This window comes from Dipteris shenzhenensis, chromosome 3 (assembly GCF_047967505.1).
Source record: "Dipteris shenzhenensis isolate YYH24624 ecotype China chromosome 3, Dip_SZ_1.0, whole genome shotgun sequence".
In the NCBI taxonomy this organism is placed as follows: Eukaryota; Viridiplantae; Streptophyta; class Polypodiopsida; order Gleicheniales; family Dipteridaceae; genus Dipteris; species Dipteris shenzhenensis.
Window position 1 is genome coordinate 12,433,217 of NC_141598.1, and position 72,089 is coordinate 12,505,305.

General features: G+C 42.1%; 2 protein-coding genes across 3 annotated transcripts; both read left to right on the forward strand.

Moving 5' to 3' along the window:
- Positions 1–5,126: 5,126 nt before the first annotated feature.
- On the forward strand, positions 5,127–21,692 carry LOC147903375 (pentatricopeptide repeat-containing protein At2g33680-like). 2 transcript variants are annotated; one of them, XM_087372855.1, is made up of 3 exons: positions 5,127–5,206; positions 19,177–19,610; positions 19,800–21,692. In XM_087372855.1, the coding sequence occupies exons 2-3, from the start codon at positions 19,244–19,246 to the stop codon at positions 21,662–21,664; spliced, it is 2,232 nt and encodes a 743-aa protein (XP_087228981.1). In that variant the 5' UTR covers positions 5,127–5,206; positions 19,177–19,243; the 3' UTR covers positions 21,665–21,692. The 2 variants fall into 2 exon arrangements, with proteins under 2 accessions (XP_087228981.1, XP_087228980.1); XM_087372854.1 differs by having other exon boundaries at positions 19,177–21,692.
- On the forward strand, positions 5,398–7,392 carry LOC147903376 (pentatricopeptide repeat-containing protein At4g39530-like). Its single transcript, XM_087371537.1, has one exon. It carries the CDS (start codon positions 5,398–5,400, stop codon positions 7,390–7,392), a length of 1,995 nt encoding a protein of 664 aa, XP_087227663.1.
- Positions 21,693–72,089: the final 50,397 nt, after the last annotated feature.

Below are 72,089 nucleotides of genomic sequence, written 5' to 3' on the forward strand. Positions count from 1 at the left end.
TAGAGATTTTGTCACCCTCCTTCACCCATTTACAATTGCTGCCTGTAGATTCTTTTTCCCATCAATCACATAAGCCCATATGTCACCATCCATGTCCTTTTTGGCTACTCTTGCCATGTGTCCCATCAAAAGATGCTGAAGACTCTTAAAATATTGAGAAAGTCAAGAGTTTCCCCACATTGAGCCCATAAGGACCATCTCTTTTCCATATGTCCACATCCTCCGTATTCCACATAGGAATTCTAGAAGGATTCCTCTTGACTCCACATGCCTTCCACACGCTTGGCATGTGATCTCTCTTATATTATTGGAACACATGGACATGAGCCCACCTCTTTATATGACTCACTCTTCCTATTTTCTAACAACCCCATAAAATCCCATACACAAATACCAAAATCTCTTTGAAAAACTAGCCCTCATTGCTCAGCTGCATTTCAGTGATGGTCCATAGAATGGTAACGGAACACTTGGCACTTTGCTTGAACTTGTGCATTTGTTGATTGGAACCTTTTATTTGGCTTCATCTCCTATGGAAATACTTTGTGCAGGTGTTCTACGTTACTCCCAACTATCACTCTACCCGTGTCCTAATGGATTGGATTTACCATTGTTGCCTTATGTATCTTCTCTTCATATTCTTGTTTTATATAGAACACGTGGATCATGTCTCAAAGCAATCCAGACAAGTGAGTGTAATCAAACAAAATAATTAAAGGCCTGGCTTGTTGGTTGTGCATTGTTGATCTGGGTTTGTGTTCCTAATCCTTGAGAGTCTCGAATTGTTGATTTCACTCTGCATTGTGATCTCCACCCATCGATGTTTTCAACGTTTTGCATTCCAATGGAGCTGCTGCCCAAAGCTTAAATGCATCATTATTGTCAGTGCTCTTGCTAATGGTGGTGAGTAGTTCATCATCTCCCATCGCATCTAACATGGAGCCCTTATCATGAGGTGCTCAACTTGCTCACCTCGTCATTATTGCCATTGATGGCACACGCTTCATTCTTCACCATTGAACCCAACAAAACATGGCTTATTATCTTGATCTCTCAGATAACAACAACGTGCGATGAACAGGTTGTCGTTTCATTCCAGTCCTTGCAAAAACCTTACCCCTCATTCGAGGCAACCTAGCATGTCTTAGTTCTGGAGAATCTTGTGTGACGACTTCTCACAAAGCTTTAGCGCTCGAGCAAAAAGATAGTCAAGGCAAATATTCTAGAAAGATGCTCTCTTGCCATACGTGTGAGACCAACACCTCGAGCATGTGCATTCAATGTGGGCTTTGAACATTAAACATTGGGAGTCATGGGCTATGAACATCATGGCAAGGATAAATAATTTCATCAATGCTTGCTTAGGATGATATGTGTTAGTCATGCCATGGATGTTGGAGCACAGTTTCCCATGTCCCCTCCTATTCAAGGTGTTTACAAACTTAGTCCAATGTGGGCATGCCCAAGGATGTGGACGAGCAAGCTTGTCTGCCCAAGTGTACTCCATAGCTCATATGCATTTAATGCACCATGGGCAGGCATAGTGTGTAAGGCTGTTTACACACCAAATGGCACCCATGGTTGGGCAATTGTTTGGACCAATAGAAAGCCATGATTTAAGGTTTAGGCGGGCACCTCTTTACACATACACTACCCAAGCTTAGACCTTTTAATCCAACTTGAAGTCAATTGGAGCATAATTGAGAGCATAGTAGAGGCAAAGAGTACACGAGATAGAAGCAAAGGCAAGAGCATTGTATTCATGAATAGAGGGCCATTATATAGGCACCATGTTATATCCAATGTACATCATATGTGATGTCACAACAAAAGCCACCAAGATCCTATAATCAAGCCACCAATGAATCTCTCAATCACACACCACACACCTAGATTCACTCAATCACACCTACTAACACCTAACTAGGCACACGTACACACACACATATGTTCACACACTCACTCATGTGATCACACTCACAACCATAGACCTTATGACCCTAGGTATGATCCCATTACATCAATTTGTCCTTCATTCCCCCCCACAAATTAATGACCTCATCCCTTAGTAGTAGTACATGGGATGCTCCATGGCTTGCCCACCATCATGTGGCAACACACACAGCCCCAACCTGTGACTCACTCCTAGGACTCTTGGTTTACAACTGGGAGATAGACAATCACTATGCATGGGAATACCCTTAGATCCAGCTGTTAAATTACATGGCGCAGCAAAACAGAAACTGAACAAAGAATAGAGAGTACACAACAAACTGGAGACAAACAAAAATTTCCTTCGATACTGATGTAGTACAGATGATGGCTCCATCCACCCGTGCACTCCCACAGTGGAGCTTAGATGGTGATCTAGACAGATACTAGGTGAAGAGCTACTAGCTGGAAGATCTGATCTGGTACAATGGACTAGGAAGGTCACCTCTTTATAGCTATGAGGACGGTCAGATCAACGTAGTCGGTGAAACTGACTAGTCAACCTAGTCGGTGGAGCCAACCAGTCAACCTAGTTGGTGGAATCGACTAATCATCCATGGAATATTTAGAGAATATTCCCTATACCGTCACCTTAAGGGCTCTCACCCCTGAACCCCCCTGGCCGCTGGCCCCCAGGGCCCAGCAAGAATAAGGGGCTCCCACACAATTAAGACAATAAGCCTCGTTGTGCTACCAGCTTACCTACCCTGCCTAGCCCATAGGCTAGACTCACATAGATCACATCTACTATCAACAGTCTCATTGATAGACCTCATCTGACATGCAAGTTAAGATCCATCTAGTGTCCCAAGCTCACACATGGCTTCTCCTCATATGGGGGCCTTACAACTTGAGCACCTTGGACCACTGGTGGTTACCAAGAGGGTGGGGCATTGAGCATATCTAACACCAGCAAGGTAAAACATAAGACTAACAATCATTTAAGGGGGACATCCCAAGGTAGAGAACCCTTATTGGACCACACACACATAAATATTCCTAATTTGAATGTATGGGGAAAATTCCCCCCTTGATGGAAGTCCTTTTGCATCTTCGTTTCCATGCCACCATTGTATCGGACCCATTATGCTTGTCCCTTGTCTTGTTGTCCTCCTCCTTATCCATATTCTTGGAGCTGTAGTCTTTCTTCCTTGTCTCGGACCCTTTGCAATTGTCCTTGATTGAGGTCTTCATGATCTTCTTGAATTGACCATGCCTTTTCTTAGGCACCCAATCTTATGACTTCTCATGGTCACTCATCAAAACTATAATTACATCATCTCCATATAGATGTAAAGAAGTTGCATACATCATTCAGTCACCTTCAATCATCAAATAGGCTACATAATTATAGTCAATGAAGCTCATCATCCAAGCATATACATAGTCAAACATAGTCAAAATTGGACACCAACCCAAAGATTCAACTTGAATCGATGCTAGAAGACATGATATGAGCATATGATCAAAATACAAGGTAAAGAATGAATAATAAGGAAACTTTAGACCACTTCGCCCCTTCAGAATTTTGACTATTGATCTCGATTTTGATTGTTTCCCCCAAATTGAGCTATCAGAAACTGTGGGCCAAAATTGGAGAGCTATGGAGTAGCAATCAAGGGGCTTTTGTAGTGTAATGAAGGCTCTTTGTGAGGAAAGTATCCAGCGTAGAGGAGAGGTGAAATGTCACGCGGCTATACCTGGGAGAATTTCTTCAATGCTCAATGATGATGATGAGACTCCAAAGAAGTAGATGCTATTTGAAGTTACTGATCGTCAAATTTCTCCCTCTCCCCCTACTCCAACTAATTGTTAGTGTGGGGTTGTGAAGTCTCACGAGGATAATGAGAACATGTGTGTTGATGCTAATAAGAAGCAGCTATCCACCGAGCAGCTGGGCATCTCAACCTCGAGCTACAATATGCAGATGACTGTGAAGAAGCAGTTGGAGAAGAAGAGGAGGAGGCAGCGCAAGCAGCTGCAGCATGAATTGACCACAGCCATGCAGCCAACTCCACCTTTCTTTAGATTCTCCTCATCTAGCTATAGTAGTTCAAAGTGGTCTCCGATAGGCAACATAAGAAAGCTTCGCTATTGCCGCTCCTGGCTCTTGTGCCCCATCATCCGAGCTCCACTATATGATGTGGAGGGAGGGTAGTATGGCTCTGATACCAATTGTTGGAGCATAATTGCGATCATGGTAGAGGCAAATAGTACACGAGATAGAAGCAAAGGCAAGAGCATTGTATTCATGAATAGAGGGCCATTATATAGGCACCATGTTATATCTAGTGTACATCATATGTGATGTCACAACAGAAGCCACCAAGATCCTATAATCAAGCCACGACCTCCATGAATCTCTCAATCACACACCACACACCTAGATTCACTCAATCACACCTACTAACACCTAACTAGGCACACATACACACATATATGTTCACACACTCACTCATGTGATCACACTCACAACCATAGACCTTATGCGTCTTTCTTGCTTTGAACGCCGTTCCCACGGTGGTCTTTCAAGGTGAGAATATGATCCCATTACATCAATTTGTCCTTCATCCACATCATGCGGGATCATCCGGTGCCACTACACGTACTTTCCAGGTAAGAACATGCTTCCTCTCTTTCCTATTTTTCTTTTAGTGAACACATTGGCCTGTAGCTAGGTAACATTGGTGCTAGCTGCAGTGATGGGCATAGGAACTCTCCTCTCTTTTCCCTCTTTTTCCCATTTGTTGTTCTCTTGTTCTCTCCTCTTTTCTCTTGCTCCCTTCTCTTTCCCTCCTCTCTTTTCCTCTTCTCTTTTCCCTCTTTTTCCCCTCTCTTTCTCTCTCTCTCTCTCCTGTTTTAGAAAGGTCATCCTTGGGTAGCCCATCGATGGAGAGGGCTAGATTTAGCCATTCACCATCAAGATATGGGTCCTCCAGCTCATTTGGACCCTCAGTTTTACGTACTTGGGCAGAGTGTAAAATGGCTGCCAATCCGTTGGGCACCCAATTTTTAATGATCTCACAAGGGGGGGCCGGTTTGTAACTATTCCAGCCCATCCATGACTCTTTTTTTGGGTGACCAAACTTTGGGCACCCTTTGGCGGTGTGTAGAGGAGTTTCAATTAAAAGTGTCAAACAGCTTCTTCTTGATTAGGCAATGGAGCAACTAAATGTTCTTCTACCATGCAACCCAACGCAACACAGGCAACAAAGTAAGTTGTTGAGCAACAATCTCAGCTCTTCAGAGTTTAGGCAGAAGATTACTACGGAGTCTCTTTGAGTAGACGAGGCCAAAAGTCCAGATTTGTTTAAAGATGCGATAGGAACGCGACACCCATCTACATTGGAAGTGGAAGCCATTCCTTTGGTGCAGCCAGCGCTCGCAAGGGTTTGCCTCAGAACAATGAGCTTTAGAGATTTTCGTGTGGAAGTTTTGAATGAGCTTCCGTTGTTTGAGACAAACAAATTGCTACATACGTATATGAAGCGTGGGAGCTTGGTCGATGCTCGCCATGTGTTTGACAAGATGCCAAGGCACGATGTGGTGTCATGGAACATTGTCATCCTTGGGTATGCCAAACAGGAACAAGGTGCGCTGGCTTTGGACTTGTATGCACGGATGCGCCAGGAAGGTCTCCAACCGAATGCTAGAACCTTTGTTTGTGCGTTGAAGGCTTGCAGTAGCCTGGCAGCTCTGGAAGATGGAGACCAATTCGAGGATGGAGGATGCACAGAGAAAGGTAGGGCCATACACTCCCAAGTCGTAAAGGGTGGTTTGGAGTCGGATGTATTTGTGGGAACCACCTTAGTAGATATGTATGGGAAATTTGGGAGCATGGAGGATGCACGACGTGTCTTCGATGAATTGCCTCATCGTAATGCGGTATCGTGGAATTCTATGATCCTGGGGTATGCCAAGCAGGAAGACGGTGCAATGGCTTTGGAGTTGTATGCACAGATGCACCAAGAAGGTATCCAGTCAACTGCTCGAACCTTTGTTGGTGGATTGAAGGCTTGCAGCACCCTGGCAGCAATGAAAGAGGACTCCAAATTTATAGAAATGGGAAACCTGAAGAAATGTAGAGCCATCCACTCCCAAGTAGTACAGGGTGGCTTCGATTCTGAAGGATTCGTGGGAAATGCTTTGGTTGATATGTATGCAAAATGTGGGAACATGGAGGATGCACATGTTGTCTTTGAGGAATTGCCTCATCGTGATGTGGTTTCCTGGAATGCCATGATCCTGGGATTTAGCAAGGAAGAGGGTGCACTGTCTTTGAATCTGTATGGGCAGATGCAACGGCAAGGTTTCCACCCCAGTGCTCGAACTTTTGTGGGTGCATTGAAGGCTTGCAGTAGTCTGGCAGCACTAGAAGAGGGCAAGCACATTGATGGGAAATTTGCCAAAATAGGATGCCTGGAGAAAGGTAGAGCTATCCACGTCCAAGTAGTGAAGAATGGTTTTGAATGTGATATATTTGCGGGAACTGCCTTGGTCAATATGTACGCTAAGTGTGAGAGCATGGAGGATGCACGTCATGTCTTTGATGAATCGCCTCGCCGTGATATGGTGTCCTGGAATGCCATGATTTTAGCATATGCTGAGCAAGAGGAAAATGAGGAGGCTTTTAGGCTTTACACACAAATGCAATGGCAAGGTGTGTCACCAGATAGCTTGGCCTTTGTTGCCATCCTGAAAGCATGTGGCAACACAGCAGCCTTGGAAATTGGAATGGAACTCCATTCTCAAATTATTATGTTTGGACTTGAGTCTGTTTTGAATGTAGCCAATGGTCTTATTGACATGTATGCTAAATGTGGGAGCATGGTTGATGCTCAACAATTGTTTAATGTTTTACCCACAAGGGATGTCGTTATATGGAATACATTAATTGCAGGATATGCCCGCCAGGGCTTTAGTGAGCTTGTGTTTCATTTGTTTGAGAGAATGAGGCGAGAAAGCATACAGCCAGACGTGGTGACTTTTGTCAGTATTCTCACAGTATGCAGTCATGTGGGTCTAGTGGACAAGGGCCAGGAGTACTTTCAAGCTATGAGCGAACAATATGGCATTATTGCGACCATGGAGCTTTACACTTGCATGGTTGATCTTCTTGGCCGTGCAGGCCAATTGTACAAGGCAGTGGCAATAGTAGAGAAGATTCCTTTCCAACCTAGTGCTATTGTATGGTTGACTGTGTTGGGGGCTTGCCGAAGGTGGAATAATGTAGAGGTTGGAAGGTATGCTTTTGAAAATGTGGTGAGATTAGACGGAAAACTTACTGCACCATATGTGCTGATGGAAAACATATATGCAGATGCTCACATTCATGATGAACGCATAAGATGGAGCTTATGTGAGAATGCAATTGTAGAGCTCCCAAAAGGGGGCCAATGATACATGTGCCACAGAGCAGTGTTGCGTCACGTGCAGGTCCAAATCGTGCTCTCATAGTGGTACTCATTGGATCAGTGCCCGGTGGAGTCCATAGAGGACTATGGCTATATGCCACCCCAATGAACTAGCACACTATGTGAATGATTACCTGAAGAACTTCCATAACTAGTATGGAATATGGGGTCATCACGGTATTGAAATTTGTAGGAAGAGGCCATTTAAGTACACTACGATAGAGCCGCATGGCCAAAAAACATCAAGAAGTAGTAGCACCTCCCTTATAGCTCATCCCTTGCAACTTGCTTCAATGCCTAGCCATCCACAAGGACATCTCTTCCCCCCCTAAAAAGAGGCCACGGGGATTGAGGAGAGATCCCTCTATTAGGCCTCGTATTTGAGGGATATGCATGGGGGGTTAAGTAGTCCTTGACTTGACCTGTGTACACCAGTACATACCAAAGGACACCCTCATGCCCTTAGTATATGTGGAGGTGAGGCATAGACCCCAACAATCCCTGAGCAAGCCAAAGCCACACATTTAATTGACTAGCTTCCCCCTCCGGAGTATTGTTCTCCTGGAATTGCTGCGTGCCTTCTCTGAGCATATGCCACTGTCAGGTTCCTAGAGCTGCCTACCAATAAGTGCTCCCATTGACATTGAATTCAAATTGATACACCAGACAGTGATATAGCTTAGTTGCCACACAGTCATGCAGGCGCCATTACTGCAAGGAGCTTCTGTGGACTGTCATATCCCGCTGGAGCTGGCAAAGTACGTGCAACTGTTGTGACACATCATCATCATCATCACCATGTACATCATCTATAGCATCCACCATGGTCTGCATCCGCCAGAAAGGAGCCTTGCATGGCTCTGACAACACTTGTAGAGCCCCTAAAACAGGGTCGATGATCATGTGGCACTATGCAGTCGCATGCGGGTTCCTCAGACGGGCTGCCTGGCTGCTCCTGAGAACTTCTCTTACGCCTTAAAAAGATAGAGGAGAGTACCCTCTATCAGGCTCTATATTCAAGTGATAATCAAGTACTATTTGCATGTGCAGCTAATGAGTCCCTGAATTTACATGTGTGCACCAGACCCTTAGCCCTCATCTGGTTTGGTTTTTTCCACCATAAGGTAAGGTATTCTTCCCAACAGCTCAATCATGGGAGAGAACCCAGAACAGAGTTCACTGCATTTGTGGCAGAATGGTGCATTCTATTATGGTGCTTGATTGGAGCCATCTCCAAAGCAAAGATTTTATGCAAGGCTGGCAAATCTTTCTTTTCAAATTGAAGAGTAAGGATACTGTGCCTGATTTGGACAGTATCTTTCAGGAAATGGCCTACTGAAAGGAAGATGCACTTCTGGACACAGTGAGCAGGTGACGGCCCTTTGCCCTATTAATATTCCTGAGCAGATAACATAAGTGCAGGTCTGTGATGATTGTCACAAGACCGACCACTGGTGAATCAAATTACATCAGAACGATCTTGCAGAGACGCAAATCACATTCATAACGACAAAGGTAGAAAAGTGCTCTTGTGGGGACTGTTGGTGACTAATGCTTTCATAACAGTATCCCTCTGCTGTGGAGACTGTGTGCCAAAATGGAGTCTGCTGTGCTGACAGGAGTGGAGATACCTTACAGTGCATGTCTTAGATCTGGTGGCTACTGGCCTGCCTGTACTGGGAAGGATATCAGCTGATCTTGGCCCGCATCATTCCTTTGTTCCTGCATTCCGAGGGTATCCCCCATAACTTTATCTGCAGTTCTTCTGTACAGTCCCCCGCTGATGGCGATTGGCGTCTGGTAGATCCGACTGCGTCACCTGCATGTCCCATCTGTGACGCGTCTCTGGATAAGCTCACACAAAGCGGCAGCACAAATTGGATTTGTGAATTAATGGATGTCCCGCACAGTATACTTTGTTCAAACATTGAGAGAAATGCGCTGCCCTCGGAAAAAATTAAGGGTTCTCAAGAACCACAAGCAGAACTGTGTGCAATGGGTAGAAGCTGTGTGACAGCAGAAGACTTGTGCTCAATGACAGCCCTCGCTGGCTAAGACTATGACTTGCAATCATACGAGTAACAATTCTAAACTGTTTTTATAACAATTATCCTGCTGTAATGAGTGACCCCTTAGCAGTGAAGCACAAGACATGACACAGTACAGACTAAACTTCACAAAAAACTAGTTGGGAGTCAGAGAGACAGACAGACACAATACAAACATATGCACACGGAACCACGAATGAACATCTGCAGACACACAGATCAAAGGAAAAAAATAGATCAAAGAGAGAACTAATTAAGAAACAAGGTTCTGCTCAAGTTCTCATGAGCACCACCAATCCCTCTCAGTTCCTAGCATCAGTTGTCTTAATCCTGATTCATTCCCATGTTGTCTAAGACAATCATCACCAAACCTAGTGGAGCAACAAGAAGAATTTCCTTTCAGTATCTGGATGCTTTATGAGATGCAGGTGTGTGGAGTCTAAAAGGCAATTTGGTCAGAACTCCCTCGTACTATGGAAGTTGTTGGCAGTTCTAATGCTTATTTAGGTGTGGTGTAGATAAATGGTCAGATATAGCACCTTATGGCCTCAGTGGAGCAGCATCCCGTTGTCCTTGTGGTATAGGTTGGGAGTCACCTTTCGTCCAAGTTGCGGCCTGCTGGTATTGTGATAATTCTTTCTATCTTAAATGGTGCATTGCCCTATCAGCTAGATTTAGATTTAGATGCTCGTTGGGGAGATACTAAAATGAAAACGTTTATAGACTTCACAAGCAGTTGTAGCTTGAATGAAGAGATTTTGGACTACCTTTTGATTAGCCTTCTCCTTTAGTGCTAGCCTTCGTCATGGCTGAGTCTGCCCTTCACCTCCGGAATGCCGACAGAAACTCAGTACGAAGACTTTGTATAAATGGATGCTCAAGTATGTGTGGGTGTGTGGATTTGTATGTGTGAGAGCATATTTTTATACTATGGTCTACACCCACTGTTGGGCGCTGATGTCAGTGGGGATGTCATAGTAGCTAGTCCCTGCTATGCATGATGGAGTTTATGGTTTTCAACCTTGTGAGTGACTATGATGAGATTGAACTGCACTATGTTGTGTTTTTAGAGGATGAGTTTGGGAATTCTGAATTCATCTAGGTATATGCTTCTGCTGTATTAGCGGGCATGCAAATTTCACCTTGTGAAGTTTTTATCCAAGTTGCGGCCTGCTGGTATTGTGATAATTCTTTCTATCTTAAATGGTGCATTGCCCTATCAGCTAGATTTAGATTTAGATGCTCGTTGGGGAGAGACTAAAATGAAAACGTTTATAGACTTCACAAGCAGTTGTAGCTTGAATGAAGAGATTTTGGACTACCTTTTGATTAGCCTTCTCCTTTAGTGCTAGCCTTCGTCATGGCTGAGTTTGTCCTTCACCTCCGGAGTGCCGACAGAAACTCAATACGAAGACTTTGTATAAATGGATGCTCAAGTATGTGTGGGTGTGTGGATTTGTATGTGTGAGAGCATATTTTTATACTATGGTCTACACCCACTGTTGGACGCTGATGACGTCAGTGGGGATGTCATAGTAGCTAGTCCTTGCCATGCATGATGGAGTTTATGGTTTTCAACCTTGTGAGTGACTATCATGAGATTGAAACTGCACTATGTTGTGTTTTTAGAGGATGAGTTTGGGAATGTTCCTGGATTCATCTAGGTATATATTGACTTTACGTCTCCATGTAAGGTGAGGTATTCAACCTGATCCCATGAGAACACCGGTATACATACTGAGGATCTCAAGTGAAGGATTGTCATGTGCACGGATTGGTATCTGACGTGTACTGGGTACACAAGACTAGCTTAGGTAACCTGGGGAGGCTTAGAGCTAGGCAGGCTTGATCCTCGGGTTGAGTGGCAAGGGTACGGACTATTTATAGGTCTTCGCTATTTTTGGCGCTCAAGGCCCGAGTCTATAAAAGGGGCCCAGGGGGTTCAGTTCTCAGTGTGCAGTTGGGAGCAAGTTTCGTTCCCAGGTGCTAGGTCTGTTCCTGGATTGAGTCGCGGACGTGCGCCTGCATCTTAGCGTAGCCCAAGGCCCAGTGGCAGATCCCAGGCTTCACAGCGCCACCTGGTGGTATGGGACACCAGGCTGGTTTGGATCTGATTGGGAGTTTGTGCTAGTAGCTCAGCTCGTGGCTCGGAGGGGACATCTCCTGATTTGGGATCACATCCCGTAGATGTCATGGTTGGGTGGTGAGCAGCCTGCTCTGTTCTCATGTGGTGTGTGTTTGTTTTGCAGATCAGAGGTTTCAGGAGTGCTGGGATGTGTCAGTTGGTATCAGAGCCAGCTCCTGAGGTAGGAATTTCTGATGCGAGTACTTTGGACGATTTCTTTCTCCAGGTATGCCCTAAATTTCGAAATTTGTTGCTGCAAATCCTGGTTGGCTCCTGGGTTATCAGGGGTGGTCAGGATGTATGGAAAAGGTAGGAGAAAGAGAGAGTCTAGATTTCGAAATTCCTGAAGGGTTGAGGTGAGAGAGGGATGAGCATAGCTGGGAGAGAGCAGAGGTGTAGGAAGGAGAGGCGATAGGGTAGCTAAGTGGCAGGCGAGCGGTTCGAGGCTGACGGGGCTACGTGGGGGTCGAGAACGCAGAGTTGGAGGCTGTGTTGGTGCGCCATGTCTGGAAGGATCTTCGGCCAGGGCAGGGAGAGGCGCAAGGAACTGGAACAGGGTGCGGCCACCGTGTGGGAGATGCTGTTTTTTTCGAAAAAGCACCACCCTCCAAAGTTGGGAGGGTGAGCCTTTTTTGGAAGCAGGGCTTCCTAATCTGGCTGCCCTGTTCCCTATATAGTTGGACAAGGTTCCAAGCTCAACCACAACCTTGCGAGGAGGCCTCTTTGCCCAACGACTTGATTGCGCCATCGGGATTCGGGACAGCCTGCGTCATCGGCCGTACACATGCGTCAGCCACCGTACGCCCACGTCAGCAACTGTACGGATTGCATCAGCGTCTGTACAGATTACATCAGCAATTGTACGGATTGCGTCAGCAACCGTACGTACAGCCACGTCAGCAATCCGTACAATCTGCACCTGTACGGTCAACGGGAGGGTACCGTACAGTACGGATTGCTGCAGGAATCCGTACACTGCAGCCTGCAGCGAATTCAGCAAGATTCCGGGCTTATTGCGCCCGTGGTTCGCCAGTTTTCAGCATCTTCTTCCGTCAGCATCTTTTGGGACGGTTTTTCTCTGCTCCACTCTCCTTTCAGCTTCGATTCACTCAGTTATTTCTCTCAGTTTATATTCGTTCAAATCAGATTTCAGATATGTCTGATCCTGCAAATCCCGAGTTCACACCATGGGAGATCAGGATTTGGATTACACTCCTGTGGGAGAGGAAGACCAGGGTCTTTATGACGATCTGATTACGAAGAAGGCCTTCAGTGAATTCACTACTGCTCTGGATGGCAAATTCGAGCAGGTTAATGCGAATCAAACGGGGTTGACACAGCAACTCCAAGGGATTGAAGCGACTCTCACTCTTCTGGCTAGCACCGTGCAGGCACTCACGCATGTGGATGCCATGGCTTCAGTGCTAGGTCCGAACATAACTCCAGATCCTTTTCCGGGAGATCAAAAGTCTCGAACTAAGGAGGTGGTTGACACTTGGTTACACAAGTGGCAGGTACACTTCCAGTTCCACCCGTACCCAGATGAGAAGAAAATCCAGCTTGCAGCCGGTTTCATGTCAGGTAAAGCGTTGCTATGGTGGAAGAAACTCCAACCTAAGCCGGATACATGGATAGATTTCGAAGGGGTCTTAAGGAAGGAGTTCGTGAAGAAGGAGGACGATTATGATATCGTTGGCAAGCTTAAAGCCCTCGATATGTCAAAGCTGAACTTGTCATTTGAAGTTTATCTTCAAAGGTTTCGGGATCTGCAGACCAGGGCCACAAAGATGGATCGAGTGACCTTGTTAGGTTTCTTTGTAGATGGTTTGCCAGATTCGTACAAGTTGCAAATAAAGAACAACAAATGCACAACGTTGCAAGAGGGCATGAACTACACGCGTATTTATGATGATACCATGGCTGGTGCAAAAGCAACTACAGTTTCCGACACGAGTGGAAAGAACAAACGCAAGTTCTTTCAGCCTACGACTGGTACCGGGGAGACGAAGTCTACGGAGAACGCCTCCAAGAAAAACTTGACTCAGGCAAAGAATGGTCGAGCCCGTTTCCTTCGCACATTGAAGCTTAAGAAAGAAGGACGTTGCTTCTATTGCGAGGAGTGGGGCCACACCAAGAATGAGTGTCCAAAGTGGAAGAATCAAAAGTTAGTGCTTGGACCGAAGCTCCAGGCGGGTCCAGGTACCAAAGCCAAGGGAGCGAACCAAGTTTCGATGACAGGTATTTCTGTAAATGTCATTACCTGCCCACTTTCTTGTAATTGCACTTTCAATACTTCGTTGTTTGGTTCCCATGATCTTTTCCGAGTTTATGGATAAGTTATGGACCAACAGGTTCACATTCTCTTTGATCCGGGCAGCTCTCACAACTTTGTTAATTACAAATTTGTGCAGAAGATGGGGCTGTCCACAGTACCTAGCGATCACACCTATGAGGTGCAGCTTCCAGCTGGGAAGCAGTTTTGGGATCGCAAGGTTGGGCGCTTCCTATCCGGATTCAAGCTTACACAGGGACTCTTACGTGTTATGTTATGCACCTGGAGCATGTAGACTTGTTGATCGGAATAGAGTGGTTTAAAACCCACAATATTCAGATTGGATGGACGGAGCATATCCTTTCTTTTGTAGATAAGGACACCCAATTTTGTATTCAGTGTGATAAAATTCCCTCTTCTCAGGGACCTATTGTATCTGCGATGCAGCTTCGGAATATATTAAACACTTCTCATTATGATGTCTATCAGTGTGTTTTGATTCCGCTTTCTTCATTTGTTGTCTCTGTAATAAACAAAAATGATTTAAGTGTGTTTGAACACCGTGAATTGAGAATGTTGTTAGATAGTTTTCAGGATGTATTCCTTGCTCAACTGTCGGAAGGTTTACCTCTAGAACGGGCAGTAGTTCATCGCATAGACTTAGTCCTAGGGGCTCAATCTATTAGTGTACCACCTTATAGGATGAGCCAGGTAGAGGAGGATGAGTTAGCTACCCAGCTACAGGATTACCTGAATATGGGCTATATACGCCCAAGTAAATCACCTTGGGGTGCACCTGTCCTCTTAAGAAAGAAAAAAGATTCTACTTGGAGAATGTGTATAGATTATAAACGATTAAATAAAGTGACAAAATTAAGAATCGATACCCTCTACCTCGTTCCGATGATCTGATAGACCGTTTGGCCGGAGCGAAGTATTTCACTAAGATTGATTTGCGTATGGGTTATCACGAAATCCGTATCTATGCTAAACACATAGATAGAACCGCATTCCGAACTAGGTATGGTCATTACGAGTTCCTCGTATTACCTTTTGGTTTGACCAATGCTCCTGCCACCTTTCAGCAGATGATGAACGATTTGTTCAGGGATTTTCTGGGCAAATTCGTTGTAGTGTTCTTAGATGACATCTTGGTATATAGTCTAACGCTTGAGGATCACATAGGACACCTTCGGATTGTCTTAGTTATTCTAAGATAGCATAAGCTCTGTGCCAAGATGAGTAAATGTGACTTCTTTATGAAGGAGATCATTTACTTAGGGCACAAGATTTCTTCTGAAGGTATTAGCATTGATCTGGATCGCATCCAGAAGGTTTTAGAATGGCCTATTCCTCAGATTGTGAAACAACTTCGTTCTTTCCTGGGATTTACGGTATTTCTACGGAAATCTGTGCGTGATTATTCACATATCACGGCACCCTTGACAAACATATTGAAAGGTCGTGGACGTAGGTCTACCCAGCCAACCTTTTGATATGATGCAATGAACAAGGCTTTTGAAACCTTGAAGTTTTCTATCAAGGAAGCACCCGTTCTTGCATTACCCGATCCTACCCGGCCTTATGTTTTAGAGGCCGATGCGAGTGATTATGCGATTGGGGCAGCTCTATTCCAAGAGGGCAGACCTGTAGCTTTCGAGAGTAAGAAGCTAGACGACACCCAATATCGTTGACCCACACTAGAAAAGGAACTTTATGCTGTAGTGTATGCCCTTAAAGTTTGAGGAGACACTACTTGTATGGTTCAAAGTTCCTTGTATTGACTGATCATCAGTCAATTAAGTATGTGTGTGATGGATCTGAATTGAGGGGACGGAAAGCTAGATGGGCAGAATTAATGCAAGATTTTGATTTTGAAATACGTTGTCGTAAGGGTTCGTTGAATAGTGTGGCGGATGCCTTAAGTCGAGTTAAGTTTGTAAATGCTCTGTCATTTACGGAAATATCCTCAGACCTATTTCAATCCTTGAGAGGGCTATACGCAACTGATAGTCATTTCAGTTCTTATTGGCAGAGAGTCCAGGATGGGAGCTCCATGGTTGACCAGGACTCAGGGATTGTGCCACCTACGGTGCAGGTGGCGGGAGGTCAGTGGATGATTAGGAACAGCTTGCTGTTCCGGAATGAAAAGATTTGTGTGCCAGATGTTCTGGACCTTAAATCTAAGATTCTCTGGGAGTGTCATGATGCTCCTAGTGCTGGACATCCGGGTATACATCGAACTCTGTCTCTTGTGAAGCATACCTTTTATTGGCCTAAGATGCGTGCATTTATTGAGAGCTATGTAGTAGGTTGCCGGGTTTGTAAGGTTACTAAGGCAGAACGCTTTAGGAGCGCGGGCTTATTACAACCATTACAGATTCCAGGTAATAAATGGGAAAGTATTTCCATGGATTTTATTACTGGTTTTCCTCGAACGCGCAAGGGTCATGACTCCATTTGGGTCATAGTCGACCGTTTGACAAAAATGGCTAGGTTCTTACCTACTAGAACAACTATTTCAGAGTTCAGTTGGCTCATGAGTTTGTGGACCACTTGTTTAAGCTGTATGGTTTGCCATTTGACATAGTCAGTGACAGGGACTCAAAGTTTACAAGTAACTTTTGGACACTTGTTTTTGAGAAGTTAGAAACTACTCCAAGTATGAGTTCCTCGGATCATGCACAATCCGATGGCAGTACAGAGAAGGTTAACCAGTTGGTTGAAGACATGCTTCGGGCTTATGTATCTAAGAGACAGTCTTCATGGGAAGATTATCTACCTATGATAGAATTTGCTTACAACAGTGCAAAGCATTTGAGTACTGGTTACAGTCCTTTTATGCTTATGTACGGGTTTCAACCTAAGTCACCAGTTATGGTTGGATTAAAAGGAATTCAAAATGATGCTGCAACTTGCTAGACATGCAGGAAATGTTGCAGTTTGCCAAGGAGTCTATTAGAAGTGCCCAAGATCGGGACAGGTTTTATGCTAATAGACATCGTTCTTCACCTAGAGAGTTCTCTGAAGGAACGATGGTATATTTGCGAATTCCTAAGGAATCCAAGAGCCTAAGTACTGGTTTGGTTCCGAAATTATCCCCCAGATACTGTGGTCCGTTCAAGGTCATTAAAAGAATTGGACCAGTTGCATATCGACTAGAATTGCCTCCTGATGTTAAAGTCCATCTAGTCTTTCATGTTAGTAGACTGAAAGAAGTCTTGGGTGCGGATGATCAACTAGTTTCTCCTCACGAGATAATAGAAGTTATAGATTTGACTTTTATTCCACACGAACCTGAGTGTATTCTTGAATTTCATGACAGACAGATTCGCAATCGATCCATCACGGAATACAAGATCAAGTGGAAGGATCGTGTTGAGGAGGATGCAACATGGGAGACATTACAAAACCTCCAAAGAACGTTTCCGGGTTTTTTAGCGAACTCAGGAGTGAGTTCTTAGAGGAGGGGGAGTATGTCATGTGCACGGATTGGTATCTGACATGTACTGGGTACACAAGACTAGCTCAGGTAACTTGGGGAGGCTTAGAGCTAGGCAGGCTTGATCCTCGGGTTGAGTGGCAAGGGTACGGACTATTTATAGGTCTTCGCTATTTTTGGCGCTCGAGGCCCGAGTCTATAAAAGGGGCCCAGGGGGTTCAGTTCTCAGTGTGCAGTTGGGAGCAAGTTTCGTTCCCAGGTGCTAGGTCTGTTCCTAAATTGAGTCGCGGACGCGCGCCTGCATCTTAGCGTAGCCCAAGGCCCAGTGGCAGATCCCAGGCTTCACAGCGCCACCTGGTGGTATGGGACACCAGGCTGGTTTGGATGTGATTGGGAGTTTGTGCCAGTAGCTCAGCTCGTGGCTCGGAGGGGACATCTCTTGATTCGGGATCACATCCCGTAGATGTCATGGTTGGGTGGTGAGCAGCCTGCTCTGTTCTCACGTGGTGTGTGTTTGTTTTGCAGATCAGAGGTTTCAGGAGTGCTGGGATGTGTCAAGGATGGATCTCCTTCAACATTGCAACTGCATTAAGAACTGCACCCAAAGTTTTATCAAGGGGATGTAGATCACAATGGGATTGGAGCATGTGAATGACAGCGTAATGAATGTTCTGAGATGCTCTATTCTCGTGGAAGCGTCTCTTTTCCAAGAGCCTCAGAGCTGCACTAAATGTCAGTTCAAGGCTTCATGTAGAGTGACTTTGGTGCCATAAGTTGTGAATTTTCATCCCCAACCTGCCTTATCTATGTGATACTCCCCTTGTTTCCCATGTTCCCATTGTTAAGGGAATGCTTGGTGTGCACACCATTCAACAGGAACACATTCCCATTCAGCACTGATCTTCTTTGACCAGCCGCTTTCCCTCTAGGGGATAGATCTCACACAGATGTTATGGATTTAAGTTGTCATTCTTTGTTTTTCTTTGTTGTGAAACATATTCTGTTGAAAGGATAATTGCATTCTAAAGAGAATTTTTATCTTTCTGAAGAGGAGGTGAGCTAAATTTGGAAGCAGGGACAGGAGGTTCCAATAGAAACCTCTGAGCGTGCTTCTGCATCAACTTGCTGTATTACCAATAAGAATTGTAATTTCAAGGCCATTTCCAGGTGTTGAAGTCGGAGTCAGAGCACATCGTAGTTTCAAAATAGTTCCAAAGTTCGCTACTATGATATATGATGGCTGTAGTGACGATGAGAGAATGATTTTGAAATGTATATTCCTTTAAAGTGAATATTCGTCTCAAATAGATCATGCTGTGGCTGTTCAATTTGAATTTCTATCATGATTAGCAAAGCCAAGGTGGTGTTCAAAAGTCTTTTGTATAAGGCAAAGCATTCTGGTTATTTCAAGACTCAAAATCTTTAGTGTGAAAAGCTATTTATATAGGCTTTCTTCATTAATAGTAAGTTGGACCATTTCAGTATTGTTTCAAGATTTCTGTTCTTTTTGTCCCTTTGTGTTTACAAGTATTTGGTTTGTTTTGTGGAAATTGTGGTAATGTAATGACATGATAGCACGCTGTTAATTTGTATCAATTTTGTTTCATCACAGTCATATGAGAGCAAAGAGGTGAATACAGAATTATCTGGTACAGCAAGTATTATCTATTTCTAGTATGCGCTAGTATGCTACGATATGTTCTTGTCAAGTATATTTTTCTTGCTTGTAAAGTTTAGGCATGTGTTTAGGCATTATGAATGCAATGTACACTGGATAATGATCACTGCAATAACAATGTTCGGTTGAGAAAGCAAATTTATTGTTACTGTTTTTAATGTTACTTGTTGGGTTATGACTAATGCTCCGATTTTCACCCTGGCAGACGTTGGCATTGGAGACTTCAGAATACTAAGTGACGAGACACAGCTTTATGAGGCACATTGGGCCTCATGGAGCTGAGAGGGACTTATTTCCCCAGAAAAGCTATTTGTTGTCTTTTGCAGAGATGCATGGACAATGGAGACATAACAGCAGGTAGGGAAGTGCTTGACCTTATTGTGAAGAGTGGATACGAATCAAATGCCTTTCTGGGGAGCTATTTGATTCGCATGTTTGCATCATTTGGAAATTTACCAGAAGCAAACCAAGTCTTTAGTAATCTCTCTGATCCAGATGTATTTTCCTGGAGTGCTATTATTTCCGCATTTGCCAAGTATGGGAAAAGTGAGCAGGCTATCAGATTATATAAACATATGCAAAAATCAAGTGTCAAACCAGATGGACATGTTTATGTCGCAGTCCTCAAGGCATGTGCTGGTATGGCATCCCTGAAACAAGGCAAGCTGATTCATGCTCACATTCTTGGTACTCCGTTGAAATCAGATTTATATGTTTGCAACACCCTGATTGACATGTATGCCAAATGTGGGAGTCTAAAGGATGCATATGAGGTGTTTGCTGATTTGCCAAACCAAGATCTGGTGACATGGAATACATTGATTGCAGGATATGTTCAGCATGATTATTGGCAAGAAGCATTCCAGCTTTTCCAGAAGATGCAACTAATGGGAATTAAGCCGAACCAAATCACTTTTGTTTGCATTTTGAAAGTATATATAAGAATGTCAGCCCTAGGTGAAGGCAAGCTGTTTCATGCTGTTGTCATTGAACATGGTTTCGAATGGGACATTATTGTTGGCAATGCACTCATAGACATGTATGCCAAATGTGGAAGTCTCAAGGATGCACAAGCATTGTTTGACAAATTCCCAAAAAAGAATGTAGTGACATGGAGTGCACTGATAGAAGGATACGCTGAGCATGGATGTGCACAGAAAGCCCTTTTGGCTTTTGAGATCATGCAACAGGAGTGCATAAAACCGAATGAAGTCACGTTTATCAGTGCCTTGAAAGCTTCTATGAGCATTGGAGTGCTCGATCAAGGCAAGCTGATTCATGCACACATTATCAAAACTGGTTTGGAGTTCCATGCTAACATCGGTAACACACTCATTTGTGTGTATGCCAATTGTGGGGCCCTTGAGGATGCAGACAGGGTGTTTGACAAATTATCAAATCGAGATGTGGTGACATGGAATGCCATCATCACTGCGTATGCCCAAAATGAGCATGGCCAGAAGGCCTTTCAACTCTTTAGACAAATGCAGCAGGAGTGTATGGAGCCAGACAGGCTCACATTTGTCAGCATTCTGAAAGCATGCATAGGCATTGTTGAGCTAAACCAGGGCAAGCTGTTTCATGCCCAGATTATGGAAATCGGCTTTGAATTGGATGCAGTGATTGGCAATACCCTCATCAACATGTATGCAAAATTTGGTAGCCTTCAGCAGGCACATAAGGTGTTTGATAAATTGCCTAAGCAAAATGTGGTAACGTGGAATGCAATTGTGGGAGGATATGCTCAGCATGGGCAGGTTGAGGAGGCTCTCCAACTTTATCAACAAATGAAACAGGAGGGAGCAGATCCAAATGAAGTGACTTTTGTGTGCATCTTGAAAGCATGTTCTGATATAGATGCGCGAGAGAAGGGTGGACTTATTCATACTCACATCCTGAAAAGTGGGTGTGAGTTGAATGCCTATATTAGTAGTGTCCTCATCAACATGTATACCACGTGTGGGTGTTTTGAGGATGCCCGAAGTGTATTCAAGACATCGCTGAACCGGAGTGTGGTTACTTGGAGTGCAATGATTGCAGGATTCGCCCATCGCAGTGACTACAAGTCAGCGCTGAAATATTTCAACGATATGCAAAACGAAGGTGTAAAGCCAGATAATGTAGCATATGTTTCTCTTCTCTCTGCCTGCAGTCATGTGGGCCTGCTGCACGAAGGCGATCATCATTTTAAACTGATGACGGAAGAGCATGGAATTGCTCCAAAACTTGAACATTACAACTGCATGGTCGACCTGCTTGGCCGTGCAGGACATTTGAAGAAGGCTGCAGTCTTGCTTCAAAATATGCCGTTTGAAGCGAATGTGGTGAGCTGGACATCTTTACTTGGTCATTGCAGAACACATGGTAATGTGGAACTTGGAAGGCGATGCTTTAACCACATTCATGCAATAGACAGCAGAAACTCTGCTGGATGCTTTCTTATGTCCAGCATTTATGCTCATGCTGGCATGCATGAAAATGCAGGCAACTTAGAAGAACATAGAAAACACAACAATGCTTGGAAGAAGCCAGGCAAGGCATTTATTGAGGTTGGTATCGATATTCATGAGTTCATTGTGGGGGACAAAAGCCATCCACAAAACAATGATATCTATGCAAGACTACGGAAATTAAATCTCCAAATAAGGGAGGAGGGATATATGCAATGCCAAAACTATGCTCGATTAGAATAAAGATGTTCTGCCTAGGCAAAAAGTGAAAAGTGACCATTGTTTTTAGGCTTATTTGAGAACCTAGAGCACAATGATTCGAGTGTTGAATCTTTGGGTGCATGATGACGCTCCAATGCCGTAGCTATTATTAACAGTTGAGAGGTCAGAGGATTGTTTTCTACACTAACCTTTCTATGGAATTGTATTTTTGGTTTTGTGGATTACATCATTCTCAAGGGCTTCAATCGCTTTATTGCTTCTGGCCTTGGCATTCAGCGAATACAGTACTCCTTTAGGGCTGGAGTACAAGGGTTAGAACTGAGAGATCCTCCTTGGAATTGAAGGCTGCTGTTGAACTGAGTGCTGAGCTGCTACATTGAGGATTGAGCTGCTTGGCTGGGCTGTTGATGCTCATTGAAGAAGCTATGCCTGCTGCTGGCTTGCTGTTCGAATGAGGTCCCCAAGGCGGCCTTTTTTTGGGAGGAAGGCTACTGGGGGCTGCAGTCATCTCCTGAACCAGCCGACTAGGACTCATTTGGGGGCCTTACAGCTCAGCAACTAAGTTATGGTGAAGTATAACAGAGGGTGGAGCATTAATCTCCAACAATGTTCACTAACTGTCTCAGAGCTGGCTGCCATGAAATCAAGATCCATTCATGGTCTCCTTGTCTAGGGACACCACGGAGCAGCTAGGCATGGAGAAGCCAACAAGGGGCCCAACAGGCAGCCCTTGCTGCCATGACGTAGCAGCAGGCTGCAGCTCAACACCATAGACCACCCTGGACAGGCTGGAAGGAGATACAGAAGGTGGCTGCAGCAGGTTGGCCAGGCAGTCGGCTCTCATACATGTTCCCGGTCTTTTGTTTCCGTGTTCTGAAGTTACGTGTAGCAAGTAAAAAAGCAAAAATGGCATCAACCAAGTACTTTCTCCTCCCTAACTTCAGGAAGCGTAAACTTGACGACCTAACTGGCCCTTTTGGAAAATCAAAGGTCAAGATTTGGAGATTGTGCGAGGTGATGGACGGTATCTTTACAAAAATCCCAGGCAATGGGGATAGGTTCTACAGTAGTTCCAGCAGATCATTGTTGTAGGCATGGGAGAAGCAGGATGCAAACAAATTTGCAATGCTCATATAGATCATCAAGGACATTGTGATTCCACTGATTCATCTGGTAGATATGTGCTGCTTGGAACATATTGTCTTATGAGACTGAACTCCAAAGAGGATCTTAAATACCTGGAACCAACTCAATGTGCTGAAGCTGACAGCGGCCAAGGAGGTCGAGAAGTTCCTTAACAACTAAAGGTGGTTTGGGATCTGTGGGGTAGACTTGGACACCAAGAACCTAGCAAGTCTTGTGTTGATCAAGCCACCACTACAGGTCAAAGGAGCAACCCAGCATTTGAGGATGATCCTTAGATGAGAACCTATGATGGCACAGATATAGACAAGGCTCTGAAAGAGGGAAAAGACTGTGGCCAGCTTGCTCCTATTGTTGAGATATCGAGTGCGATATCCAAAAAGAGAAGATTGTTCAGCTCGATGCTAAGCACGAAGAATCTTTGTAGAAAAGTAGTATTCGAAATCAATTTATCTAAGAAATTTTGTTACAAATTCTAATTAGTGTACTAGTATATTGTTGGAACAATAAAAATGTCAAGAATCGGAAGAAAAATGACAGATATAGAATATAGAGAGAGATTATTCCAGAATTGACTAATAAAAATGATAGACTAGAAAACATGCATTTAGAAACAAAATCAGTTTGTCTTAAATGTGGCAGTATGTTATGTGAAAATTAACAAATGTATGTTTGAGTTTGTTTATTTTGTGTGGAATCTATCCAACCTTTAGATACTATTGTTTAAAATCTTCTTGAGGAGATGGTATTGAAAGTTCACATTGTGTGGCTTTACTATGTTATGATTTCATCTATTTTGAATTGTGTGAATTATCAAATGTTTCTTTTTCTTTTTAAAAAGAAAGACGATGTTGAAAGTGAATGACTTTATTCTCTTGCTAAAATGTGATGCTTTACAAGTCTGACAAAGAACTTGTTCATTGTGAAGAGATTATAAGCATTGGAGCAAATAGTCTTTGATTGAAATTAAGCACTTGTTATCGGGAAGATATTAGTCAATGTGGATATGATTGTTGAGTAAGGAAGTTCTTCGCTATGGGAAGAAGCATGAGGCATGATGTTTGATGAAAGACGTCTTTCGAACGTGGAGAGATTTACTTAATGTAAAGATTTGGACAAGAAAATTGACTATCAAAGGAGAAACTATGCTATATATAATGCTCCTTGGTAACTTTATTATAAATGTAATTGCAAATCAATTTCTCTAAATATTATCTATTGGACTTTAGTAGGTGCATCTAAAGGAGATTGTTATTTATTCTTACATAAATAAAATTTAAGAAAAAAAGTTAGCCTCATACTCATGCAAAACATAATTGACTATTCAAAGAAAACATTGTACATTGGTTCATTGGGATTAAACACACCTATGTGGATTAAAGTGTGATGTGGATCAGCCCAATAATGCACCCATAGATGTGTAAGTGCAACTTCGTGGATTCATGCTAGTTAGAAATCAAAAAGAAAAGTGACTGCCTTTAGCACAAAGTGGGCAACACTAGCCATGGATGACCAATCGACAATGAAGTTGTAGCAAAAGAAACATCATCATTCACATCACAAAAGTTGCTTGGCTGATATAGTGCAGTAGATTGTCATGTGGAAAATGGATGTGAGATTATAGAGCAACTCATATAGGCATATGAGGATGGCACTTAACCTTGTCAGACATCCTTGAATGTAAGATTTGAGAGTAAAGCATGCTTCAGATGCATACAAGTTGACAGAAGCATTCATTGCATGTGGTTTTCCATTCAAAGGAGTGACAAATCCATATTTATAGATGCATTGTAGTCCATTGCAATATCTGGTTTCACCATGCAAGACTATATAATAAGATCAGAACAAAGTATTGGAAAAAATTGGAAAACACACTTAAAACTTCTTTGACTTTGTGCTAGGAGATGGTTGTACCATTTATTTGTTAGTTAGACAAGCTATAAAGCCAAGCCTTTCGTCAATGTAATATGCATATGTCTGAAAGGGCATATTTTTAAAGAAGCTATTGATACATCTCTGAAGGTGAAGAGCACACACACTATATTCAAAAGATCTATATGAGAGAGAAATTGCTAAGATGGGAGGCTTGAAGAATGGCACCACCATCATCATAGACAATGCTTGAAATTACAAGACTATCGCTCATAATATTATGGAATATTTTGGCAAGATTACTTGGGTTCCTTCTGTTGTGTGTATTTTGAACTTGCTCTTAAAAGGCATTAGTAAGTTGCTTTTGTTTGGCTAGTCTTGCACGATGTGAACAAAGTAATGAAGTTTAGTAGAGAGTAGCAAATACTTTATTCTATACTCACATAATGTGGTGTACATATTTTGCTCGAGTAGGGGACGAAAGTGAAATCTTCTGAGCGTTCGAGCAGAGATAAAAAAAGCTTCCACCTATGTAAAAATATGGCAAAAAAGATCGGAACAAAACATAGTTCACTTAAAAGTACGCAAAGTATATAGCATTGCCTATTTTATACACAAATCTTTACATGAATATTTGGGAATGGTGAGTAACATAATGGGATGGCTTTTGAAGAAACCCACATGTAGAGTAGACCTAGTCTTATGAAAGGGTTTATCTAAAGAAACCTCATTGAAGTAATCCATCAAGGTAGTTTTGTTGAGAGTTGTGGTGCCATGAGCACATGTAGAGCAAAGGTATGTGTAAATGGCAAGCTGCCACATGGCATGGAGGACATATCCCACATGTGAGCAAGCATATGGATGTAAGTACCCTCACCTATAAAAGGGAGGTTCATTTGAAGTATTATTAATTAAGCACTATGCACTATCTCAAGATTCTCTTTATGAGTTCAGGTTAATCTATCTTGGAACGTAATTGACTTGAGTTATAGATCATGATCACACTTAGGATTCATCCTTCTTAGATTAGTATTGTCATTAGAGTAGATTAGGGTCCATAGGAGATCTTGGTCCATGCACTTTAGTATGGTATCAGAGCTTAGGTCCTAGCTCTCCTAGATTAGATGTAGTAGCTCTCCTAGATTAGATGTAGATTTTTTATTGAAAGTTCTCTTCTACTTCGAGAAATTTCTATCACGCATTATAAATTTTCTTAGGTCCTAGCTCTCCATAAAAAAGTTCACTTGTACTTGGAGAAATTTCTGTCATGCATTAGAAATTTTCGTTCGTATTTCTTGAAAGCTACATGAGTGTTTTCATTGAGAAAAACAGAGTGAGAGGTTCCTTCAGTCTTCAAGCTTCCTTCGGCCGAAAACTCTAGGGGCTTAGACTTAGTGGCTCTTTTGAGCTGAGGAGGCGGCTCCCTACAGTTTGGAACTCCAACGCTGCAACAAAGGCAAAGTGTGCCTATCTACAAGCATCGACCTACTCAACAATAAACAAGGCAGCGAAGCTCGCGATAGCAGCTTCCAAGGTGACCTCGATGCCATGAGCTTCTGCCTCCTACAACAACCAGCCGCTGCCTTCTTCTTTATCAGCTCGGTCACATCAGGGCGACAACAGCACCAAAAGCCATAAACTCCAAAGGCAACAGCCTCTTCACAACACCTCCTCAGCAGCAGCAGTCGGCAACCAAGGCTTTCGTTTCCCTTTAGTATCCTCTCTGCAAATCTCGTCTTCTCTCCAGCGACTGATTCTGTGCACCAGCATTTACAATGAGCCGCCGTCAACGATCTCTTACCAACAGTAGCAAGAGCCTCGCTATCTACCTCTTGCACATTACCTTTGTTCAATAAGCCTATCGTCGCCCTGCTCTTCTCCGTCACCGCAGCACATTCCATCTCTAGTCTCTGCAGTTCCTCATACGCCACCACCGCCATGCCCATGCTCGCCATCACTGTGTTTCTGACTTCACTAGCAGAGAAAAACTACACAGAATTCGAATTGCCTCGCTTGCAACCACGCTCCATCGCGACTTCTCCCTCGAGCTTCAATCTCCGTCGCCGTCCGCGTTGCAGAAAAAGCTTTAAGCTTCTTTTTTCTTCTCCAAGGCTATTACCTTAGGCCACGTGGAAGTGCCACGTGGCAGATAAGGTGGTTAGATTTACAACTGTGGTAAAGATTCGGCATGGTTAGGTGTTGGTCAATTAATTGTGATTCAGTTTGCTTTGACATGGGTTAATTCAGTTCAGTTAAGAGATTGCCATGTGGCATAGTGCCACCTAAGCATATGGCCCCAACTAAGCACAGTGTAATGTAACATGTGAATGCCCCCCTTGCCACCTCATCATGCCCCCTCTTCTCCATAGAATCTTCGACAAGGCGTAATTTGCAATCTAGGAGAAATTTGCACACGCTCCAAAAAGGAAAAATAATCGATTTTTGAGCTCTACGCGCCTGTCAACGCAGATTTTCTGTATGCAATCAGACACTGCCATATTTAAAAGTATCGTCAACTGGTAAGACTTTTGTAATGGCAATACGTACCCCAACTGTTGAGAAACTCACCGGGGAAGGACTTCTGATGCATCAAAAGCTTTGGAAGACTTTAAAAGAAGACATAGCCACAACACAAAATGATGTGTGGAAGGAAAAAGACGAAGCAGCACTATCACTCATTGGATTGCACTTGGGTCCAAACATAATTCATCATATAGACTCCAAGGATCATGCCAAGGATGCATGGGATAAGTTGAACAGAGTGTTTGGTGCAAAAGCCAAAAACCAAGAAATCCATCTTAAGATTGAATTCTATGGTTTGCACATGGGCTTCAATGAATCCATGGCACAATTTGTCAACAAAATCAAAAGCATTATGACCCAACTAAAGGGCATAAATGCAAAAGTAGGGGAAAAAGATACACTTGCAATTCTCCTTAAAAGCATGCCTATAGTGTACAGTGCACTGACAACCTCTTTGAAGAATTTGCCAGATCCAAAGTTTGAGGAATGTGTATCCTGTCTTCTTGAAAAAGAAAGAGAGTTGAAGGCATCGACATCAACATCGACATCGACATCTACATGCAACAGCTATAATGAAGAACAAGCACTATTTAGTAAAACATCTACCAAACCCTTCAAGATTGTCAGGGCGTAAAGACTCTTCAACACGAGGAAGACTTTGTTCTCTTGGCCAGGGTTGATGAATCCTTCAGGTTGCTACATGAAGACACGCTCCTCAGGGTCAAGTACTCCATCGAGGAATCTTGTCTTCACGTCCATTTGGTGGAGAAGTAACCGGTGCTGTGCACCCAAACCCTAACTCCTAAACCCTAAACTGTAAAACCTAACCCCTAAACCCTAATCTTGGCCTTCTAAACCCTAAATTCCAAACCCTAAACCATAATCCCTAAACCCTAATCCCCAAACCCTAAACCCTAACTCCCAAATGTGAACTCGAAACTCAAAACCCTAACCCTAAACCCTAAACCCAAAACCCTAATCCCTAAACGCTAAACCCTAAACCCAAACCCCAAAATCCTAAACCCTAAACCCTAAACCCTAACATCATTGATTTAAGTAATAGTTTTCATTAGGATTGATAAGTGGGAGTGGGAGTGGGAATGTGGGAATGGGAGTGGGAGAGGGAGAAAGTGATGTGGGATTCAGAGAGAGGGAGGTGGGAGAGGGAATGGGATTGGGATCCTCCTGAAGAAGATGCACCACCATTTCTCTGCTCTTCAGAAATTAGAAGAGCAAACAACTCCTCAAAATCAGGAAATTTTTCACGGACAGCAATGGATGTCCGGAACTGTGCATAATCCTTTCCTAGACCATTCAAGGTCACAGAAACCAAATCATCATCTTCCACTGGCGACCCAATGGAAGCGAGTGGGAGTGGGAGAAAGGGAGTGTGGGAGTGTGGAAGTGGGAGTGGGAGTGGAGGTGGGAGAGGGGGAGGTGGGCATGAGAGGGTGGGAGTGGGAGTGGGAGAGGGGGAGGTGGGAGACTGGGAATGGGACTGGAAGTGGGAGTGGGAGTGGGGGTTAGAGTGGGTAGGAGAGGGGAGGGTAGGAGAGACCAATGGAAGAGGAGGTAGTTCGATGAAGGGGCCAATGGGAGACGAGAAAATGTGATGGAAGGGCCAATGGGAGAGGAGACAATGAGATGTAGGGACCAATGAGAGAGAAGCACTTAAACCCTAGCTTTTCTTACATATACCCTCCTCTTCTCATTATTTCTCCCATTTCAACAAGGAAGAGCAAGAAGCAAAGTATCCAGCCTTTGCCGAAAGCGTGATTCCATGAGGCATTCAAGGGCTCCAAATCAATTCTTGGGTCCATATCTATGCGAGCAAAATTTTATTGCTGCTACGTGATGTAGTCGAACAATTTCATACAATGCTGAGGTCTCGTTTATATTAGCAATTTATTGGCTAAGAAAGTTGGAAATATGCAAGGCTACATGTTCGAATTCAATACACGGGAAAGAAAGTATCAATTCATGGAATGTATCGGCCAAATAGTTTTGGCCATAGGTTTTTTAGCACTGCTGGGAAAAGTGTAGCACTGTCCTTGTCTATACACTGTGTTTGCAAGGGCAAGGACATTGATATGAAAAAGAGGTGTGAAAGGATGAGCTGGTAGGTATCTTCAAAAAAGTTTCAAAGGTGGAATTACTTATAGTGGTTGCGACCTTATAGTACTATATGTAACTGTACAGTGCATCTGTGAGGTCAAAGGCTCACATATGAAATAGAGTTGCAAACGACGTAGTGGAAGGACATTGGGAGAAGCAGTGCAAGAAAACTTCAAATGGTGTATTTGCATTAAATGTTGATGAACTACAAGTTTTATGTCCAGACGCTCTTACTTTTTTTTCCTCGCCAATCCTGGTTTGTTCACAGCAATGTCCCTTACGGTCCCTCTCTCTAGCAATGTTGAGCATTTTGCAACAATGCTCGAAAAGCAAAAATGTTGAAAACCACAATGTAGTCTTGGAAACTCATCCACATGGGGACAACAAACTTCCATGCCAGTTTGAATAGCGTTGCATAAGATGACACTGCATTTGAGGCCAGGGTTTTGCGAAATGATGTGGACGCTATCATGTGTGTAACAATAGCTTTAGCTATTGGTTCATGGTGCTTGTAAAGAAGTTTATACGATGACAATTTGTTGTTGGCATCGGCAATTAAATGTGCATCGTAGAATGAAAGTGCATGAAAAAAGCAGGGAGGAATAGAATCTGTCGGGCAAAGAACTTCGAAGATGCATATTTCTAGGATGCATGGAGGCACAGGCGTCCGGCCTTGTTTGTGTATTGAATTTTTTTCAATAGACACATTTACAGAGCTTACCCGTGAAGTAGTGCCAGAGTTGTATTTATTCACAAAGGTCAAAAGTATGTAGTGACAAAGATGTAGACATAAATCCGAGCAACAAAGCACGAACCAAAGGCAACAGCATCACACTAGGAAAAGAGGTGCAAGCAAAGGCTGGAGTGTGTATTTACATTTAGTGGTAGTGAAGTGCAAGCTTCATGTCTAGACACTCTCAGTGAAGTTTGTTATGAAACCTGAACTGTTCACTCCCCTATGGGCCTTTTCTCCAACAACATAGAGCGTATTGCAACAATGCTTTGACTATGAAACTCCAAGAGAGGACAGCGTAGTCCTAAAACCTCATCAACAGTCGACTCCCCTATGGGCCTTTTCTCCAACAACATAGAGCGTATTGCAACAATGCTTTGACTGTGAAACTCCAAGAGAGGACAGCGTAGTCCTAGAACCTCATCAACATGGGGACCATGAACTTGCACAACAACTTGACTATCATCACGTAAAATGATAGCCTTTGAGGGAAGGGATGTGTGAAATGATTTGGACACCATCGCATGTGTAACAATATGGGTGCAGAGGATAACGACTAACTCGAGAGCCACCACAAATGTCGCCAATGGAATTCGTTGAGGGGGTTGTTCAGTTGATGAAGTGCAGGACACCAATTACCTACAAAGCAATTTGAGGTCAAATTGATCTTTAAAACATGATTTGAGTAGGAGTGACAGTGACTTGCCAACAGTTGTGTACCTTCTTCCCATAGCCTAGTTGAGATGCTTGATGTATGAAAGCCTAGTGCAATTTGGTTGTAACAGGTAGAGATTAAATCCCGAAATCTACCTATTAGTAGAAATATAGCATCATCGAGGATACAGTCAGAACTTTTGAAAGAGAATACATCAAGTCAGAATTCTTTACAATGTATAGATATCCGATCAAGACAAAAAATTGCATATTCCTTCTATTATGAATGTTCCTGTCACTACAACATATAGAAAATAAGCATAGAACTGGACAAAACACAGTTTGATAAGAAGTAGCATATCCACATTCGGAATACTTCACTACACACATATGAGCCGAACATGTAACTTCCTACATATGGCAATTTCTTGCTAACTTGCATACGTGCCTCATCAGTGGTTGCATACTACCTCCTATTAAGGTGTCTTCTATATATCCTATATTATTGCTGAAGATAAAGAGTTTATAAGTGTGTTTGGGCTACATTCGTGGGCTACGTTTGCCCACAATGGCACACCCGGTGGAACAATCATTTTTGTGCCACAAAATTATTGAGATTCAAACCCACTTATTTATCTACTGTAGTAGATCCAGTACGATAATCTACTGAAACTGAACTGGTTGGAATCAGTTCATGATCAGCATTATAATCTTGAGGTTGAACTCCTATGAACTGCTCTTCAAACTAGTCTTCGACTTGTTCTTCAAACTGCTCCTGTACATTCTGCACAAGTTTCTTTGGAATAGTACTTTTTGCGGCATCATATTTCTTTTGAACTATATTGACCATCTCCTTAGAATGCCGAGTGAACAAAAATGCACCCTAGTTTCCTCCAGTTAAATCAAGGACAACCTTAAAGGCTTGAAGCATTTCTTCTGGTTACACCAAATCCTCTTGAAAGTCTTCTTAAAGCTCCACTCGACCACTCCAGTTCCTGGTGCCACATCTTTAGGTACCTACATAGATGACAATAAGCTTAGTGGGCTCAAGTCCCATGATTGGCACAAGGTCTTACAGGTATTCTAAGCTATAGAATTAGTGTATCGATAATCGTGATGTGTTAGTGTAATTATGATTATGTAATATTGTTTACATGACTTCTTTGTTGCTTTGATAGTTCATCCTCCCAATTACAATAAAAGGGTGCTTACAAGAAGATGTTAGAAATTCTATATTCAAGATCAGTGGTATGGTGAGGTATGCTTACTATCAAATTGCATTGATTGCATTTTCTTCAATTTAAGCTGATTAATCTGTAGACTGATTATGAAAATATCTTACATGGACATGTGAAATAGGTGGATATCTCAAAAAGAGATCTCCATATCGAGCATCGAGAAGGCTAGGGTGGAATCCATCGAAGCCGTATGCTTGCTTGAGAAGCAGTTTCCCTCGAGCATTATGACAACTTAAGTCCACTTGCTTGTGCACATAGTTGATGAGGTAGCTATTGCAGGTACCGTTCATAGTCGATGGATGTTTTTTCTCGAGCAGTTTATGAAAACTTTGAAGGGATTTGTAAGACAAAGAGTAAGACCAGAAGCAAGCATGGCAGAGGGATGGCTTGTGCAAGAGTCATTAGTATATATCACAGAGTTTCTTGCATCCATGGATCCCGATATGCCGCAAGCTTGGCATAACAAGGATGATGATTGCATCATTGGCGAGGTTCCCCAAGGAAAAGGGATTGAAAGAAAGATGAGCGAAGAGCAAATGGAGAAATTCAATAAGTTTTGTATCCTCAATAGCCTTGAGATGCAGAAGTGGATTGAGAGATATGAAGTGGCCAAAGCAGAAAGAATAAATGCAAGGACGAGATTCAGAGTAATGTATAGGTGATCGCAACCATATCCACAGGATTTGGCTCTTCTCCCCACTCACATGTCACTTGATTGGCTACAACTGGCTCTACTTAAAGCCGAACGCGATGGAGAGACAATAAGTGAGCGCGAGCGAGAGTTATCATCTGAATGTATGATGCATGTAAGTTTCTTACCTCTTGACGTAATTAAGTAATTATTTGTGGCAATATACAGATGCATCTTCATTGTTTTAATGATGCTCTTTTACTGTACAAAAAGTATAGTGAATTATGGTCATATGGACGACATTTTCACATGAAATGCATCGATTCAAAGAGAATCACGTATGATTGTGGAGTCATGGCTAACTTCACACAAGATAGCCGAGCAAGTGCTTCGGATACCAATCTTCTCTCCTCACAGTTGGATTATTGGAACCATATGCGAAATCTATGAAGTTGATTTCATACGATTTGGTATTTTTGTTCTTGATGTAAAATGGTTTAGAACTATTTACAATGGTCCCCATGCGACAGTGAGAAAAGATAGTAGCGGTTTCTTTGCAATAGACTCCACCAACCATTGGACCAATGAAAGTGATACTTTTGTTCTTCCCAAGCACTGTGAGCAGGTGCATACTAATGATTTAATTAATCGAAGCTTTCGTTTTTAAAAATCCATTGATACATGTGATTAAGCATAATTTCATATATATAATTGATGACATCTGGCACCCATCTTCAATATAGGTGGTTTTTCATCCGGATCGTTCTGATCCAAGATGGTGGTACATGATCCAAGTTGCACCACGAAGTAAGCAAATTTTTGAAGATAGAGATGTGGATATGGAGATGCCACTACCAATGCCGTATCCAATTGATCCTGATGAATCTAGCAAAGAAGATGAAGATCACAATATGAGCCAAGAGGAAGATGCACATAATGACATTGCACGGGAGGATGATGGAGATCACAATATTGAGGAAGAAGACAACGATCATCAAGAATCACCACACTTTATTAAAGAAGATGATCGAGTACTTTTAGTTGAATGTACGATGCTAGAGTACGATGATGATATAGGAGATCAACTCGGTATAGAGTTAGAGATAGACTTGTTTGGTGCATTAGACTTGGCTCAAGATGAAATAGTTGATGTAAATGCTCTTCATTGATTTTTTTCATCTCAAACTTGGACATGAAAATATGAGCTTCAAAGTCTTGATGTACATGCTATCAAAATTTTATTCTCTCAAAAGATCAAACATGTATGAAAATTCAAAAAAATTTATCATTGCAAAAAACTAACTTTTAAGGCCTATATGAGTAAAAAAAGCTCTCTGGAAAATGTTGCTATAAAATAGTATCTCAGTATCACTATATAGCGACACTTATGTTTCTGATAAACATCGCAATATAATGACTTTAGAAATCGTCACTATATAGCAACGTTTGCTTAAAGTCACTATATTGCGACGCTTTATGGGATGCGCTTCCCATATTGACGATTAGTGCCCCACGTGCGCTAAACATCGGTACTTAAACATTGCAATAGGATCCCTGTGTAGTAGTGTTTCTGCCATGCCAGATTAGATTGCCCTGAGCATCTTCAAAGACTGAGGCTCAGTTTTAGCTTCCATCACTTGGGTCATGAGAGCAAGATTCACCTACTTCTTAGCATTCTGAGTGTTGGCCTTGGTTCTCCCCAATATAGGCTGATCTTTAGCATCTGGAAGTGTCAACCTAGCTCATATGGGAACTGAATTTTTTGTAAGAAAATAATACGTATGTGCTCAACAGATAATAGGATCTCGTACGCAAGAGAGAAAACAAGATAGTATGAAGAATAAAAAATTTGATTACTATAGAACTGATACAATAGATGGCGCTGCCTCCCAGCTATGCGCGCCTGTGAAAGAAGCTTCGATGGCATGCTAGAAACAATAGAAGACAGAGGTTGAATGCTAAGGAATCAAGGTTGCTATAGCCAGTGATGAAATGGGCTTCACGGGCTTGCTCTTATATAGCCACCAGTCGTAGTCAGTTAGGCTCAATTGGGTGGCCAACCCAGTCCACAGCTATCCAGGATCATCTGAGGCTCCAAACGGGCCCCACAACTTGAGAGTGGGCTGCCCCAGGAAATGCTCTGTCTACCCTCAGTGCGGTCAGTCAAGGGATGCCTTCCCGCACTTGCATGTAGCCTAGTTGGCAGTGTGCCAACTCTATTTGAAGCCGTCTAGCCATCAAGCCACACATGGCCCCCATCTGGTGTCCAAACCGGATAACCGAGCTACTCAAATGCCTTCTCCTCATATGGGGGCCTTACAAGTAGAGTTAGCTCGTTCCCGCGTAGTTACATGAGAGTGGAGCATTGATATCTAACATTTTTAACTATCCCATTGGGAATAGATTCTGGAAGTGCATCGGGAGTAACATCCTTTGCATGCTATTGACAATGCTTCTAAATATTGGGTTGTCCCTCCCCATGAGCTGGCTGCAAATGTAAAACATGAGGGAAAAGAACCCTCAACATGTGGCAACCCTGCTAGAGTTTGAGAGGTAGAGGTAACATCAACTGGAGAACCCAAATCAGCATCATCCTCATACTGAATGATGTCTAGAGGTGTATCATCATATGGAGGCAACTCCTCACTGATGGGCCGCATGCTATCATGCTCTACAAACAAAACATCCCTTCTTATGATTACTTTCCTTGTGGCTTGATGAAAGAAGCATTAAATGCATCTTTGTGAGGTATGGCACGGTTCTCCCCAATATAGGCTGATCTTTAGCATTTGCAAGTGTCAACCTAGTCCAGCTAGGAACTAAATTTTTAGCTATCCCACTGGGAATGGCATCTGAAGAGCTAGAAGTGCATCTGGAGTAACATCCTTTGCATGGTGCTGATAATGCTTCCAAATATTGGGTTGTCCCTCCCCATGAGCTGGCTGCAAATCTAAAACATTTGAGGGAAAAGAACTTAAACATGTGGCAACCTTGCCAGAGTCTGAGAGGTGGAGGTAACATCAACTAGAGAACCCAAATCAACATCATCCTTAAATCGAATGATGTCTAGAGGTGTATCATCATATGGAGGCAACTCCTCACTGATGTGCTGCATGCTCTACAAACAAAAAATCCTTGCTTATGATTACTTTCCTTGTGGCTTGATCAAAAATCCTAAAGTCTCAAATTTTAGTGCCATACCCCACAAAGATGCATTTAATTATTTTATCATCAAGCTTGGATCAATTTTCAGCCAGTACCAAAGCATATGCAATAGACCCAAAGACTCTAAAATGATTCACCTTGGGCTTGAACCCGTAAAATGCCTCAAAAGGCATCCTATCAACCAATGCTTTGTGGGAGCCAATGATTTTGAATATATATGGCTGTAACAATTACTTCATCCCAAAATGCTTTTGACATTCTCTTAGATTTCAGCATACACCATCTCATCTCCGTGAGAGTTCTATTCTTCCTCTCTGCAATTAGATTATGTTGAGGCATGTATAACAATGTTGTGATGCCTTATCCTATGCTTTTTCAGGTATCCCTAAAAAGCATGTGAAGTATACTCTCCCACATTGTAAGAATTAAGTGTTTCAATTCTAGAATTAGTTTGGTTCTCATCGAATTCTTTGAACTCCTTAAACCAAGTGAACAGTTCAGATTTTCTTTTCATGAGAAAGAGCCAAGTGAACCTAGAATAATCATCAATGTATGTGACAAAATGCCGATACCCTCTATGGGTTGTGACATTCATTGGTGCAAAAACATCACTATGCACAATCTGCAACACCCATTGTGCTCTTACTGAAGCTAGACCATCCTTTTGGAATGGTAGGTGATGCAACTCTCCAAGAGCACAAGGTTCACACACCTCTTGAGTGGGCTGCTCTAATTTTGGCAATCCTTCAACCATATTATGATTATGCAAATATACTAAAGCTTTGTGATTGGCATGACCAAACTTGGCATGCCATAAATCACTTGGAGTAGAAGAAGAGACTACCATAGCATGCTGATTATAGGACTAAGCATTAAGCTTGTAAAGGCCCATGCTACTGGCATCATAAGAACTTGTAGCCACCATCTCACACCCATTCTTTGGATCCTTGATCCTACATTGATCATCCTAGAATTACACAAGCATGTGCTGATCATGAGCCATGGATGGAATGGAAACAACATTTTTTCTCAAGTCAAGAACATACTAGACATCACAGATATACTTTTTCTTTCCTAAATCCAGAAAGATGGGAACATCTCCCACTCGTGTGATGTCCTGAGTGGCAAAATTTGGCACAAGTACCCTATTTGCCACCATGAATAGGTTTGATTTATTTAAACCACTCTTTCCTATGAGTCTTTTGCTTTGATGCACTGCTATCTAGATAACAGGTATCTATGGCAGCAAATGAAGAATCCCCATATGAAGCAAGAGAAGCATCATGTATAACTAATCCCCTCTAGCACCAAAGCTGTCCTAAAATGTAGTAAACACATAATCCTTTCCCTCTTGTGCAAATTTTACATGAGATGGTGAAGCATTGGCATTTTTAGTTAGTGCCACATAATTACTACGTGTCTCTTTCTCTCATTGGCAATCCTTTTATGGCACTCTGCAATGTAATGACCATGCTTCTTGCAATATTTGCATCTGCCTTTCTTCGACTTTGCACCTTTTATCAGCATTCCAAGGTTGCATTTTTGTTAGCATTCCCCTCCTTCCTGGGCTGATAAGCATGGCTTGTATTTTTCTAAATTTTACACTTTCCATGAGTGGTAAGTCCTTGCTCACTCTGACTAAAGGAACTGGCTAAATTGGAAGTCCGCATTTCTTCCTATAAGAGAAACACAACTAACTCCTCAAAATTGAGTGGAGCATCCCTAACCATTACGGTCAAGGAAGTAACAAATGTATCATAAGATGGTGCCAAATTATTTAGGGAGATAGAGACTAATTTCTTGTCTTTAATATCCTCATCAATAGCTGTGAGCTCATCTCGAATGTCAATAATCTTTGTAATATGAGCTAAAATAGTTTGACCTTCCTGTATGGACAAGTCATTGAGCTTATTGTGCAATGCAACTCTTCTTGCTTCATTCTTCACATTCCACATACTTCTCACTCTATCCCAAGCTGCCTTTGAAGTCTTGCAAAACTTGATAGTGGAGAAATTAAGTGTCTTCATAGACAATGCAATCAAAGACAAAGCTTGGGCATCCCTTTGATCAAACCTCCTCTGACCTTCTATGGGAGCAACATGAGTAGTGGAGGTAGAACCTTGAGTGGTAGTGGAAGATGCACTAGAGCTAGGTGCACCAGGTATAGTCTCATCCCCATTCACAATGTCCCATAAGCCCTTTCCAACCAAGATATTCTTGAGTATAAACAACCACAAGCCATTCTATTCTAGTTATGTTTGTTGCTATATTTATGGTTAATATCTTGCCCATGCTATTTGTGCCTTAAAGACTAAAAACCTAAAACCTATGGGCATATAAAACTTACAAATCAATTCACCTTTTGTTCCAAGTAGAGGTATTTCTCATCTATTTTTGAAAAAGGCCTTGTGCACATGAATTTTTTAAATAGGAAAAGTCCATACAAATAGGGATTTAACACTATAACATATACCTAATATCAAACTACATTTGTAGCTAGCTAGCTTGTTGAGATATCGAGCTCCACTCATGATATGCCAAGGTGACCGTTGTGCATTTATGTCACCGACTTGTTAGCTGCAGATGCGGTTGGTACACCGCCCATGAATAATAGCTGGATGACAGCTATCCTTATGTACTCTAGTTTGTGGCTCAGTCAGTATGCCACCTTAGTTAGCTGAGTTTGGTTTGAGACCCACATGTAGGGTTCTTCTATTTCTTTGTACTAGAGTTCTTTTGGCTTTCACAACTAAGAAGAGAAAAACTGTTTTTAGCCTCCACCTTTATGTGTATTCCCCCATTGTGTCCACAAGTGAGACTTCTTCCTTCTCTCCCACTATCTTCACATGGTATCAGAGCCTGGTTCGTGGTAAGGAGCTCAAGAAAGCAAACCAAGTTCGCGGTGTCCTAGTAAGAGGACCAGTGTTGCTTTCCTTTTTCGAGTTTGGGAGCAAATCTCTACAGGTAGCACAGCCAGAAAGTGCAAGAGTGCATTGTCTCAAATTGAGACGCCCTTCATAGTGTGGCAAGGGGGCCATTTTGGGGCCCGTTTTGGAGGTAGAGGTTCTCCGCAAGCACTGAGAAAAAGGCCCTGTTTTTGCTGTGTGACCACTGCTCTGCAGGTCGGTGAAAAGTTGCCATAGAAATTGCATCGTATGCCTGTGTGTAGAGATATTGGGAGTTACAAAATCATCCTTATTGCCTGTTGATGCAGAATCGTCACTAGGCAGTGACTGTGTGGTCAAATACCACTTTCGTCAGTTTTGCAGATTTGCCCGTGTGAGGCAGAAGCTGTGTTTTTGCAGTGACAGAATATTTTGCAGTGTTTTGTAATGGCGTCTGATTCTCTTTCACAGATTGTCACTGAAAAGCTTGACAAGAACAACTTCCAAGCACAGAAGTTTAGAATGACTAATTTCCTTATGGGAAAAGGCTATTGGGAGTTCATTACAGGAAATGAAGAAGAACCAATTCTTCCTAATGTTCCCAATCAACAGGAAATGAAGGCATTTAAAGGATGGCATGAGAGAGCCAGAAAAGTTATGTACTAGCTGTCTATCAGTATTTCAGATTCTATGATTGTGCATATTCAGGATGCAAGTACGCCAAAGGAGGCATGGGGTACTTTGGCAAAAATGTACAGCATAAATACACAAGCTAGGAAGATGCAGCTCAAACAAGAGTTGCACAATGTGTAGAGAGAAAATATGAGCATCAATGACTACCACATGAAGGTGAAGAAAATTGCAGATGCACTTGCTTCCATTGGGTCACCAGTGGAAGATGATGATCTAGTTTCTGTGACCTTGAATGGTCTAGGAAAGGATTGTGCACAGTTCTGAACATCCATTGCCATCTGTGAAAAATTTACTGATTTTGAAGAGTTGTTTGCTCTTCTAATTTTTGAAGAGCAGAGAAATGGTGGTGCATCTTCTTCATGAGGAACTTCAAAGGAAACTGTCTTCTACTCAAATGCTGAAAGAGGTAGAGGCAGAGGTAGAGGAGGCCGATCTAGTGGCCGTGGTAGAAATCAGAATATGCAGCAAACTCAAGAAAACCAGTCCTATGGAGGAGAACATGGTAACTCTAGAGGCAAGGGGAGCCAAAGAGGTCATGATGGATGGCAAAGAGGCCAAAATGCAAACAACAATGTTGAATGCTACTACTATGGTAAAATGGGTCATATGGCTAAAGACTGCTACAAAAAGCAGAATGACATTATGAATGGAAAATTGCAGCAAGGCAATTATGCATCTTCTAGTAGATAGGGTGATGACAGAAATGAGCATCTATTTATGGTGTAGCACATAACTAGTTTTGTGACAAGTGCAAAAGAAAGAAATGATGTGTGGTATGTTGACTCAGGTGCATCAAACCACATGACAAGTCATGCAGAATGGATGCAGGATGCAAGGAAAATGGATAGACCAGGATTTGTGGAGACTAGTGATGATACTGCACATCCTATTGTGTAGATTGGTAAAATTCCTTTGTCTATGCAGGATGGGAAAAAGAAATACCTGTCCGATGTATTTCATGTCCCGAATATCACCAAGAACCTAGTTTCTGTTGGTCAAATGGTTGAGCAGGGCTTGCAGGTCAGATTTAATCCTCATGGATGCTTTGTTGAGGATATGAAAAATAACTGTCGCTTGATAGCAAAAGGAAAGAAGAAGGGCACAATGTTTACGTTGGATGCGGACATGCTTGGATTGAGTGCAGCAATGTTTGCACGTGGGACCGGTGTAGTTATAGATATTGATATCTGGCATAAACACATTAGTCATGTTAATGTACAGCGACTTAGATCAATGCAGACCCAAAATATTGTTGTAGGATTGCCTAAATTCAAGGTTGTAGAAATGCATAAGGTATGCGAAGCCTATCAATTTGGAAAACAGGCAAGGAAACCATTTCCTAGACATGTTCAAGAGAGTAAGAAGCCATTGGAATCAATCCACTCTGATGTGTGGACTGCTAAAGCTACATCTATTGGAGGCTGTCATTATTTTGTCACTTTTATTGATGACTACAGCAGAAAAGTTTGGGTGCATTTTATGAAAAAGAAAAGTGAAGTGTTTGGGCATTTCAAAGCTTTAGGCCATGTGTGGCCTAATGGTTGGACGGTTTCACATAGAGTTGGCACACTGCCAACTAGGCTACATGCAAGTATGGGAAGACATCCCATGATTGACCACACCGAGGGTAGATGGAGCATTTCCCGGGGCAGCCTACTCTCACATTGTGGGGCCCTTTGGAGCCCCAGATGATCCTAGATGGCTGTGGGCTACCGAACGGGAACCGTAGGTATGTTTCTTTATTTTGTGCTATGGTTGAAAAAGAAACAGGCTTGCAAATAAAATGCCTAAGGTCAGATGGAGGGGGAGAGTACCTCTCAAATGAGTTTGCAAGGTTCCTATAGGAGCATGGCATAAAGTAGCAATATTCATGTAGTCATACCCCATAGCAAAATGGACTTTCAGAAAGGAAAAACAGGCATATTGGAGAGGTATCTCAGGCCATGCTAAATGAAAAAGACCTACCAGATTATTATTGGGCTGAAGTAGTTGCTACAGCAGTTTACATAATGAATAGCAATACATGGCATGACGCCAAAGGAGATGTATACTGGTAGGAAACCAGATATTTCTCATTTGAAAATTTTTGGTTGCAAGTTCATGTGCTAGATGAGTTGAGATCCAAGTTGGATCCAAAAGCTGAGAAGTGCATCTTTATTGGTTATTCTCTACAGCAGAAAGGGTATAGATGCTATAACCCTTCTACTCGTAAGTTTACAGTGAGCAGAGATGTTGTTTTTGATGAGATGAGCAGCTGAAATAAACTAGTAAATGTGATTGATGATATAGATGCACAAAATGGTAATGCTGCACAGAATTCACAGCAGCAATCACAAAATATTAGTGGACCTCTAGTGTCCTCTAGTAGTGATTCACATACTTCGCCATGGACAGACAGATTGAGATCAGGAGAATCTCCTCAAACCAATGCAGATAGTGATATGTAGGTATCACGAAAAGGAAAAGAGAAGGTAGATCAGCCCATGTTTGATGTGAATGCAGGTCACTCTTATGTGGATGGTGAATCCAGTGACTTAGAACAAAGCATTGATGATGAGTTGGGTATTCCTTCTATTGTTACAGGTGGAGTAAGGAAGACCAGGGATGTTTTGAGAGCACCTGGAAGTGAGCCTATTTTGCATAGGTCTACCAGAGCTAGGTATCCTGTGGATAGGCTGAAATATGATGGATTTATAGCCATTCACTATGCCTATATGGTCAAAGTGATACAGGAACCAGAACCCACTTCTTTTGAGCAAGCCATGGGAAAAGAACAATGAGAGAAAGCCATGGATGAAGAAATGGATCCCTTGGAAGCAAATGCTACATGAGAATTGGTGCCTTTGCCTAAAGACAAGAATGCAATTGGCTGTAAGTGGGTTTATAAGGTGAAGCACAACGCAGATGGTTCTATGAACAGATACAAGGCAAGATTAGTTGTCAAGGGGTATGCACAGACATATGGCATTGATTATGAAGAAACATTCAGTCCGGTTGCAAGGATGGCAACCGTAAGAGCAGTCATTGCTATGGCTGCATCAAAGGGATGGTCTTTACATCAGATGGATGTAAATGATTTGCAAGAAGAGGTCTTTATAGAGCAACCACTAGGTTATGTTCATGCTGTTCATCCTAAGTTTGTTTGCAGCTTGAAGAAAGCCTTGTATGGCTTGAAGCAAGCACCTCGAGCATGGTCTGACAAGATAGGGCAGTATCTTGTCACTATTGGTTTTCATATTTCCCAAGCATATTTCTTACTTTATGTGAGAAAAACAGAGAAAGGTATTATGATGCTTGTCATTTATGTTGATGATTTGATCATCACAAGTGATAGTGATGAAGATATCCTTCATGTGAAAATGCTATTGAAGCAGAAGTTTGAGATGAAGGATTTGGGAGAGCTGCGTTATTTCTTGGGCATTGAGGTGATTAGATCACCAAGTGGGATACGGCTCTTGCAGAGGTAGTATGGATTGGACATCGTATCCAAATATGGGATGATAGGGTGTAAGCCTATTTCAGTTCCTTTGGAGCAGAATGTGAAGCCGAGCACAGATGCAGGTGAGCTTTTGGAAGACCCTACTATGTACAGACGCATAGTAGGAAGTTTGATTTATATGACTATTACTAGGCCAGATTTGAGCTATACTATTGGATTGGTAAGTCAGTTTATGCAGGCTCCAAGGAAACCACATTTGGATGCGGCTAGATACATACTTCACTATGTGAAGTCCACATTGCAGTATGGACTATTTTATGAGGCTGGGGTTCAGATATAGTTGCATGGATACACTGATGCTAATTGGGCTGGTAGTATTTTAGATAGATGATCTACCAGTGGATATGTGTTCTCTTTTGGGAGTGGTGCCGTCACCTGGAGCAGCAAGGAATAGCCTATAGTTGCCTTGTCAAGCACAGAGGCTGAGTACAGGGGTGCAGCAATGGCTGCATGTGAGGTAGCTTGGTTGCATAAGCTACTCTATGATATGCATCAGTCTACAGATGGGTCAGTTGTCATTTATTGTGACAACATGAGCAGTATACACTTGGTAAATAACCCAGTCTATCATGCTAGAACAAAGCACATTGAGGTGCATTATCACTATGTGCGGGAGAAGGTTTTACTAGGTCTTATTGATCTAGTTTATGTCAGCACAGAGGATTAGGTAGCTGACATATTCACGAAGGCATTGGGTGCAGAGAAGCTGCACAAGTTTAGAGACCTGCTTGGTGTGCAGGAATTGGGATTGAGCTCGAGGGGGAGTGTTGAGATATCAAGCTCCACTCATGATATGCCAGGGTGACCGTTGTGCATTTATGTCACCAACTTGTTAGTTGCAGATGCGGTTGGTAGTCTCTAGTAAATTCATATAAGGAATAATTACACTATTCTTATTTTATTCCATGAAAGATCCATCCCATTTGAAAACCCTTACATCCCACCATTCCAACCATATTTGAAGGGAAGGCAACTCATCACCTTTTACATGAACAGGTTCCACCACTTCTTTAGATCCTCTACAAATCTTTGCACTAGCATCCGTTGTCATTCTCCTCAATTTCTACACAGATATGTATAATCTTCTTGAAATGGAGGCCTAATACATTTTCTTATGTTCTCTATCATGCTCATTTCCTAATAAAAACCACGTGTTATCTCTTTACCCTCATCACATTATTAGGTCCACCATTATAAAGTGTTTGAACCATAAGCCAATTTGCACCATCTCCATTTGCCATTGCAACCTCTAAATTTAGGTAAAGGTAACCCATTCTTTAAGGCTTAATTATTAATAAGTTTCCAAAACTTCATCTATGCATCAGTGTCTTCGAGCTTAAATTCACATGTATCCGTGAGATGCTCGCTAATGAAAGGTCATACACATGGTTACCCATGGTGGACCATCCTTAAATGTGGTGGACATGATCAAAGTGAAACCATTGTTAACCCAAGCTATAACCTAGCCTCATTATATTCACTAAGTCAAGCCTTGAACTTGTACCAATAGTAGACATCTTAAAGACATGAGGTTGCTGATCATTTGATAGTTGTCCAAGAAAAAGGATGCTTTGTAAAAATGGATATCAACACCTCTATTTCAAATCTAATCTCTACCTCCCAGGGATGATGTTCATGATGGGAATGATGTATTATAGATACACATTTATGTCAAAAGATTTATATTTGATGTGATATACATAGGGAATTCAGTAGACTAAATGTTTTGCATATGTTTGTCTATTGATTCTTGAGAATATCTCATGGATTCTATGAATTTGTTTTTAAGTAGCTAAAAATATCAAGAAAGTTGTCACTCCTTAAGAGTTCTAGTCTTAGAGACGGATTGTGGCATAAGACCTCTCATGAGGTCATGCCAAGCTAGTGGGTAGTAGCAGATCATGTTATTCATTTGATGTGAATGCGCTCATAGCAAATACACACATGTGTTGCCACTAGTGCAGGAACCTTTGGCAAAAGACCTCATAGGTCCTAGGGTGCCAACTCAATATGTAATATGTTACTACCCTCATCCAAAATCCAAGGTATGGGGGGACAAGGTCCATATATAATATGCATGGATTTCCTTAAAAAGTTTCAGATATGCAAGGGAAAAGTATGAAAATTTCATGTCCCCCATCCCACAAAATATAAGGTATATACCTTGAAAAATATGCAAGATTTTAAGATTTGTACATATTTTTCACAATATGTGAGGCCCAAGGGGGGGGTCTTTTGGATGGGGGGGGTAAAACAAAAAATGCTCTAAAATATGAAAACCTATCTCTTTTCAAATTGATGTAACATTTTCATGTATTACCCAAATTTCAAGGTGTAAAGACATATTTGAAGCTCTTTTAGTGTAGAACACAACCATGTTAATTTGAATAATTTCTACTCATGGCATATTGTTAAATTCATCTCATACTCAATATTTTGATAGGTTTTCTTACTAAAGGGATTTGGTGCCCTAGGTCATAGGTATGAGAAGGAGGTTGGGGAGGATGATTACTTTGTAAATCCCACTCCTAATCCCTTTGATGACTAGTGAGACACTTTACTTTCATGTTGTGGTATTATATACATTGGCTGTAGAGTATGTTTGATTGCAACTAGTTATTGATATGTCTTTTTTAAACTCTAAATGAAGATGTTTTGTTACAATTGGTTATTGAAGGGAAAACACTACAAGCCAAATTAGGCAAGAGATCTTTCTCACATACTTGCTGCCCAAAGAATCTTCAAGATGTATTATCAAAAGATTGTATTACCAAAAAAGTACATTGAAATACATCCTTTGGCAAGAGATATTTGGAGTTATTCAAAAAAAACAATTGCAACTTTAGTTTTAGATAACCTTCCTCATAAGCATCGCTCGAAGTCTAGGCTCACTCTACCACAGCCACTCGATGTTTTGAGATTATTCAAGAAAATTTTAATTTTCTTGTGATGTTTTACAAACATGATACAATGCAATCAAAGCATGGATTTTTATCATGACTTTATAGCACTAAGAGTACTTGTTCCACCTATGGGCCATAAGGAAAACTAAGAATGATGTCATGGAACATTCACATAATAAGATCTCAAAGTTCTATCATTCTAGCGATGAGAGAGAAAATATTCATGGGCTATGGTCATGGACCCCATCACACAAGAGGAGGCAAGGGATGGTCATAACCCTAAATCAGATTACAAATAAATAAGTAGTATGCACAAATTACACTACAATTAGAATTTTAAAAATTGAGTGATTGCATCAAGTGAGGTAGTGGAATGAGCAAATAATTTCATAAAATTTCACATTCGAGTCAAATAACAAGAGGCCATTAGGGTGATTTTGGCCTCAAGAAGGGCCTCATAAGGAGTGGATTAGCAAAATGGATTAAAAACTAATAAGTCCTACAGAGGCTCCCATCACCCCCATCTAGGGATAATAAGGTACATCTGCCTAGGCCCTGGGGTCCCAAAAAGTACACCTCACTCTCCCACTTGGAGGAGGCTTGGAGGGGACCCCCAGTTTCACAAATTTGAATCTCTTTATACTTTTGGGGTGGTCCCCATTCCAAAAAGTATCTTGTGGGTACACCCCCCCCCCTCTGCCCCGAAAATTTCAATTCTTTTAAAAGTGTCAAAAATGTCCCAAAACCCATCCAAAACTTCCCCCAAACCATGCCTATGAAGCCAAATCATTTTCCAACAACTAAATTGTACTCCTTCTCACCATAATCACCTCCCAACCTCTAAATCATGTGCTTTCCCACTAAATCATTTTCAACCCCTAAATACAATATATGCTTACCATTTTGTTTTGTTGTAATCCCAAACATGCTTCCATTGATCCTATTGCAAGGAACATTTGCATTATCTAGATCATGATGATTGGCATCCCACCAGTAGTAGCGATAGGGTACCGCATCAAATGTGAGATGTGTGCCAAAGGAAGATGGAGCTTGCATGTATTAAAGGAGCTACTTTTCATTGAGCAGCTTTGGTCTACGCCAAGCAAGCTAGATGTCTGGAGTATTGAAATTTTGAAGAGGTCCCATCCTCCTCTTGACTGCATGTTTGGGTATTGCCTCCAAAAATCACCAATGGGATTACTGGGCATGGGAATCCTATCTGTATCTTGTTGCAACTCCCATGTGGGTGTGCAAATTGGATTATCCAAGTCTTGAAGCTCATAGATGGAATCATTAATGGTGTCTTCCATTGAAAACTCAAGGGACATGATACACATGATACACTAACATCTATAAGGTCACCCCCCCTCCTTAGCTTGGCTCTAAACCTAGTTAAACCTAGGCTTGTAGTTATGTTTACTACTAAGCTTTGTTCTACTAAATTAGAATTGTGACTTGTTACATGCCACTAAGTCTCATCCCTCACTAGAATCTCCCACTAACATCTACTAAGTCTCATCATCTAGGTTGTTGGCAAGGTTACCTATGATTTGGGTCAAACCTGTGGGACTCTTCTTGAAACTAGTCCCGATAGCCTATAGGTTTACTATCATCTAGATCCAATCCAAAACACTTTCTCATCCCAAATCAATAATCTTGCATGCTTTTTCATTGATGATAAGGCCAAATACATCTTCATCATTACGATTTGTTGACAAGACTGAATACCTCTTTGATTTTGTCTTCAATGAGAACCTAGAAGTCCAAATATATCTTATACTTTACATTGGATGAGAAGGCTAAATATGAAATTCATCATTTAATGTTGCCGAGAAGACATAATGGGATCTGTCACCTACCTCATCCTCCTTCCTACTCCTTCCTTCCTCCATATCCTCATCCTCCCTCCTCCTCCTCCTCCCTTTCAAAATGAGTCAGGATCAAGCCATCCTCTCCTGGGCACTTTTGAGATGGGACAGCTATGAGGGCCTCTGTGAGTGGAGCCTTTGCTCAAGCTCTATGGGACATCCACTGAGACCTGCTGTCATATTGTCTCGAGGGCTATTAAAGTCATTGGCGATGACTCCTCTGACTAAAATAATTATTGATAGAAATCCGTGGTCAGCTCGAGTATCTCATAGGGTCCATGTGCATCTGTCCCTCCTCGTCCCTCAATCTCTGAAGCTAAGTCTCAATAGCTGATCGTGGCCTAGTGGTCTGGAAGTATAGACTTTGCTAATGCATCCAACTCATTCCAATCATCCTCAGACATATCTGTAGGCTTAGCTTCAATCCCTACCAAGGGTTTAATCTATCTTTTGAATAATAACATCCCTTATCTGTTCTTTCCATAAAGAAACGTGTATCCCATCAAACCTTTTGATGCTGAAAACTCCTTTTCAGACATGGAAGAGGATGCCATGATGCAAATAAAGCAAAATCCCAAATGCTAGTGCTTGCAAGTTAGATGGCCTGCATCATGTCTTCTTTTAGCTTCATGGTCATGGCCTCTAGGCGATCTTCATTTGATGTTTCGGCAACGGACTTTGATTTGCCCTTTTTTTAGCACTTTTCTCGTGTGCCAGGCGATCTTCATTTGATGTTTCGGCAGTGGACTTTGATTTGTGCTTTTTTTAGCGCTTTTCTCGCTTTGCTGTATGATTGGCCATGCAGTGCGGACACCAGACATTTTCTTGCCGTGGATATGTCTGAGTTGGCGGCTGAGACAAGTGAAGTTTTTGTTCCATGGCCTGCATCATGTCTTCTTTTAGCTTCATGGTCATGGTCTCTAGGCGATCTTCATTTGATGTTTCAGCAGTGGACTTTGATTTGTCCTTTTTTAAGCGCTTTTCTCGCGTACTAGATCTACCGTCATCACTGCTAGTGTCTGAGTCGGTCATGCCATCCTCGATGTTAATCGCTACTGCATGAGGAGCACTGAATATTTCATAGCTGCTTATCTTTTTCATATATCCTTTCGGATTTTCTTTCTTAGTCCTGCAATGAACCATGCCATGAGGTACTTTGCATCTGGGCGGGGGTCACATTTGGTAATTAATCATTTCATCTTACCCAGGTACATGCGTACATCTTCTCGCCGGCCTTGTTCAATCTTGCTTAGTTGAAGAGCGGGATCATCTTGTAGCCTCTCCATTTGAAAGTGTCTTTTAAATTCTGTTTGAAGTAGGTCCCATGCGACGCGCTCTTTCATTAGAAGGTCTAGGTACCATTAAGACGCTTCATCAGTTAAGGCCATGGGAAACCAAGCGACCTTGGGATCATGGGATTGATCTTGAAGTGTCACCTGTTGCAAAACAGGGTCAAGTGTGTCTCAAAATCGGTTGCAAAACACAATCGAGTGACAGACTGGTTTTCCTTCACCGAGTGGTCTCCACCTCCATCTCCACCTGTGTCTCAATGGTTTTGATTCACCTCCACCTCCACCTGCGTCTCAAAATCCAGTGATGGAGTCTGGCATCGCCCATTCGCCCTCTACAGCAACTCCCCCCTCCTCTTCCTCCACTCATGATGTTCTTGCAGGGTTGTACTCTAGCGTTGCCCACAAATTGCAGCTCGAAATTTACCAGGAAGAAGAGACCTCCTACTGTAACCTCTACTCTAGCTACGAGGAGAAAGTCCGTCGCTTCCAGAATGACCTCTACCAGCTCCTTGGCATGTATTCCGTCTTCCAAGGCGTCATCTTCAGCGCCGTCGCCCAGTCTACCAAGCTCACCTGCCGCACCTTTTGGAGTCCTCTCTCGCTGTCCTTAGTCGCTGCCCTCGTCACAATCTTTGCGGTCGTCGAGAAGCTTTACAGAATTGGCTTGGTTGAGGAAGACATCAAGAGGTACAAGGGCGCAGCATGTGCTACTCACATCAACATTTGTTCCATCAAGGAGTCGGGCGCTGCTTTTGATTTGGATGCCATTCAGGACGCTGAACCCCAAAGTGAATATGTTGAGGACCACGTCGCGGGCTTCAAGCACGTGGTCTCTGGCTATGGACTGTCATTGCTTGCTTTCCTTATCTCCTTCTCCGCTTTCATCATTTTCTCCTGTAAGAGCCTGCTGTGTTCTGGATGTAAATGCTCATAATGAATTCCATGGGTGTAGTCGTGAGGTTTACCAGAGATCCTGATCCGCGCCCTTGCCCTTTGAATCGTCCATCTTTAGAAATCGAAGGAAAACTTGTGCAGCTGGAAACAAGGAAAATTGTACTCTGTCATGGAAGACATTAGGGAAATGCCTCCGTCAGGCATTTCCCGTATGTCGAGGTCCGGGGCATTTTTGGAGGGTGAAAGTGACCTGCGAGTAATCTTCAGCCCGCCATCTTAGCATACAAGCGTGACCTGCTACTAATCTTCAGCCCTCCATCTCAGCATACAGTTATTCCCAAGCATTTTCTGAGAATTGATCGTGACAGCTCGGGCCTCGAAAACTGATGGTGGCTGTCTGAGCGTGCAGATGAATCTTCTGAAAAAGAAGTGGGGATGATCGAACGGTCCCTGTTACATTCAAACCAGCCCCGGACCTTGACAAGAGGGGAGAATGCAACCGACAAGACATTGTAACCTCACATATGTCTACTTGGATATCAAAGGTACCAAATACATTACCCAATTGGAATTTCGCGTTTACATTCTTCAGACTCGTCTTGCTGGGTGCACCATTGTCAGTTCAACTATGGTAACTCGGAGTTCTTGTCTTACTTTCCCGCTTGCACGAACATTCGTCTCAAGACTGGTGTGGAAGATTGTGCATCAGCCTAATTTCTTTTTCCCTATAAGGAGGGCTTGCAACTGTTTGGTCAAATGTAGGCTGAAGGCTTCGAGCCAAACAAAATCTCCCTCATCTGTGTTGTGGATGCATGGTCAGTTCGGCAGCCCTAGAACAGGGTCGAGTGACCCATGCAACTGTTACTGTCAAAGGAGTCAGGAAATGCTCTTGTCAATATGTATGGGAAGCATGGCAGTTTAGACGATGCAGGAGCAGTCTTTGTAGACATGTGGTCACCTGGAGTGCCCCGATTGCAGCATGTGCCCAGAATGGGCATGGCAAAGAGGCCCTGCAACCGTTTGGTCAAATGCAGGTCGCAGGCTTCGAGCCAAACAAGATCACCTGCATCTGCACTGTGGATGCGTGTACCAGTGTGGCAGCCCTACAACAGGGTCAATTGATCCATGCTACTGTAGCTGGCAGTGGATGGGAGTCGGATGTTGTTATGGGGACAGCGCTCATAAATTTGTATGGCCAGTGTGGAAATCGAGATGATGCAAGACGGTGTTTGCAGAGATGCCACAGCAGGATGCGGTCTGTTGGAGTGCAATGATCTGTGTGCGTGCCCAGAGTGGGCATGGCGAGGAGGCCCTGCAACTCTTTGGTTAAATGCATGCCAGAGGCATTGAGCCAGACAAAATGACGTGTGTCTGCTTTGCAGACTCGTGCACCAGTGTGGCTGTCTTGTTATTGGCCATGCTACTGTTGCTAGCAACCGATGGGAGATGGACAGCCCTCGTCAATATGTATGGCAAGTGCGGGAGCTTAGATGATGCGAGGGCACTATTTGTAGATATGCCTCACCTACATAGGAAGAATGGACATGGCAAGGAGGCCTTTCAATCGTTTAGTCAAATGCAGGCCACAGGCTTCAAGCCAGACAAGGGCACATTCATCTGTGTTCTTACTGCTTGCAGTCATACAGGTCTGGTTGCTGATGGGAGGCGATACTTTGCCTCTATGAATAGAGACCGTGGCTTTGGAGGACCTTATAATCAATATGCCATGTCAACATGTCTTTGCGGCATGGTTGAGCTTGCTTTCATCATTCAAAATTCACAATGATGTGGAACGGGCTGTGCGTGCTGCAAATGTTGTTTCTGAGTTAGCTCACCATATTTTTTGCTAGCAAATGGTGGGATGAAATAGTGAAGCTGAGAAGTGCAATCATAAATAATGGTGTGCACGAACAACCAGTTTGCAAGCTGTACGTGAGATGACGATGAGAATGAATGCTTTGCTACGATAGAGAGAAACTGGCCATGTCAGGAACGTGTGCTTGTATCTCCAAGAAGTTTCAGGTTTGTCATTTCTAGCATTAAGGCTGTGTATCAGAAAATCATTGTGGGGGTGACCAATCAATATAGTCATTGACTTTTCTCTTGAGACGGCCTTGAACAATGCTGAAAATCTTCATGCTGCTTCAAAAGCAGTGCTCCAGTAGCTAGCAACATCACAATTTATGTTATTTCCACACACCCAGAGAAGGACCCAAGTTATGGACGAGATGAACCAGCCGGTCCACATGCTATGAGATATGCTGACCAACCACAGTGGTCAGATGCACACCATATCGAATCAACAAGAAACAATAGTGCGCTGTTTACTAAAGCCCTCGCCAACATTTGCAAATAATTTTAGGAGCCTTAAATGAGAGGATCCTATCTCAGTTTGAATATGAGTGTAGAGAAAACTTAAGCCCGCCACGGAGAATTGAAGCCTAGATTCTGAAGCAGCTAGGGCACTTAGCACGATTCTCACAGCTTCCAGAAAATACATACTTCTGGCATAGGGTGAGGTCATGAGCATGTGTCATTGAATCTTTTGTGCTTGCCTTCAACCAGTCAATTGGTCATAAGATGTGATAGTTGTGTTGCACGCAGGACTTTCATGCTCCCAAATTGCCCACCTTTACTGTATCGGACTTCTTTAAACACCACTTGTGAATTTTCCAACACTACTCCCAATTTTGAGAGTCCTAGTGCTCAATCTATGCGCCTCATGTATGTCTCTTCGTATGCATGCAACCTAGCTTAATAGCTCGGCGTGAGTGGAAGAGGACAATTTGCATGAACTGTTCACTATTGACCTAGACTGGTGAACATTTGAATTGTGCAGTAATTAATACTACATCATTGCAAAACAATTGCGAGAATCTCATGGTATTGGAACTGAAACAATTTTGTGATGCAAAGAAGATAGCTGGGTCCGACCCTTAATACAAGGCAGGTTCTAGTGGTTCGCCATTCCCATTTACCTTTGTGCCCTGGTATGATGTTGCTTGTAGCTATCAATACAGCTGCATCTAATATGAGTTATAAAGCCCTCGAGTTCAATGCACGTGATAGGAGCATTCTTTAAAGAGTGATCATCACATGGTCCAGCTAGAGTCATCAAGTATGTTACTAGATCACCAATGTCCTCCTATAGAAGGGGCGTTCCTTAAAGAGTAACCATCCCATGATCTACCTAGTGGCTTACCAATCTTCTTTAGTGGGGGTTATGGTGTTATGATTGGTATCTCTTAAAATAATTTCCAAATTTTGGTAACATAGCATGAGAATCTCGCACACGTCACACGTAGAAGGGGTAGTGTGAAGAAGAGCAAGATGAAGTGAACAATGTGTATTTTGTCATAAGACCTACCTTTCAATACAATCAAGGCTTGGTTACTCCTCAAATGCCAACCCTAACTCTCTAGAAAATCTCCCATCATCACTAACAAATACAGTCTCTCCCATTAGTAGGCATTCATTTCCCCGGGAATCCAAAGCACACAACGGGAGGAAACATGTGTCCCTTTACAACTTGCAAGCTAATTTACGTCTCCAAGTCAAGTACGATTGGGTACAATCACCAACATCAAGCTCGTGTCATCATAAGGATAGATATCCAAACCGCGTATAATGAGTATAAATACATCAATATCAATAGCAAGTCCCAAGCGATCTTACAGACCAAATTAAGTGGTTCCGTCGTATAGGATGCAGAGGTCTATTGATTTAGAGCCAGGCCATTTATCTTTCCTATGACCTGCGATGCTCGAGGCTGAGCTGATGGCTCTATGGTTGGGTGCTTCGGTCCCTAGGTCGTGGTTAACAGAAAATCATCTTGGTAGCAAGACTCAAGGAAGGAGTTGTCTCAATACTGGTGGTGTTTTCTTTGAATGTTTTCCGTCTTGATGCTTCGTGAAAATACTTGAAGGGATCTAGAGTGTGAGGTAAAGCTTTTGAAAGGAAGTCTAGAGATACAAACGTAGCAAATTTCAAAAGGAAATTTTATACGAATTGAAACGTAGATTTGCACAGTTCACGAAAGTAGAGGTTGCATGAGACTGCATCATGCTTTTTCTTTTGATTTTGTATATCTTGCCTTTGTTTGAGAGATACAATACGAAAAAATGATTTTGTATTGATTTATGTTAAACATATGCAATGAACCAAGTATAAGAATGGGTTTTGAGACCTGAATGTTCTCTTCTCAAAAGTGCTTATTCTATTAGATGTAGAAAGTACAACTTTGTCACTTCTCTTCAAAACAAGCATATCCACTTGCTTGGTAATTCATTTATTGCATATCATTATTTTTTGTACTTTCAAGTTCTTTAAATTAAGATGTTGCCAAAAGGGTGCATAAGTTTTCCTACTATACAATTAGAGCCCCAAACTTGGTGTTTTCATATCCTCCATAAAATCAATAGATTGTTTTAGTTCAATCAACATCATAGGTGTTTCCATGAGAAAAAGCTCAAAAATTTCCATCAATTAGGACCTAGCCTATTGACTCTTGGTTCTTACATCAAGGACCTCTCTTGAGGGAATCACCAAGAAAGATATTAGGCGTTGTACGTGTTGACAAATCATTCGAAACTTATTTTCACTAGATGAGGCATACATGTTGTAACTCTTCTTAAGGGATACATGTCATCACTCTTCTTAAGGGAGAGGAATTTATCATTACAATGATATTTTTTTAATGAGACTTAAAGTTCCTTGGTAGGTTTATCTACTTGCCACTCTCTACAATAGATCTTTTTTTAATTCAATATGACTTGCTTCCACACTCCCATTTCCCTTTTCATACCAAGTAATTGAGTTTGAACCTTGGCATCACCTAGTTTTGCATTCTCTTCAAGCTTTATAATTTTGAGATTTAGAGTACCCATCCTCTTCTCCCCAATCTTTGTGACATTTTGGCCCTTTTGAGCACCTCTTACACTCTCATTACTAAGTAGCTAAGTCTCAACCTTGGCATCACCTAGCCTTGCATTCTCTTCAAGCTTTGCACCTTTGAGATTTACGATGTCCATCCTCTTTGCTTGGTCTTTGCTACCTTTTTCCTAGCCTTTTAAGCACCCCATGAGTGCTTCTGATTGCTAGAACTCAAGAAATACTAGTCTAGGTCTATTGGTATTGAATTTTTGATATTAGACCAAAGAATTTGGGATCTTCTTTAACACTAGTTTGGTAGGTCGATAGGATATTAAAGTGACTTTTTTAGGGTTCCAAATATCCTTTTTAATGATTTGGACCTCTATCCAATGTAAGTACCATTCAAGACATATATTGTTGACTTGTTCAAGAACATGGGAAAAATACTTCCATAGACAAAAAGCTATGACAATGTATGAGTAAATTTCGTTTACCATTCAATTAGGGTTTGAAAGATCATAGTCCAATGGTGCTTATGTGCCATCAAAAGTTTTTTTATCTCATCTAATGCTCTTATATTACTATTAAAGTTTGGGAATATGTCTGATAAAAGCCATATTATCATGTATAACCATGCATAATCTAAAACTATTATTGAGGAATATATTACCGCCACTTTTACACTACACTACTCTCTAGGCACACTTACGAGATGATTCATCATTTGGATATACCCAAAAGAAGATTATAAAACCTCACATTAAACCAATTCAAGGACTTGCAAAAGTAACATTATCTTTGATATACAAAGAATTTTCCATCCATACATAGAAACCTTAAATTAAGAATACTTATTTTGAGAAAATTTCATGATTACAAGTCATTTTTAGCCTATTCGACGATATAGAAATAAGAGAAATAGCAGTGAAAGCCTAGATACATCCCAAAAATTTCAAATTTTTCAAATGAGATTGGTTTGATCATTTACTAATGATTATAATTTATAGATCCAAAAGAATGCACATTATGACCATGTAAGACCCACTTTTCACAAAACCTAAAGCTATGATTTTTGGGTGCTTTTTCAAGCACAAAGATTTAAAAGTGGAGAAAAATATGTAAATTTTAATCCTATGACACATAATTATACCATAGAATATTTTTTTGGTAAAATTAGGATCATAAGAAAAGACATGATGAACATACATAGGATACAAAAATTTACCTTACTTGGAGGCCATCTTGTCCATTCTATCCAAAGTGGGAGATCTACATAGAGACTAGACCTTTTCTTGCTATTATATTCGAGTTTATCTCTTTGGGGGTTGACCTTGGTCCTTGGGATTATTAGGAGTCCATTACTTCTTTGGACTAGCTGAGCATGAGGGAGCTTTGGTTTGGTCTTTTTTTCAATGTGGTTGGAGAGGCCACATAAGAAGCAAGAATTGAGCAAGTTTTTGTATATGAAGGGTTGCACCCTATAGATTGACCATTCTAGATAAAATGATTAACCTTTAGTAGTTATAGTTGAATACACACTTTAGGATTCCCCTTGCATTACTAAACTGCTCCTTCTCTACCCTGGAGATCACCCCAGTCCACAACAAAGGTTTGCTACCTCACGGTACAAAGGTAGAGGCAAGTCCCAAAACTCTACCCATCTAGGGGCTAGGGGAAATCTAGGTGTATTTGGTGAGACACCAACTCTCTAGATATAGATATTTGTTTCTTATTATATAATGACCTTTGTTGTGGAATTTGGTCACCATTTTGGTAGTCTTGGAGAGGAAGACATAGTATTTGTTCCTTAGGAATATGGTACCTATCACTATTAACCATTTTCTCACCAAAACGTTTCTCACCCATGCTGCTAAAGTAGTAGTAATGGGGAGCCTAGGACCAGGGATGAACACGATTAAATGATGGTTCCTAAGCCAATTAATTGAATCCTCATGAAGGTCATCATCAAGAAAAACTATGGCTTTGCTTCCTTCAGTTGGACCCTCTGCTCTCATAGTTGATGAGCTTGCTCCTTTAACATCTCTTTCTATTCCTTGTCTAGTAGTGCAGGTGGGGGGGAGGGGGTGGGGCGTGGAGGGGCAAAAAGTTTTCCTTCTCACCATTGTTTTCTTTAAGAGAATAATTTTAGTGGCATCTTTTGCTCTATCTAGCTCCTTTCCTTGCTAGGAAAATCAATTTCTTTCTTTGCATTTTGTGTTCTTTGTTAAAGTGTCAAGTTGGCTTTGGCATACTTTTGTGATGCAGGAGAGTTGTTGGATGCCGACTAGAAGGATAAACCTGGAATGACCCCTCGGCTTCTAATAAAGATGAATTGTCTCACCATGGGGTCTTCCTCTACATTGCTCCTACCACTGAGTCATGGAATTGATAAGAAGCCCCCCCTTGATTTTTGAGGGCACTCACTTACGTCTTTCATCGTGACATGGTGAAAGTTGTCATTATTCTCACTAAAGCTAAGTTCTCCTTGATATGTGATTTCACACCTCAAGTAACATTGTGTTCCTCTTTAGAATATAGTATTTACATGTATTGAGGATGATTAGTACTATCACTACCACCTTCTTGCCCTATAGCATCAAATAGATGGGACAAGAGAGAGAGAATAGAGGATAGGAATGAGAGGGAAGGGATAGACTGTCCTAGCAATGCTAATTTCAATCAGTCACTATGTTATGCTTTTTGGTGAGTGGATCTTGTTTTGACTGGCAGCACATATAAAAGGCCTAATGACTTGCTGCAGTAGTTGTATGGCATTGTGGAAGAATACAAAAACCCTTAAGGATCCCATAGTGTTTTGCCCATAATTGTAGTAGGCTAAAAGGCCTAGATAGGGTAGATTCATGGTTCCAACTGCAAATTTTGGGTCCTCCAAAGAGATATAGAAGAGAAATGAGTGTTGATTAATACACACATGCAATTTGTGGGGGTTAAAGGCCAATGTGCCTTAACCTCGATTATGACAAACCATATATATATGGATGACATAGAAGATTAGGGTGTTTTGCACTCACCAAACGAGTGTCCACTCTCTCTTCTGTGCTCTTCTCCGCTCACCATTTTTCGTTCCGCTTCTATTGTTGATATGTTTTTTGACTATTCTCCTATTCCTTTCAATGATGATTGAGCGTCCGAAATGACTTACAGAGGAAACGATTGCCTGCCTTTGGTGTCCAATGCACTTCAGAGTTCAAAAAATCCTTCATTCTTGAATTTGGGATCTTTTCGTTGGATTTCTGGCTCACTGTCTCTACTTCCCCATTTTTCTGCCAGTGTGTTGGATCTCAAGTTTGGAGCAACCATTCGCAGATCTGTCAATTCCGGTGGACTAAGGAGTTTCTAAAACTTCTTTGTTGCTCATCATTTGCACTCCAGTGGTGTTAACGAAATAGAACTACATGCTAAAAAAGAATTTGGTCTGTGTATTGGACTTGGTGATTGGGGCCATGGTTTCCAAAACCATCTGTTCCATTGCATTTTGGAAGCCCAAAACCCCTATCTATCATATCTTGCGCGATTTCGTGGAGATTTGGGAAAGTTCCATCTCTTTGAGACGTTGAATCATCTCTTTCTCTTTCAAAAATCCATTCAAAGGTTCAAACCTTTTATTTATTTTTATTATAAGTCAATTGCAAGGGTTGACTCCTCGTTTCCCATTCATTGGTTGGGATTTTGGAGTTCCAACAGAAGAGATATATTTGTAGATTGATTTGTTGAGTTCGATTATGTAGTGACACCCATGTTTTGAAGAATCTCAGGTTTTATTTTCACTAGCAGTCATTGTCATGGGGCCGTGATTTTTGGGGCATACCTTATGTAGATTATTCTGGTTGTAGTTTGAGCCATCTACGCTCATTTGTGGTGTGCATTGGGTTGCAGTGGATTCTTTATAGGCCATTTGGATGCATTGTGATCCTTATTAGATGTTTTGATAGGCCTAGATTGCATTGTGGGATGCTTTGTTGATGGACGTTTAGCACACACATGCTATTTTATGTTGAGGGATAGCTTTGACACATTGTAGAAAATGCATTGATAGTGCTATGTTCTCTTAGATGATACATTATTGATGCTTATACCCATGGACGGTGTTTATGCTTGAGGCATTTGGCTCTTATTGGCATTGGGTTTGTCATTGTCTTGTCATTACAGGTTGACATTTTCTTTTGGGCTAGATTTACTCATATAGATACATAGTATATGAACATGAGTCAGATTCATTTTGATGTGTGCTTTGAGTTTTTGGTGATATGACCCTCCATTGTGGCAGACATATTTGGGTGCACTTGGTATTAGCTCCTCAGGCAAATCCAATACATCAATTACAAGCCGAGGAAGTAGACTCACCATTTGAGTATGAAGCAGAGTACCCAGTGTACTATGTAGAAGGTGCAGAGGGTCTAATACCAGTTTATGCAAATCAAGTACGTCCCAACACATATCGTGCACCAATCAAGTGCTACAGTTATGGAGAAAATCACCAGATCACAGAGTGTCCTCATTGTGGTAGCCCAGCTACTTTCCAACCACTCTGCAGAGATTGTGGCATAGGACATGCTTGTATGGATTGTCCCATGAAAAATAAGGTCCTAGAACAAATAGAAATTAAGCTTGACGTCCCTATCGGCATCATTGGGGTGGACTATCAACGTCTGGGTCCGGCAAGTGTAAAATCACGTGTAAATGTAATTACACGCCAATAGAAAGAGGCCACCAAGGACTCTAACATTCCAATCCAACCAAAGAGACTTCTGAAAAAGAAAGCACAAATGCCTCCACATCTGCCAAGCAATGAGCAGCCGAGCTCATCCACATCAACTCCCAAAGGAGCTGCATACCCAAATGCAGAGGTGGAGAGGCACTTCAACAATGGGTACAAAACGAACAAGCTCAATTTGAGGCTGAGAAACAAGCTCAAGACCCAATCCATGACTTGGTCCCACAAAGTATTGATACTGTACTCGAGTCTCTATTCCAACAACAAACTCTGCAACATAATGTACCGCCACATCAACTCGAAGGAGCCACACTCTCGAGCATCCTAAGTTGCCTTGTGTTAATTCCCATCGGAATCCTCCTACGGAATTGTCCCGATCTCTGGGAGAGTTTCAAAGGATGGATTGAATTCACAAATCTCCCTCCACCTATGAACGACATCGAAGATATCCCTGTGCAGATGGGTGAGAGAGATGACATACGCAACATTACTTGCCTTTGATCCATAAGGCATATAATGAAGTCAAAGCCATAGTGGATGGTGGAACAGGTGTAAATGTCCTATCACAGGAGCTCTACGAAGAATGGGGTCTCCCACCAATGCAAAAGGTGTGTACACAAAGATCGTAGGAGTCTGCTTTTCCCTACAATTCACAATCTTGGATCTCCCCAAAAAATCCTATCAAATCTTATTAGGATGTCCTTGGTTATGGGAAGCATCAATCCTCCATGACTAGGGAATTGATAGACTGACAATCCAGAATCGAGACACTATAGTCAGGGTGAATGTGGGGATAGGAGCTATAAAACCAATTGTGCCTAGAGCATTGAATGACACATCTTCAACGACAATCTCAAGCAAATCAGCTCCCTTGCAATAGCATGCCATAGTGGGCGATTCACAAAGCAATGTCAATAACTAGATACAAACATTGGCAACCATCAACAACTGCCATTCATTAGATCCCATCTTCTCACATATAGATGCTAAGGCACTACAGGTAGACCCTCCACTCACACATGAAGAACCAATCGATCTAGGGATGCCATTCTTTATGGCTGACCTCGAGTGGGATAATGAACCTGAAGAAGATACCCATACCAGGCTGAGAATGCTGAAATTGAAGGTCAAATCTTTGATAATGACTTAGCCATTCTGCATGCGCTAATGGCAGTTGAGCTCCTAAAAGTTGAACCTTCAAAGTTGAATAACAGCAGAAGATCCCGCAAGAAAGCTGAAGGAGCAAATCGCAGAAAAGCCAAGGCCGCCGAGCACTTAAATGAATTCGAACGAGTCCAATCAAGGATCATTGGATTGTACTTTGCAAAGTCAACTCCCTCAAAATCAGAACCACCGCCTCTTGAATGGCCCCCTGAGGGACTGGAAGGAGTATGCGCAGCAAATGAAACCGTACTTGGAAACACCTTACCAGTGGAAAAGTTACCCCACAGTTCCCAACGTAAGAAGTTTCGGAAATATAAGCCACATGTACGGATGAAGCTCGATCAAGAGACATCAGAAAAAGACAGTCAAGAAGAGCTTAACAAATTAGTAAATGCAACTATACCACCCAGTACACATGACACATGTTAGGCCAGTTCAACACCATCAAAAGCCGATCTTTGAGAAGTGCCGAAATACTTCAAGAATTACACAAGTGGTAGTGCGCCAATAGCAATACCAAGACCACTAAGAGAATTTCAAGTTCAAGAAACCTATAGCATTAGAGAAACTCCAATCTATGAGGGACCAGCAAAAACACGCACAATAAACCTCGCCCTTGAAGGGGAGGAAGAAAAACTGGTTTTCATTAGAAAATAGCTTCGACAAGAAGATGAAACCAAACTCAAAGCACTCATAATGGAATACTGCGACTGCCTAGCATGGTCATACAAAGAGATGAAAGGAATTTCACCAGAAGTGACAGTGCACACGATACCTATACGGGAAGGTGCTCACCCTAAGGTATGTGGACCTTATCGCACAAATCCTAAATATAGCACCATGGTTTATGACGAGCTGGAAAAACTCCTAGATGCCGGATTCATCTACGAGATAGAGCACACTGATTGGGTTTCACCCATTGTCATTGTGCCTAAATGCAACAAGAAGCTTAGAATATGCGTAAACTTAAAAAATGTGAATGTCGCCATAATTAGGGATCACTATCCCCTACCCTTAATAGAAATAGTGTTGGAAAAGGTGGCACGCTCCGAAATATATAGCTTCTTGGATGGCTCAGTGGCTATAACCAAGTGCAAATTGCTCCTAAAGACCAATCAAAAACAGCATTTGCTACAGAATGGGGTATTTTTGCATATAGAGTCATGCCATTTGGCCTTTGTAATGCCTCGGCCACATTCCAGCGAGTCATGTTCACAGCTTTCAAGTCATTTCTGAATAAGTTTTTACAAGTGCTTTTGGATGATTTGTGCATCCAGTCAAACAAAGAAGACCACTTCAAATGTCTTGAAGCAGTACTAATCAAATGTAGGGAGTATGGCATCTCCCTAAATCCAACAAAATGCCAATTCATGGTCACCCACGGAGTTGTTTTGGGACACATCGTCTCTCAACATGGGATTGCAACTGACATGGATAAAATCAAAATCATCATGGAATTGTCTCCTCCTACAAATTCCAAAGGTGTACAGGACTTTATGGGACATGTCGGCTATTATAGAAGATTTATATTGTAGTATGCCATGATAGCTAGACCACTTTACAAATTATTAGTGAAATTCTTATGGACCGAAGAGTGCGACGAAGCTTTTGAGCTTTTAAAGTGGCATCTAATCATAGCACCCATCCTTATATCTCCCAATTGGGACATTGATTTTCTACAATTGGGAGTGTGCTTTGTCAACCTAGTGAACATAAGAAAGACTACTCATTCTACTTTGCCAGTCGACAACTCAATGATGCAGAGATCAACTATACCACCACAGAAAGAGAAGCCCTAACAATGGTGTATAGTGTAAAGAGATTTCGGCACTATCTATTGGCAAATGATTTTGTCTTGTACACCGACCATCAAGCATTGCTTTATCTTGTGAGCCATCCCTATACAATAGGAAGAATAACCAGATGGCTCCTCTTTCTTCAAGAATTCAACTTCAAAATAGTAGTCCGCAAAGGTGCCCAACACTACATTGCCAATCACATGTCTCGTGTCAAGTTGGGAGAAGAAGCCAGTGGAGTAGAAGACGACCTACCAAATGCCACACCATTTCAAATAGATGATGTTTTAGAGTGGTGTGGACATATCATTGGGTACTTGATGGCAGGAAGACCACCCTTGAATTGAAAGCAGTAGATGCCAAAAAAGTGATTCTAAAGGCTGACCCTATCAACTCATTGCAGAACAACTGCATAAGATGGGCAAGAACCAGATATTAACAAGATGTGTAATGCCTCATGAGATCATGCCAATCCTGATGAAGTCCATGAAGGCATTACAAGAGGACACTTCCAAGGGGAAGCTAGAGCAAGAAAAGTTCTCTTTGCAGGCTACTGGTGGCCAACACTGTGGGCAGATGCCTATGAATATGTAAAAGGCTGTGATGTATGCCAACGGACTACTAAACCACAACACAAAGACTTCAATCCCCTAACAATAGTTGTTGCACAAAAACCATTTGAAAAATGGGATATTGACTATGTGGGTCCTATACATCCAACAACAAAAGAAACACAGGCATGCTACATCATTGTGGCCACTGATTACTTTACAAAATGGGCTGAAGTTAAAGCAGTCAGAAAGGCAGATGCCAAAAGCATAGCAAGATTCTTATATGAAAATGTGATGACCAACGGCTTTCAAGATGAAAAAATGTTTACTTCATTCAGAGAGACTTGTGTTGAACCATTCAAGAGAGCATATCACTTCCTCACCATACCAATGTTGTTCATATCGAGTGATCACTATAGAGACTAGGAGACAACATTCCCTAGATGTGTTATTTGACTAAGTACTTATGGGATAGGAACGCCACTTTGCATGTAAGTCAATAACACCTAGGTTGAGATGTGTGCAAAGTATTGTGACCATCGGATATGCATTGCATTGCTCCCCAATCAAGATGACTAGAGTCTTACTATATATCTTACCTCCACGAGAGAAACCGTAGTCCTTCATGAGCTTCATACAAGTAGGAATGCTAGAGTGTTTTTGCATGCGAGAGTTGTTGTGAGAGCATACTTCCCCTACGAAGTCACTGGATTATAAAGTTTGTAACCCTTGCTTTCATCATTGTAGCCAATAACAATGCACTTTTCTGCCTTATCATCAAGCTTGCCATGTAATTCATGGTGCACGTGCATACGCTACATAACCAAAGTATAGTGTCATTTGGGATAAGGTGGACAAGGTGGAGGATAAAAATATCAAGGCATGCACATCAACAGTCAAAGAGGTATGCAAAATGTAAGACGTTGAGATTGAATGACTACAGAAGAAGCTAGGAGAAACCGGAAAAGATGAACTCTCAAACCTACGTGCAGAGATTGGAACATTGAAAGCCCAAGGTGCTACTCTTAAAGATGACAACAAGAAGCTAAAGGTAGGTGCACATTAGGAGGAAGGAAATCTTCAGCCACCTCTAAAAGAGGAGCTGAACATCATCAAAGAGCAAATGAAGCAACTCAAGGATGCAAAGAGGTCTTCAGTAGAGGCATGCAAAATCATGGATGAGCTGAAATCTGAGAATGAGAAACTCAAAAAAGAAATGGCAGTTTTGTAGACTACTATGCAGGGGAAACATGCCGAGGTTACACAGCAACTCACGAAGGGGAAGGCAGATATGCTTGCATGGAAAGATGTACTAAAACAAGGTACAACAGCACCCAAAAAGGAACTCATTTCTGAAACTTTGGAGGAAGAAAAGAGGCGTAGCAGCAAGGATTTGAATGTGTTGGGTAGAGGCCTAACAATAGGTGACATAACTCTTAAAATCCTCCTAAACCCTACAACCCCCAATGAAGGTGAAAGCCTTCGCTAACTCAACCATGATGATACACGTTCCTTTTACACATGCATGCACTATGTTTGCTTACCACACTTAAGCCTACGTCTCTCACCAGAACATGAATCAAGGTCCTAAGCTACATGTATACTACAAATGACAACCTCGATATATCTGTAGGTAACTAAAAGCCTCGGAACCCTGCATACTGAGAAAACCCTACTCTTCCTATGAAAGCAGTAGAAAAGATCCAACATTTGTAGTGTGAGGGACCAGGTCCTCGGCCCTTAGTTTTTTCTGCACAGTGGATCTTCCTTGAGCTGCCCCCCTCACCTCAGGCACACCAAGGACTCACCAACCCCAGATACACCCAAAGTTAATCTCAGCTCGTTTCACATCCTGCGATGCCTCTACATTTTTTGGCCGACACAGGCCCTGGAACATCTTGCACCTAGATGGCCGTTTCACGTTCCCAACCACAACGTGTCCTCCCCTAGACCGCCATTCACGGATCCATAGAAAATGTTGGCTCTTTCCTACTGCTTTTGTAGGAAGAGCAGGGTTTTCTCAGTATGCAGGGTTCTGAGGCTTTTTGTCACCTACAGATATATTGGGGTTGTCGTTTGTAGTATACGTGTAGCTCAGGACCTCGAGTCGTGTTCTGGTGAGAGACATGGGCTTAAGTGTGGTAAGCAAACATAGTGCATGCATGTGTAAAAGGAACGTGTATCATCATGGTTGAGTTAGTGAAGGCTTTCACCTTCATTGGGGGTTGCGGGGTTTAGGAGGAGTTTTAGGGTTAGAGGAGGTTCTAGGGTTAGAAGGAGGTTCCAAGGTTTAGAAGGGGTTCCAGCGTTAGAAGGAGTTCCAAAGTTTAGAAGGAGGTTCCAGGGTTAGGAGTTTTAAGGTTTAGAAGGAGGTTCCAAGGTTAGGAGGAGTTCCAAGGTTAGAAGGAGTTCCAGAGTTTAGAAGAGGTTCCAAGGTTTAGAGTAGAGTATATGGTGGAGAACTCGTCTCCCTTGTAGATCATGGAGATTAAGGGTTGAGGAACTAAGGGTTTAGGGGGAGCATAGGAGTGGGAGAGGAAGAAGGTGTAAGAGCATGGGGGAAAGAGGAGAGAGGAGAGAGGAGGAGGAGGAGGAGGAGAAAAGAGGAGGAGGGAGGAGGAGAGAGGAGGAGGGAGGAGGAGGAGGAGGAGGAGGAAGAGGGAGGAGAATGGGTTGCAAGGTTGAAGGAGAGGGGAGGAGGAGTTGTAAGGTTAGGACATGCTTTTGGACGTGGAGTGCAAGGAAGCATGGACACTTGAGACAATTGCTTGGAATACCAAAGTAGAACTCAACACAATGCCCCAAAGAGTGTGGGCTTCATTCCATTATGTGGTATTTAGACAGTTCGTGAGCTTCTCTCTCTGCATGTAGGAAGTGTAACACATTCTTTCTCTACATGTAGAACTTGCATGTAGAACTCGCATGTACAAGTCGTATGTAGAACTTGCATGTAGAACTCGCATGTACAAGTCATATACAAGTCATATGTAGAACTTGCATGTACAACTCGCATGTAGGAGTTGCATGTATGAGTTGTATGTAGAAGTCGTATGTAGAACTTGCATGTACAACTCGCATGTAGGAGTTGCATGTGGGAGTTGTATGTAGAACTTGCATGTAGAACTTGCATGTAGAACATGCAAGTTGGATTTCTACGAGAGATTATTTCTAGCCTTATGCAAGTACAAGCAGAGCTTTGCCGCTACTCTACACACACATTCTATTCTACCTAAGTCCATGTTGGCACAGAGTCAACACTAGATCTCTCAAGTAGCTTGGTTGTTGAGTATCTACTACTTCAATATATAGCTTGTATCTTGACCTATCGCCAAAGATAGTCCAAGCATGTTAATCTGTTTAGATTTGTTTAAGCGTGTTTAAATTCTATTTTGAAATATATTAGATCTCTTTAAATATGCGCATATGTTTATTTTAGGTTTGTCTAAATCTATTTTAATCTTGGATTTAAATTTGTTTGAAATTGTTTAAACCTATATTTAAACTTGTATTTCAAATCTATCCAAATATAATTAAACTAGACAATCTGGTCCATGATTTAGTACACATGGAAGAGACAGAAGCAAGATTGCAATTGTCCATCCACATTAATAGCAAGCTTGAAAAGATTGCATGCCCAAAATCCATCGCTAGGTAGCGAACGAGGCAAAAGAGCAGGGAACCAACAAAATGGGATGGAATTTATAGGTGGTGTTTGTACATATTAGAAAGACTAGAGACAAAGCCATCCGGAGTGGTAGCCATCCCTTTAATGGATCATCCTCAGCTCTTGTGCCTACCTACACCCCCATCAAAAGTGGTACCAATTCCTTTCCATCAAGAATGAAGAGCTATTATCTTAGAGTTGAATGGCCTTGTAGTGAAGGTTGTTGAGTTGTATCATGGATATATACCCCCACCTTATGCAAACCTGATGGAAAAACATCAAGATTCCAAGGGACCGGACTGTGTTTATTCATAAAGATGTTGTTGCCTTCTTGGGCTTTTGTGTTTCATGGTTTGAAGTGCTTATTTAAAGCACATCTAGAAGAACAAAAGTAAACAAAATCCTCCATGCATGCTTTTTGCAACATTTTGAAAAAATAACAGTTCTGGCTCAGGAAGACTGTTATAATGCTAGACTCATGATGGATGGAAATGGAAAGTTGTTGAATGAGAAGCCTGTTATCTTCAAGGACTTGCCAACCATTCGAAACCAATTCATGCACTTGTTGGCAGCCACTGTTAGCCAGAAAAGAAATCAGGACAAGAGGCTAGACACTAAGCATGGCGACACTCAAGGGCCATAGAGGAAAGGAGAATGTGAGGGCAAAACGTTATCATGGGAGGGGAAATGGGATTAGAAGGGGAGGGAATGAAGAGGGAGACTATGGCACAAGGGGAAAGGGAGAGGGGGACGAGAAGCATATACATGATGGGAGGAGGAATGTAAAGATGGAGACATCAAGGGAAGAGGACCATGCTTTATTTGAAAGAAAGGATGAGAGGAAAATATCAAAGTACTAGCCAGGTGGCTTTACAAGAATGAGCGTGTCTCATATGGAATAGCCACCTCCTTTTATAGTCAAGAGAGGGGGTCTCTCCCAATAAATGGATCCTCCCACATGCATGGTGTGTGTGAAAAAGTCTCCCATGTGGGCTAGGCGGTTACGCACTCTCAATTTTGTGCGACAACCACCCTTTGCCTCATTTTTCCACATAAATCAAGCCCCATATCTCAACCCTATGATACTTCCTTGGTCTCTCCCCAATTTTATAATATGTTCAAACCTCTAGGAGGACAAGTGGAGGGTTGGCACAAGGAATCTTGCCACCTCATCCTACTTTCCCCATTATTTAACTTGCTCTCTTGGACCTTCTATACCTCCCCAACATGAGCCTATCCTATATGGAGGGAATAACCCAATATAATATCCATCTCCACCTATTTTATATTACTTCTCCCATGGACTTTGAGCCATATCTCACTAAATGCAGCCTAGGTGGAAGGGTGGTACATGGAGGAGCCATGCCACCTTACATTTGATAATATTACTACCATGGATTATGTACATCACACCTTATGGGTCCTCTTACATGGAAGGGTGGCACATGGTCATGCCCTACCACCTCAACCCTGGGCCCTATGCACACCATATTTTATTATACTATTGCCACACATACAAACACACACACACATATTAATGCCTTTTTCCTTAGATAAATTTATCCATAACAGTTCCCCCCCCAGGCAAGGAATGCACAGCATTTCCATGCCTAGGTCCATCACGCACAAAGAAAGGCTTGAGGTAACGCTCACCTTCTTGCCATATGGTTCATGCAGCTCCTGAACTTGTATAGACCTATTGCTACGTTCCTTGACTTTGTATGGACCGGTCCACAGTGGCAGAAACTTCTTATCCATTTGGTGGTCCAATCTGTTATCAAAGCATGGCACAACATCCCCCTCAGCAAAGCATCTTTCCCATTCCTTGTGAATCTTAGCATCCAAGCAGGCCTTTTGTCGATTCTTTTGGATCTCTATTTGGTGTAGTGCAAGGCGTCGGGTTTCATCTAGCTTCTCAAGTTGCACCAATCTGGCCTCTACATGTTCATCTTCTGTCATCCTCTGTTCTTGTGCCAATCTCAAGGCCAGAATCTCTATCTCTAGTGGTAAAACTGCCTCAGTTCCATACACCAACTCAAACGGAGTGTAACCTATAGACGTTTTATGAGTGATGTTGTAAGCCCACACGGCCTCAGTGACCTTCTGATCCCACTGGCTCCTGTTTCCTGTGGCCATTTTTCCCATGGTTTTACAAAGGAGGCCATTGGTCCACTATGTTTGACCCATGGATGCTGGATAATAGATGCTAGAAGTGTGATGATCAATACCCATGCGATCCATGAGTAACTCCACTGCTTCATTTAAGAATGGACTCCCATGGTCAGAGACAATTTCCATGGGTATCCCAAAACTTGTGCAGATATGTTCGAATATGAAATTTGAAACTTCCTTGCCATTTGCAGCGGGGAGGGCGATAGCTTCAGCCCACTTAGTGACATACTGAGTGGCTACCAAAAGATACTTCTTTTTGCAAGCGGTCATGGGCAAGGGCAATGGATGGATGGACATCACTGGGTGATGTTGCCTAGGATGCAAATCCTTCCTACCAAAGAATTGGCATGGTTCACAGGTTTTGCAATACAAAGTGACATCCTTGAACAAGGTCGGCCAATAGTATCCAGCATGTAAAATGTTCTTAGCTGTATAGTCACTGGCATAGTGGCCTCCACAAAATCCATCATGATACTGCTTCAATACCTTAGGTACTTCATCTGCATCAATGGCCCGTCTTAGTACCCCATTCATGCCTTGACGGTACAACACCCCATCAAGGAGAGTGTAGCACCTACTATCTCTGTGGATCTTTCTCTCATAGCTAGTACTTTCTGGAGGAAAGGAGAAAGTAGTCAGAAACCTGTAGATACCACCATATCATGGATCCCCAACTTCTATGGCCGCTACAAGGTTACATCAAGGCACTCCTTTAAATCAATCAAAGCATTCTTCAAGTTGGAACAACCCCCTTTTACAATTTTGAAAGAAAAATCATATTCTTGTAGAACTGCCAACCATTTGGCCAACCGGCCCATGGGATTTGGTGATTGAAGAACCTGCTTTGCAAGACCAGTGCTAGTGAGTACAATGAAGGACTTTCCAGCCACATAATGCTTAAATTTCTTAATGCAGAACACCAAAGACAAGGCATGCTTGTCAGCCTCTAAATAGCGTCGCTTAGTGTCGAGCAATTGTCGAGAAGCAAATCGAACGGGATACATGAACTGATCCTCCCCTTGCTGGAGAAGAATACCTGCCAGAGTGTGCTCACCAAACCCAAGATTGATATAGAAAGTCTTTGACCAATCTGGATTGCATAGAATGGGTTCTGAAGCCAGAGCATTCTTGATTTGTGCAAACCCATGATCACAATCCTCATCCCAAGAGAAATCAACCCCATCTTTTAATAGCATAGTCATGGGTCATGTCAAAGTAGCATATTGATCAATGAAGCGACGATAGTATCTTGCTAGATTGACAAATGAGCATACATAACGTTTGGTTGTTGGTAGGGAGAGCTTGAGGATGGCTTCTACCTTCTCGGGGTCAGGCTTGACACACTTGGATGAGACAATATGTCCTAGTTACCTCCCTTGAGTGGCTCCTATGGTGCATTTCTCCGAGTTGAGACTGCCATTCGCATCATTAACCCTTTGAAAGGCCAACCTAACCTTCATGACGTGCTCCTTACGTGATGACAATATACAAAAATCATCTAAAAACACCTCCAAGAAATCCCCCAAATAAGGAGCAAACACCATCTGTGTAGCAGGAGCATTGGTGAGGCCAAATGGCATTACTTTGAATGCAAATATGCCCCAAGGTGTGGCAAATGTGGTTTTAAGCACATCTTCTTTGGCAATTTTGATTTGATAAAACCCTATAGATGACCTACAATTAGTTGATAGGGGGCAGCTTTTAGAATTAATTTCCTTTCCTTCACAAGTCATAGTTCAAGGGGTGGTATTATTGTCATTAAATATCCAATGATATGTGCACACCATTCAGGCACAACATCAATTTGAAATAAAGCAGCATCTGGCAGGTCGTCTTCTATACCTTCGGGCTCCTCTCTTGTCATTAATCATGACATATGATCTGCAATGTAGTGTTGATCCCCTGTCCTTACCACGATCTTGGAGTTGAATTCTTTGATTAGTAGAAGCCATTTGGTATTCCATCAACAATGGCTTTAATTCTTTTTCTTCTTCTAGAGTGAGTTGATCACCAATGTACATAGGATTTTCTTCTTCTCCATCCAAGGGAAAATTCAATTTTCTTGTCTTGGTTGGTTCTTTATACACTGGGGTATCCTTAATATTCTATGTTTCTATGAGCTCTACTTCCCTGATAAGCCAGGGCAATGCCTGGGGCACCAACTCAATATGTATTATGTTATTACCCTCATCCAAAATCTAGGGTATGGGGGGACAAGGTCCATATAGAATATTGCATAAAATTTTCTTTAAATTTTTCAAATATGTAAGGGAAAAATATTAAAATCTCATGTCCCCCCTCCCACAAAATATAAGCTATGTACCTTGAAAAGTATGCTAGACTTTTAGATTTGTACATATTTTTCATAATATGTGAGGCCCAAGGGGGGGGGAACAAAAAATAAACTAAAATTTGAAAAACCATCTCCTTCTAAATTAATGTAGCTTTTTCATGTGTTACGCAAATTTCAAGGTGTAAAGACATATTTGAAGCTCTTTTAGTGTAGAACACAACCATGCTAATTTAACTAATTTCTACTCATGGCATATTGTTGAATTCATCTCATACTTAAGATTTTGATAGGTTTTTTTACTAAAGGGAGTTGGTGCCCCAGGGGGCAATGCTATTGTTGCTTCTCCCCACTAAAAACCCTTCTTCCCATTCCCTCTTCTTCATTCCTCTTACCCATCTACCCCTAAATCCTCTCCCCCATCCACCCATTCCCCCCATACCTTTCTCTCCCCTCTATGCCCTTCCCTTCCCACTGAGATGGATGTTAACCCTCTATCCTCTTTTTCCTTTGAATGGACCTTTAAATGATGTTTGGGAAATAGACCTTTGAAAAAAGCATGGAAAGAAGATAATTGGTAAGCACTCCTCATTAGTACATATAACCACACATTTGTGTGGGAGAAGAGTTGGCATGCTTCCCTTCCAAAAATTATAAGACCAATGAACGTGCCCTCCCTTGGGTTTATAGCAAGTAATTTTCATTCAATGCAAAGGAATTCACACTCAAAGTATATGCATAGCACATAGGAATCTACATTTTGCACATAACGCTTTGCATGTAGCATATAACCCCTACAAACTACATCGTTTTGGACAAAGGAAGTCAACAAAATAGATACAGGAAAGGCTTTCCTACATTGTTGATATGCTCTACACATAGAATCTTGGAAAGCAAGAAACCATATTTAAGAAGAGAAGCCCCACATCAACATGACATAAGTTTTGAATTAAGGAGCATGATTTTCTGGCATGATGGGGCCTTCTACTAAACATTTAAAATACTATACACCCATGATAACAACGTGGAATAGCGCCTCAACTGATAGCCTCAACGTCATCTGCAGCTATAATGACCTTTTATCTACAATGCTG

Coding starts and splice junctions, on each gene's coding strand:
- LOC147903375 (XM_087372854.1), top strand. CDS start 19,244: ATGGAGCTGAGAGGGACTTATTTCCCCAGAAAAGCTATTTGTTGTCTT.
- LOC147903376 (XM_087371537.1), top strand. CDS start 5,398: ATGAGCTTTAGAGATTTTCGTGTGGAAGTTTTGAATGAGCTTCCGTTG.